At 44.9% G+C, this 71941-nt stretch overlaps 2 protein-coding genes and 2 long non-coding RNA genes across 4 annotated transcripts in view; 2 read left to right on the top strand and 2 right to left on the bottom strand.

Annotated features, from left to right (window-relative positions):
- Window positions 1-13625: 13625 nt before the first annotated feature.
- Window positions 13626-15224, bottom strand: Spz1 (spermatogenic leucine zipper 1). Its single transcript, XM_059276390.1, has one exon. The coding sequence runs from the start codon at window positions 14968-14970 to the stop codon at window positions 13819-13821; it is 1152 nt and encodes a 383-aa protein (XP_059132373.1). The 5' UTR covers window positions 14971-15224; the 3' UTR covers window positions 13626-13818.
- Window positions 15225-15293: 69 nt separating this feature from the next.
- On the top strand, window positions 15294-46452 carry LOC131921664 (uncharacterized). The gene is made up of 2 exons (XR_009382054.1): window positions 15294-15858; window positions 46211-46452. It is a non-coding gene; the product is annotated as an uncharacterized LOC131921664 (long non-coding RNA).
- On the bottom strand, window positions 34975-36783 carry LOC131921665 (uncharacterized). Its single transcript, XR_009382055.1, has 2 exons — window positions 36668-36783; window positions 34975-36511 (listed from the first exon to the last, which is right to left on the bottom strand). It is a non-coding gene; the product is annotated as an uncharacterized LOC131921665 (long non-coding RNA).
- Window positions 46453-58517: 12065 nt separating the features above from the next.
- The window catches only part of Serinc5 (serine incorporator 5), a 96707-nt gene continuing 83283 nt past the window's right edge, over window positions 58518-71941 (top strand). Inside the window, exon 1 of the mRNA XM_059276389.1 lies at window positions 58518-58681. Coding sequence (XP_059132372.1) covers window positions 58655-58681 — 27 coding nt within the window. The 5' untranslated portion in view covers window positions 58518-58654. The remainder of the gene's footprint in view (window positions 58682-71941) is intronic.

Genomic DNA, 71941 nt, shown 5'->3' with positions numbered 1-71941 from the left:
CGTTTCCTTGGCTAGACGCTGATGGATATGGCTGTCTTTCAAATTCCTACCATATGCTGCTAATGACTGCCGGGGTTTCCTGCTGCACTGAAGTTCCTCCAGCACATGACTGGCATTTGCTTCCTTATATATCTACCCTGGGGAACTAAAATCAATCTGCCTCCTATGAATGAGCCAGACAGCTAAACATTTTTCAAAATGCGTTTTAAGAAATAACAAACTATATTGTTGAGTTTAAACACAAACACTGTGTAACCCCTACCCCCGAAAAACATCACTCCATGAGCATACTCCATAATCCTGTCCTTCTTTGTTATGACAAAGAGAAAAGATTTCTTGGGCGAGCCATAGTTTAAAGTCACCTTGTGCTGATTTTTATTTTAACCAAGCTGGTGTGAAGTTACTTGTATACCATTGTTTAGCCCAATACAAAGCAAACAAGTTCTGGAAACAAGTTCTGACTTGTGATAAAAATAAAGATTCCTTCATGCAATAATTATGAATAAGTAATAATAAATTTCTACTTTTCAAACAAATTCTGATTACTGTCTTTTAATAATAACATTCTATTTATCATAGTAGACTATCCCTTTTCAAGGTTTTGCATGTTTTCATGTGAAACTTATTATATAATTATTTACTAGATTGCTATTGGCTATAATATGTATCAATTATAAAAACAAATGGGTTTGTTTCATATCATTCTATTTTTAAATATTGCTAGAAAAAAAAACTTTCCTCTAACTTCCTATAATTGAGTGCAGCCTCTAAGAAAATAGCAAATCCTCATTTATTTACCTGAGGATTCTTTAATATAACTATATAATTATTTTTATTTTTAATGCCTGGAGTTTGTAATGCAAGGGCCACAGCTTCTTCCGGGGCTCTCAATACTTCTTGTCTAATTTGGTTTCTGGAAAGACTTCTTCCAATTCCTCAATGGTCATCTGATCAAAAGAAATCATGCTTTTCGTTTTCTGGAGCTGTTTTCACATCCTTGCTCCGGATCTTCGAGAGAAAAATGAACTCAGCACAATTCTTCACACCTCCCTTTTCCTCAGCATCTACCTGTTCGCACCAGAAGGTGCAGGGCTGCTGGCAATGTCCTAAGATGATGACTGGGGACCAACTCAAGCTGGAAGCTTACTGGACAAATAGAAAGATCCTGACGAGATAAACAGAACCCTAAACTCAGCCTTCCTTGGAAACCTCATCCTGCAGGTTTCTGTGTGTGGAGAAAACCGCTGTTTCCTTCTCTGGCCCCAGTGTTCAACTGCGTTGGGCAAAGTCTAGTTCCCGGTTAACCAGAACAGCCCGCTCAAATGCTCCCAGCTTCTCACTATCACATAACACTTGCTTTCCCAGGGAGCGTCTGTCCCTACTCTCGTGAGATGGCCTGGCAGTTTGTCCCCCAATAAACTATTTTTCTGCCCTTGGAGTGGTCTAGTCTGGTGGATTCACTGTGCCTGCTTATCCTACCTGGACAGTGTATTTATCCTCTAGCGCAGGAATCTGTAGGCATTACATTTCTTTTCAAAGTCATCTACAATCCTGCCGTGGCCACACTGGCTTTGCAGCAACACTAGGCAATCGGCAGACGTTTCCGAGGATCCTTTCGTGCTGGCTGTTGTGAATAACATTGCAAATGCTTGGGAGTGCAGATGTTTCTGCCAGGCCCCAAATCTCATTCTTCTGGGTCTGTGCCCAGTTGTGGAATTGCTGGATTAGAGAGTGTTTTGAGGCTTCTTTTTTCCTGAGGTAATATGACACACACATCTCTTCACCCTAGAAAGGAAGCCCACGACAGAACAAACTAACAATACACCAAAACCACCTCGGGGAGTCAGTGGGTTTTCATTGGGGTTACTGTGGCTGTATGGGTGAGGAGAACGGGTGAAAAGTTATTTCCAAGGAGCATGGATAACTAAAAGCAGCTGTATCGTGGAAAAGCCCCCATCTCCCACAGTGACTGTTCACCAAAGCTGTTGACAGTTGACTACTCCCTCTTTGCGATTCTGCTGCTCAGTGTCTCCTTTGGCAAGTGTTTATTCCTCTTCCTAATGCTGAGGAGGGGCTGTGAGAATCTCCCAGATACGTGACCACCTTTGGTTTACTTCTGAGACTCCTGAGACTCTACTCCCCTGGAGGGAACGTTTCAGTTTGGAAACTGCCATATAGCATACAACAGTTATGTTTTTCATTTATTGGGTTTTATTTTTAGTTGTTCTTTTTTTTTCTATTTCTTTCTTCCTTTTTTAGAAACCTTCATATTGTTTTTCTTCATTCTTTTTTATAGTTGCATAGTATACTATTCCACTCTGGACTAAAAATCCTTGATTTATTTAACCAGTCATGTGCTAGTCAATATCTGGATTGGCTCCAGTGCTTTCTTCCTTTAAGAAAAATTTCAGCCGGGCGGTGGTGGCGCACGCCTTTAATCCCAGCACTCGGGAGGCAGAGCCAGGCGGATCTCCGTGAGTTCAAGGCCAGCCTGGGCTACCAAGTGAGTTCCAGGAAAGGCGCAAAGCTACACAGGGAAACTCTGTCTCGAAAAACCAAAAAAAAAAAAAAAAGAAAAAAAAAGAAAAAGAAAAAAAAGAAAAATTTCATGCCACCAAAAGAGAAACATAAATCAAGCCAGCCACAAACTCTTCGATCTATAATGGTGTTCTGTCTGAAAGATATACTTTGTGGTGGCACAAAACTTCAGGGAGTATCCAATATCTGATTTGACTTAAAGCCCACTCCACGAGATGGAACCCATGCCTGGCACTACTTGAGTGACCAAGAACCAGAGACTAGATAGTACAGGGACCTAGGGTAAAACCAATAATACTACTAGTCTAAAAAACAAGCAAACAACAACAACAAACCATAGTGATAAAATGACTCCTAATGATATTCTGTTATAATCAGTGCCTTGCTCAGCCATCGTCAGAGAAGCTTCCTCCTGGGAACAAATACAGAGACTCACAGCCAGACATTAACGCAGAGAGTGAGAGATCTCAGAGCACTCAGCCCTAGATGGTGTGTCTCCACCAAATCTCTCCCCTCAGATCTCAGGGAACCCCACAGAAGAGGAGGCAGAAAGAGTGTAAGAGCCAGAGAGGATGGAGGACACCAAGAAAACAAGGCCCTCTAGATCAACGTGAGCAAAGATCGTATGAGCTCCAGAGACCAAAGCTGCATGCACAGGGCCTGCATGGGTCTGCACCAGGTCCCCTGTGCATACATTACAGCTTCCCTGGCTTCCAGTTTAGGGTTTTATGGGACTCCTGAGTGTGGGAACGAGATGGTCTCTGATTCTTATGTTTTCTCTTGGGCTCTTTTTCTTCTCTTGGATTGTCTCATCCAACTCCGATGTGATAGTGTTTGCTTTATCTTATTATATTTTCTTGTGTTATATCTTATTAATGTCTCTTCCTAATGCTGAGGAGGGGCTGTGAGAATCTCCCAGATACATGACCACCTTTGGTTCACTTCTGAGACTCCTGAGACTCTACTCCCCTGGAGGGAATGTTTCAGTTTGGAAACTGCCATATAGCACACAACATGTGTGGCTGTGGCTGTATGGGTGAGGAGAACAGGTAAAGAGTTATTTCCAAGGAGCATGGATAACTAAAAGCAGCTGTATCGTGGAAAAGCCCCCATCTCCCACAGTGACTGTTCACCAAAGCTGTTGACAGTTGGCTACTCCCTCTTTGCAATTCTGCTGCTCAGTGTCTCCTTTGGCAGGTGTTTATTCCTCTTCCTAATGCTGAGGAGGGGCTGTGAGAATCTCCCAGATACATGACCACCTTTGGTTTACTTCTGAGACTCCTGAGCCTCTACTCAGAATTAGAGAAGCCTGTTCTTTTCTAATGAGAGACAGAAAGAGAGTGGATCCAGATGGGTGGGAAGGAGGGAAGGAACCTGGAGGAGTAGAGAGAGAAAACTGTCATCAGGATACATCATATGAGAAATGAATCTATTTAAAACAAAAGGGGAGAAAAGAAATATGCAATGGGTGTTGAGGAGATGGCTCTGTTGGTAAAGTGTTTGCCACATACGCATGACGACCTGAGTTTGGATCCCCAGCACCCACATTAAAAACCAGGTACAATGTGTACCCTTGTAGTCTCAGCACTGGGGAGGCAGAGACACAAAGATCTCTGGCACTTGCTGGGCCATCGCTCTAGCCAAACTGGTGAGCTGCAGGTTCAGCAAGAGACCCTGTCTCCAAAGCCAAGGTGGGAACTGATAAGAGACCTATAGCTGTCACACACTTGCAGACTCAGCCCTGACACTTGTCCTCACACATGCGCACAGATCTGCAAATTTCATCTGGCTTCTTTCCTCTGTGGATAGCTATATCTGTAGTATAAATTCTCAGAAGGAGAAAAACTGGGTTACAAAATAAAACAAAGAGATAATTTTCCCTTCTGTAAGTTTACATTGATTTGCATGCCTTCCAATAATATAGAGACAGCCTGCTTCCCCACAGAATTACCAGTGGAGTATATTCACTGTACATGGCAGATTAAAAAAAAATAATCAAATAAAATATTTTAATTATACCACTATAGCACGAAATATAATTGCGTAAACTTCAAAGAATTCTTGGGAAGAACAGGATGGTAAGTTTTTTTTTTTAATAATTTTTTAAAAATTTTATTTTGCCGGGGCTGGAGAGATGGCTCAGAGGTTAAGAGCACTGACTGCTCTTCTAGAGGTCTTGAGTTCAATTCCCAGCAACCACATGGTGGCTCACAAGCACCTAATGAGATCTGCTGCTCTCTTCTGGTGTGCAGGCATACATGCAGATAGAATACTGTATATACATAATAAATAAATAAATTTTTTAAAAAAAGAAAAATTTTATTTTGCATGCATTGGTATTTTGCCTGCATGTATGCCTGTGTGAGGGTGTCAAATCCTCTGAGCTATAGTTGTGAGCCGCCATGTGAGTGCTGGAAATCAAACCCGGGTCCTCTGGAAGAGCAGTCAGTGCTCTTAACCACTGAGCCATCTCTCCAGCCCCCAGGATGATAAGTTTTAGAACTGGATTGTTTATATTCCCATGGCTGGGGAGATAGCTCAGTGGGAAATGCTTCCTTCAAAACATGAGACTATGAGTTCGAATTTCTAACATCACTTAGGCTGGGCCTGATGGTGTGGATCTGTAATCCTGCTGCTGAGGGAGTGGAGACAGGCATATCCTGAGGGCTTTCTGGCAACCAGTCTAAGCAAAAATGGTGAGCTTCTAGTTCAGTGACGAGACGTCATCTCAAAAACTAAGGTAGACTATGTAAAGATAGCTAAAGTCAATCCCTGGCCTCCACACAAGTACACACAGGTGAACATATCCCTACACCCACCATGCAATACAAAAAGATTGTTGATACTCCCATAAAAAAAACCACACTCATTTATTGTGCATGTGCACATGTGTGTGTCCAGGTGTGCAGGTACATGTGTATGTTGTGCATGTGTGTGGAGGTCAGAGGTCAATCTTGGCTCTCCATTTTCAGGAGCCATTCACCTTATTGTTGAGGCAGAGTCTCTCACTGGGCCCTGGGGTTTTCTGGTTAGGCTAGGCTGGCTCACCAGCAAGCTCCAGGAATCTGACTGCCTCTGCTTCCTCAGCGCTGAGGTTACAGACATGTCTCTGCCATCAGGCCTAGATTTTTATGTGGGTGCTTGGGACTGAACCCAGGGCCTCATGCTTGTGACAGAGCACTTTACTGAGTTATTCTCTCTCTCAAAAAAAGAAAAGAGCATCAGAATTATTAAATATTGTATTATCTACTTTCTTCCTAAGAATATCAGTTTAGTAACTGATATTCATGAGTTTAGGCTCAAAAAATCTATACAAAGCCATATTAAAATGATGTATGAGATTAGAAACATCTTTTGAATGAAAAAAAACACAAATAACTAAACTCAAATTGCCTATATCAATGGCTCAAAAATATGTTCAAACGAAAATAGAAAACATGGGTTGTCATATGGATAAAACAAACAGATGATTAACTCTGAGTCACCAGTAATGCATCAGTGTCAACCTAAGGAAGAAGAATACAAGCACTCCCCCTCGTCATTTAACCAAGAGCAAGTCCAGATTTGAATTCTCTACCTCATGGTCCCTGCATCTTCTGTCCTTTGTTGCATGAGTCCGAATCTGTGCCTGCCCGAGAGGCTGTCCTGTGAATCTGTCTGTGTCTGTGTCTTCTGTGTGTCTGTCCCTCTCCAAGGGCTTTGCTCTGTCTTTAATGAACAGCACAGAAAAGGAATCACATGGAGGAAGGAATGGGGTACTTTACAGAAATCTTTAATGGAGTTTTACAACTCACTGACTCCAACTGATCCCGGCTGACCCAGATAACAAATGTACAACAGACACGGTTGTTTACCAACCGATATCCATAAATGTTGCATTCATCGCATTTGGAGATTTTAGAAGGTTGCTTTTAACCTCTGTATTTGCTGTTTTCATCAAATGATACACATGTATTACTTATGGGTCAGGGGCATGGAGAGCGCATAATTTAAGATTACAGCTAGGCATTAGCTTAGGCTGTAAAGGTTGATTACATAGGAAATCCAAAGCAAGTAAGGCTGGCTGTCACATTGTTCTCTTAAAGGTAGGTTAAACACACAGGCTGGGTACACAGTAGGGTAGCATTCGTAAGCCTTAAGTCATTTCAAGGTTTATTATTAACCTTGGTTGTGCAGTCCAGCAAAAGTTGGATGAGTGCTACTCAGATCCATTTTCTCTACAAACTAGCTAGTACTACAAATAGCTTAGTCCCTTGGAATGGAAGAGACATTTTTGGAATATTTCATTGCCACAAATTACAGCTCCCCACTTAAGTGTCTGCTTTAATAGAAAGATTTTTAAATGAGCAGTTTGGTTGTCTAGGTATGTCCATGTTTTATACTTGTATAAAACACAGTCACCAATCAGGATTGGCCCTGGATCCATCCCCAAACAGTGGCTATTGCCATCATTGATTAACTTAAGGCTTTTCAATTCAATGTACTATGTAAATTTGAAGCATTGGCTTTCTACCAAAACACATGACCAGTCAGTCATACCTGCATCAGAACTTCATCTGAGTGCGACCCAGGTCTACTTTTAGCCCCATCTAATAGGTTAAAAACACTGAGGCTCAGAGAAGTTAATTTATTCAAGGTCACAAACCAGGAAGCAGCAGAGCCAGAATTTAATCCGAAGTTTTGATACTAGAGTGGATAATCCCCTCGCCCTCCCCCCCATGCTATTCCACCTACAGAAGTGTCCTGTACGCTCTCACGTCACATGTGTTCTGTCGCTCCATCCTCCTTCAGAATCCCCCCACCTGCTTATGGTTCCCTTTCCAGTTCCAAATTAACCTACCTTATGCACAAATTACCTGTGCACACAAATCTCCAAGATTTATTTCTCAACAATATAAATTTCAGTCTAGTATTTAATCAAAGACATTGACCTGGGCTTTTTGTTTTGGTTTTTGAGATAGTCTTACTCTGTAGACCTGGCTGGATTAAAACTCATTCTGCAGCCTAGACTGGCCTCCAACTCATTACAACCTCCTGCCTCAGACTCCCAAGGGATTCCAGACTAAACTGAAAACCTTTACTGGAGCATCAGGAGACATATCTTTTATCTCTAATGTAATAGAATAATATGCATTAGCAAGGATAACTTTGGGTTTTTGTTTCAAATGATTTTTTCCAGTACTTAATTTTTTTCAGTTAGTCACAGGTCTTAGTTTAGCTTATTAATGACTGTCTTCCAGGAGATTGTAATTTAACTCCATAGTAAATAGCAAGACAAGAATAAAATCTGAACAAAATCGATTTAAAAACTGAAGAATCTTGTACCATGTATGACAGGCTTATACGTTAACATTGAACATGTTTTACGCCTATCTATGTCTGTATGTGTTTCAACTGGACCTGTATTATCTCACTGTAACCTTTACTAAACTCTAATTTGGAGGCTTGGAGCATAGCTCAGTGATGGAGTGCTTGCCTAGTACACACAAGATTTTGGGTTGAGTCCTCAGTGCACGCAAGCACGTGCACACATACACCTACATTTTTTCATCTTACAGACTCAAATATTCCTATTAGTGCTTGTTTTTATGATTTTTTTTTACTCAACAAACTTCTTTTCCCAATCATCACTACATTTTGTCTAAAGGAAACATTTCCCATCATCTATCTGTCTGTCTATCTATCTATCTATCTATCTATCTATCTATCTATCTATCTACCTACCTACCTACCATCTACCTATCTATTTTTGGAGTCAATGGGTCTCATTCTGTAGCCCAGAAGTTCAGGCTGGCCTACTACTGGCTATGTAGCACAGGCTGGCTCACACTTGCAATCCTCCTGCCTCCATCTCCCTAATGGTTGTACAATATCACAGAGTGCCTTTAAGCACTGCTCTTTCTGAGATAGAACCTTATGATAGGCTAATTTGTAATATGAATTTAATTTATGGTGTTAAATAATGTCAATAAGTATTTTCAACAAACAAATCAACAGGAGTAAGGAAGCTGTTTTTGTTAGCCTAAGAGTGAAATCATCGGCATGGATGGCCTTAGCATATTGTTCACATCTGGACTTATTATGTTATAGAATATGGGGAACATTCTGATTTATTCTTCTTTATTTTTTTAATGATTTACTTATATCTATTTTATGTGCGCTGGTGTTTTGCCTGCATGTATGTCTGAGTGAGGGTGTCAGTCCCCTGGAACTGAAGTTACAAACACTCGTGAGCTGCCGTGTGGGTGCTGGGAGTTGAACCCTGGTCCTCTGGATGAGCTGCCAGTGCTCTTAACTGCTGAGCCTTCTCTCTGGCCCCAATTTATCCAGATTGTAAAGGAAACTGGTTGCTTGAATTTCTGAAGGTTCTTCATTCAGTTAAACAGATGGCAGAGGATGCCTTATTCCGTGGCTCATACAAAATGAACTCCTCTGCGGCGCAAACATCGCTCTGGCGGTAGGCTCCAGGACACCCTTATGGAACACTGAAACATTTGAAAGTTCACATTGTTCTCTAAGTCATAGTTCTGCTTTGAAATTCTAATCTAACCTCTTTCTGATCTTAAGCGTCTACAGAATTCAACTTGAAAAAACAGAGTTCTGGAGAACTAGAACACTGGGCGAAAACCCCTATTTGTGACTCTAGTCTCTCGGGCTTCCCTGGTAAGAACTACTTCACACTGTTCCTTTCCACCCCTAATCATAAAGTGCAGCACTTTCAAGAACCTTGCACTAAAAGGTAAATCGTGGGCCTGGGGATGCAACCCCGTGGGTAGGATGTTTGCTTCGCATGCACTAAGCCCACATAAGCTAAGTAAGACAACACACACTGTAACCCCAGTGCTCAGGCAGTGGAATCGGGAGAGTCAGAAGTTCAAAGTCATCTTCGACCACATAGGGAGTTCAAAGCTAGCCTAGGCTAGAGACCTTGTCTCAAAAAGGAAACCATGAAGGACACAGATGATTCCCCCAGACTTCTTGGTCTGGGGTTGGGGCTGGGCACAATCAACCAAGGGCCCATCATACCAAGCGTCACACAAGGTTTCTAGGCCCAGGCACTCGAGAGGCACTTGAGAGATGAAAACAACATCTCCATGCCATGCCCTGTGTCTGGGAAAGGCGGGAGTCAACCAAGAGCCACCTGTGACCCAACTAAGATCTCGGGTGCCCGGTGGTCAGGCACCATTATGGTAAGCAAGTACAGGGTGGGGGGAATGGAAGAGAGAGGCAGAAGGGTTCATGGGCTGAGGAGGGAGGCAGATCCGAAGAAGTGAGGGTGGTGAGGAACAGGCTGGCATGAACTGAACGGCCTGTTAGCCACCCGAGTCCAAGGTGATGTCCGGTCCTAGGCTATTACTTTCAGGTCAGAGACCCTGAAGCAGCTGAGGGGCCTGTGTTGATGCCAGTGGATCCTGTCACCACTGAGGGCTGTGCAGAGGCCTGTGGTCTGGGCGGCCACCCGGGGCCATGTTGGTATCTAAGGGCCATGCTACCATGGAGACCATGCCAATCTGAGTGTCCTGTGCTGCTGCCTGGGGCCATGGTGACATCTTGGCCCAGGCTGCTGCCAAGGACCGTGTCTGAGTCCGTGGTCCTACCCGCAGCTGGGGTCTGTACTGATGTCCCTGGCCCACGTTGCCACCAAAGACCACATAGATGCCCGGGGTCTGGGCTGCAACCTGTGGCCATGAGCATGTCTGAGGTCCATGCCACCACCAGGGCCATGCTGATCTGAGTGGCCTGCACTGTCGCCTGGGGCCATGGTGTCATCCAGGCCAGGGTTGCTTCTGAGGGCCATGTATGGGTCTATGGCCCTTCAGCAGCCAGCGACTGAGTCGATGTCCATGGCTCCTGTTACCACTGAGAGCTATGCGGAGGACCGGGGTCTGGTCAGCCACCTGAGACCATGTCAGTCTCTGAGGACCATACCACTGCTGGGGCCGTACTGATCTGGATGGCCAGTGCTGTCACCTGTGGCCATGGAGACATCAGGGCCAGGACCTGCTGAGGGCCATGTCTGGGTCCATGGTCCTGCTGCAGCTGGGGTCTGTGATAATGTCAGTGGCCTGTGTTGGCACAGGAGGTCATTAGAACCATGCTGTGCTGAGTCAGTCCCGCCCTTCACTGGCCCTGGGATAGCTGATCCTGCCCTGGCTGGATGTTACAGCAGGAGAGCTGGCTCCACCCCTCAGAGGAGAGCTGTCCCCTCTGTCTCCCACCTCCCCATCACCTCCCTACCCTCCCCTGCACTGGGGAAAGATGGCCCCACCCCTCACCACCCCATCTGGAGAGCACACTAGAGCTGACCTGTTGTGAAGGGCACAGGTGAGCCAGCCCTAGGGGCATGAGAGCAGGACAGCTGACCCCTGTCTTATGCCCCCCACAGCAATTGAGAGAGGGCCCTGCACCTTGCCTGGGCAAAACAGTAGAGCCGGCCCTGGTGGTGTGAGTGTGGGTGAGCCGGATCTGAGGACCTGAGAGCAGGAGAACTGGCCCTGCTCCTTGCTGCAGGCTGCATTGGGTGAGCTAGCCGAGGCAGTGCTGGAGAGCTCGCCCGGGTAGTAATGATGAGGGAAAGCTGGCGGGCTGAGCAACCCAGCTACCACCCAGGCCAGGGCCAGGTCTATGAGGTGGCCCACCCCAACATCCACCCATCTATGAACTGCTGGAGCATGTGAAAGGGATAAACCTACAGATTCAAAACAGCAGGATCTCCATGACACAGGACAACAACAGGATATCCAAGAGGAGCCCCAGTGAGAGCCCATTATTAGGGGTGTAGCAGAGGCCAGAGGCCTCCAGCCAGACCAATGACTCAGGGCAATGAACACTGGCAAGTAAAGATGCCGGACTAAAGGGTAAACTGTGTGACTCAGCGGGCCACAGGACAGCTTCCACGACATGATTCTTCTCTTATTTTATATTATTTTGTTTTTTTGTTTAGTTTGGTTTTTGGTTTTTCTGCTAAATTTGGTTTTGTTTTTTTTTGGGGGGGGGGAGGAGTGTTGCAAGGGTAGGGGGCAGATTCGAGAGGACAGGGAGACAAGTGGGATCGGAATGCATGATGTGAAATCCACAGACTCAATAAAAGTTATTAAAAAAAAAGAAAAGGAAGGAAGGAGAAAGGAAGGAAGGATGAAGGAAGGAAGGAAGGAGAGAGGGAGGAGAGAGAGAGAGAGAGAGAGAGAGAGAGAGAGAGAGAGAGAGAGAGAACATGGAAGCCAGGCATGGTGGTCCACACTTTGAGTCCCAGCACTTGAGTGGCAGAGGCAGATGGAACTCTTTGAGTTTGAGGCCAGCCTGGTCTACTTAGTGAGACCCTGTCTAAAACAAGCAAACAAATCATAGACAGCATTTGGATGCAGCTAGACTATTTACTGAGGGTGGAGAAATGGCTCAGCAGTTGAGTACCTGCTGCCATTCCTGAGTGAGTCCCAGCGCCCAGATTGGGTCGCTCACAACCGTCCATAACTCCAAGACTGATATGATGCCCTCTTTTTAGCCCCCATGGGCACCCATACACATATGACACACAGACACATAAAACACACACATGCACACAAGCACATACATCCACTTCTTTAAAAACAAGAAAAAACAAAAACAAAAACCTAAAGAAAAGAGAGTAAATCATACGCTATCAATTTTTTAAAAGTCACAAATAGCTAGCTACATGTAAAAGCCCCAAACTCAAGGAGTATGTATATAAAAGCACCTGGAAGACAGACCTTTATCTAAAGAGGCCATTAATGAATATCTCGTGCTCAATATTTGGCCAACACAAAACGAATGTGTATCTTTATAGACTTTTTGTCTCCTTTTGGCTTCGTTTGGGCTTTTTTTATTTTTTATTTATTTATTTATTTTTTTTTTTGTCTTATTAGACTTTTGCCCCTCACTGTCATGGGACAAGGCTGCAGTCTAGGCTTCCCACTCAGTATCTGCTGATGTCATGGGGGAGCAGAGACATGGTATTTCCCATGCAATTTAGCTGTATCTAAACAGGTTTTGTCAGCAATCTCTACCACGGCACACTATCCCTTTTCTTGCTTTTTATCAAAAGAGCACGCTTTCTAGGGGCTTTTTTTTTTTTTTTTTTTTTTTTTTTTGTTTGTTTGTCTGGTTGATAGTTTCTCCTGCACAAGTTTAGAATGTACATGAACCCGGGAACTGGGGGTGGGGTGGGGAGCTGGCCACTCAACTCTCAGTCTTCTGTTTGCTCTGCGCTGCGTGTGATGCCGGGTGGCTTTGCTCAGTGAGAGAAGAGAATGTGCATCTGCTGTGTCTGTGCTGGAGAAGAGTCCTGTTTCCTTGGAGGGCTGGTTACCCCCAGCAGGGAGTCCTGCTTCCTTGGAGGGCTGGTTACCCCCAGCAGGGAGTCCTGCTTCCTTGGAGGGCTGGTTATCCCCAGCAGGGAGTCCTGCTTCCTTGGAGGGCTGGTTGCCCCCAGCAGGGAGTCCTGCTTCCTTGGAGGGCTGGTTGCCCCCAGCAGGGAGCCTCCTGTCTCCACTTAGAAGAATGAGGGGAACTTTATTCGCACCAAAAATTAAGAATCTGGAAACACCTCTATCTTTCTAAAGAAGTTGAGGTATCCTTCCCAGAGGCTTCTAGTGCCCTGTGTACCCTCATGCACAGGCTGAGGGGCAGAAGAGAACATCAGAGAATGTAGATCCAGAGCTAGATTTATGAAGAGACAGCTGCTTAGGGTGGTTTAACACTACTGTTTTCCTTAAAATAGTTATTTTCTCCCTTAACTCCAACATATTCCATACAAACACAATAGGAAAAGTAAACACTAATTTGAAAATGAGCTGTAAAATATCACAATTAAGCCTGGTGGTAGTGGTGGCACATGCCTTTAACCCCAGCACTCAGGAGGCAGAAGCAGGGGAATCTCTTGAGTTCGAGGCCAGCCTCGTCTACAGAGCAAGTTCCAGGACAGCCAGGGCTACACAGAGAAACCCTGTCTCGGAATAAAAAAAAAATAATCACAATTGGATCATTGTACTTACCTTTCCCTCTGGAAGCTCTCCTCCCTGGATGTGGGTAAAGGGAAAAAGAAGAAAACGATCGAACAAACAACACACTTTCCTTTTGTTGTTGTTTTTATTTGAATCTTCCCTTGGTTGGCGTTCACACAATGGTTAAGGTCCAAACTTCTCTAACTGCTGAGGTAATATGTGCACCTCTTATTCTACGCCTCTTCCTTGGTTGAAACAGAAGATCTACCCTAGGTTGACGACAGTTATGACTGAAGTTGGCTCCGCTTCTGATGGCTTCTTACCGGAAGCTGCTGCTAATGGGTCTCCTTTTCACCAAGAGAGTTTTCCTTGCAACGCGGGTGTTGAAGCGGTTATTCCGAGCCTTCTTACTCAGACAGACATCGCAGCCCCGCAAGATCTTTTCTCTCCTAGGAATCCCGCCCTCTATTACCCTCGCGGGCTGTCTGTTCCCTTCCATCCTGTCTGCTTCCGCTGACTTCTGACTTTTCCTGTCGTACACATGGTACAGCAGTAGCGGCCTCTCGTGCGGGGATCCCGATTCGTGGAGATGGAACTCTCTGAGGATGTCTACCCTCTGTTGTAGGATCTGGCACTCATTCTGCAGCAGGGCTGCGATCAAATGCAGCGAGTGCGTGTCGTGGCTCAACTTCTTCACCTGCGCCTCCAGCTCCTGCTTGGAGGACGGCTCCTCCTCGTCCGACTGGGTCTGGAAAGAGACGTGATTGCTTTCACAAGATTCTCTCCTTTCTTTCTGGCATCCCTGGTACGACTTCGTTACATCGCTGAGCTCGTCACGCTGTGTACTCCAGTGATCTGTTTCCTGCAATAGCTGCTCCATGTTGCCCCTGACTCTTCCGTACTTCCCACAGTGGTGAAGAAGGGGTCCGTACCGGCCTCTTTCCATGCTCAGCTGCATGTCATCAGAGCCTCTCTTTCCTTCAGAATGGCACAGATCCCTTGCATACCCATGCATCATGTTCTTAGCTCTCTGGTCATTCCATATCGTCTCCTGCTTCTTTGTGTTCTGTTCTTTCTCTGCGTCGAAATTAAAGATCAAATCTTTAAATCGCATTTTATTTCTCTTATCAACACCTCTGATTTTAAGTTCTGACATATCCTTGGAAGTACTGGCATCGTCAAAAGACTCCCTGACTTCTGTAGTCTGCTCTTCAAAGCCTGCTATACTTTTAAGAACATCTCTAACGTCTCTTAAGAGATTGCTAAATTTCTGTACCGTCCTTGGTCTTGTTAGAGGACGGATACTATTCTTTGGTGATGGGAGGGAACTCCAGCAGAAAGGGGGGAGTGATCCAATTTCAAGGAGGGAAATGGTGATCCCAGGGTTCGGTGGTTCTTGATTAACACAAGGAGTAGGGTTAGGAGTCTGAGGCTGGCCAGGCATCTCAGCGACACTGTCAGAGTCGGACATCAGGGCTGCGGAAAGCAGAGAACCTTGGAAATTCCAGGAAGGACAGATGGCAGTCTCGTGTGAGTCGTGGAGGAGATGGCACCAAGCAGGAATTATGGACCAGAGTTAATGACTGAGACCAGGGAGATGGTGTTCAGGTAGAAGGTGACATCTCAGACAGCCTAGGGGGAGGGGTTGGGAAGGGGGAACAGGAGCTGGGGCTCCATCTCCCTTCTGCTAGGCTTCTGGTATTTATTCCGTGGCCCTAGCAACCAGGTCTTTATTCTGTCATTACCCCTCGGACCTGTCCACACATTCTCTTTCCTTTGCATCACAATGGAAGCCTCTTAAACACCTGCCCACAACTCAGATGTCACAACCAACCTTGCTCCTCCTATAAGATCTATACAACCCCCTTGCCCATCTCTTCTCGGCTAGGCACTTCATTCTAAGTGCATTTCAGTAATTTCCTACCCGCCCCCATCCCATCCTCACCATACCACACCGTGCCAACCTCAGCCACAGTGTCCCAACTAAGGGTATGGCTGAGAGAAACCTCACCAGGCCCTCCCGCTTCCATAGAAGGGGATTTTACTGCTCCTGTTGTCAGAGAGATGCTGTTGTAAAAGAATTAGAAATACCTGGTGGTTTCGAATGGCCCCTGCAGGCTCAAAGGTTTGAATATTTGGTCACCATTGAGTGGTGCTATTTGAAAGGATTAGGAGGCGTGGCCTTGTTGGAGGAAGTGTGTCACCTAGGGTGAGCTCTGAGGTTCAAAAAGCTCTTTAGAAGTCCAGAGTCTCTCTCTTCCTGCTGCCTGCTGATCCAGATGTAGAACTCTCAGCAACTTCTCCAACACATGTCTGCCGGCATGCTGCCATGATGACAATGGACTAAACCTCTGAAACTGTAAGCAAACCCCAATTAAATGCTTTCCTTTATGAAAGGTCATGCTGTCTCTTCACAGTAATTGAACACTGACTAAGACAGGATACAACAGAACTCCCAAAGCTCCATCTTTAGTGATTTTAGGGAACCAATATCAGAAATCCCTCCATTCAAAAATATTCTACTGAATGTTGAGACTATTGGAATGAGTCAACAACACAATTACAAATTAAGACTCCCCCCCCCTTTGTGTGTGTTATTAGGGAAGGAACCCCCTGGGCTTTCTGTCTACTAGGTAAACGTACTACCCCAGGCCTCTGCTGCGGGTCACTCTGTCTGGGCACCTCTTGGGGGAGGGGGTGAGAAGGTACAGCATCTGCTGCTGACTTCTCACCTGACTCCCGGTGTCTGTGATGTTGACACCCGAAACAGGCCTCCAATTGAGACTTAAAAAAATATATGGAAGCTGTAAGACAGGCTTTCTGGACTTATTACTCTCCCAATTAGTGCTATAAACTTAGTGATTACTCACAGTACCCGATAAAAATGACAATTTGTCTAAAATATTTGAAACAACTCAATCTGAAAAGTTGAAGTGGAAAGCTCCCACTCAACCTCCATCCAACAAACATCCTGAATACCCTGGAATTTGGGGGTAGATATGAGTGGATCTTGGGGGCTCTCCGGTCAGTCAGTCTAGCTAGTAAAATAAAACATACCTTTATCTTACGTAGTTGTTTAATAGTTTGTTTCATGCATGCAAATTTTTGTGTGCATGTATGTGTGTGCACCATGTGAACACCTGGTGCTCTCAGATCCTGAAGAAGGCACCAGACCTCCTGGAACTGGAGTCAAGGGCGCCATGAGCCATCATATGGGTGCAGGGAAACAAATCTGAGCCTTCTATAAGAGCAGCAAGTGCTCTTAGACCATCTCTCTCTAGCCTTCTTAATAACTTAAGAAAAAAAACCAGTATCTGTTAGTGATGACTATTAAGGTTAGAGTCTTGGGTTCATAAGGGATACTGTGCAAAATGTCAGTTTTTATTTATTTATAAGATTTATTAACTTTGAATACACTGTTCTGCCTAAATACATGTCTGCACATATGAAGAGAGCACCAGATCTCATCACAGAAGGTTGTGAGCCACCATGTGGTTACTGAGAATTGAACTTGGAACCTCTGGAAGAGCAGCCAGTGTTCTTAAGCACTGAGCCATCTCTCCAGCCCAGAATATTAGGGTTTTTTTAAGTGCTTGGTGCACGTGGAGACCAGAGTAGGGCATTAGATCCCCTGGTACTGGAGTTATAGATGGTTATGTGTTGCCCTGTGGGCGCTGGAAACCAAACTTGGGTCCTCTGCAAGCATTCTCAACCACTGAGTTTTCTTGCAAGATATCATTTTAACATCTTGACTTATATCGTGCCTTTAAATGTAATCATGCACATGTATACTGCCATTTTATAGAATAATGCACCTGAAAATTGAAATTTTTTATTTAAAAAATTATGCGATAGATGTAGTCGGAACCATTTCCTGGCCAGGGCTTCTGTTTACCACTAGGTGGTGCTATAGATCTAAAAATTCTAACCTGCTGCCGAGGGGGTCAGAAAGAAAGGGACAGAAGCAAAGAGAAGCAGGAAGACTACCTCTAGATGTGTGCAATCTCAGAAATGTTCTCATCCACAGTCCCAATTTTGTTTATTTTTTTGTTTTTCCATCCCAACCAAACTTTCCCCTCCCTCCCCCCCCCCCCCCCCCCCCGCCCCTGCCCTCAGTCACTTCTCGGTTTCTCTTCAGATACAGGCGGACTTCCCATGGATATCAGCCAAACATGGCATATCAAGTTGCAGTGAGACTAGGCACCTCTTCTCCTATTAAGGCTGGACGAGACAATCTGGAGGAACGGGTCCCAAAAGCAGGGAACAGAATCAGACACACACACACACACACACACACACACACACACACACGCCCCCTCCCCCTCCCCCCCACTGTTAGGAGTGCCACAGGAGGACTGAGTTATACAACTGTCACATATATACAGAGGGCTTTGGTAGGTCCCATGCAGGATTCCTGGTTAGTAGTTTCTGTGAGCCCCAGTGAGCCCAGGTTAGTTGATTCTGTGAGTTTTCTTGTGGTGCCCTTGACCTCACTGGTTCCTACAATCCTTCCTCCCCGTCTTCCACAGGATTCCCCAAGTTCTACCTAATGTTTGGCTGTGGGTCTCTGCATCTGTTTCCATCAGTTACTGGGGGGAGGCCTCTCTGATGACACCAGCTAGGCACCAGTCTATGAGCATAGCGGAATATTATTAGGACTCATTCCACTGACTTTTTTTTTTTCTTTTGGCCAGTCATGTTTGGTTCTATCCTAGGCCTCTAGAGTATCCTGCCTCTGGGTCTTGGCCCTCAGCAACGTGCTCCATCTCATTGCATGGCTCTCCAGCTGGGCCAGGCATCAGTTGATTACTCCCACAATTTCTGTGTCATCTTTACCCCAGCATATCTTGTAGGCAGGACGAATTATGTGTTGAAGGTTTGTGGCTGGGTTGGTGTCCCAGTCCCTTCCACTGGAAGTCTTGCCTGGTAACTGGAGATGGCTGGATCAGGCTCGGTATCCCCCATTGCTAGGAGTCTTAGCTAGGGTCACCCTTGTATATCCCTGGGAGTTTCCAATGGTCTAGGTTTCTCACAGTCCCATTTTTTAAGGGCTCAGGAATGTCAGTTCAACAGGTCTTGACAAAGTTACAGGTAGTCATAACCCACAAGCATCTGGGTCCCTTGCCTTGCTTGAGTCTGGGGGGCAGGCAGGTTCCATGGGCAAAAGTCTGAAGGAGCATTTTAAACACCTGAGGGTTCTACAGGAAGAGCAAGTTTTCAGCACTGACTGGCTCCCTTGATACAGCTATTGGCCAACAAGCCTGTAGAATACAGATAGCAGTTCAGCAGAGATTCGTGAGAAAGCAGCCGCAGAAACTTCCTCTAGAAGCAACAGTTGAATCTGTGTAGAGACAAGAGAGGCCAGAATTAAAGCAGACCGCTCACATGTTATCCAGAATTAAAGCAGACCGCTCACACGTTATCTAGAATTAAAGCAGATTACTCACACGTTATCACAGACTTTGAGCATTTGGAGTCTGGCCCAGCGACTTGTGACATCTCAATCAAACATTCCAAGCCGAACTGCTCATGACCCATGCACGGAGCCTCCCCTAAATGGCTAGTCTGAAGGACAACTAACTGTTGCTATAAAATTTACCACCTGGGCGTGTGTGATGGTTCAGTGTGTACAGGAACCAAGCTGGGACTCCCATGGTAGGAGGACAGAACTGACTCTGGACAGTTGTCCTCTGACTTCCACATGCCAGAGATACACACATACACACACACACACACACACACACACACACACACAGATACAGACACATGCACACACAGAGAGACACACAGACACATGCATACTCACAGAGACACACATACACAGAGACACTCACACACACACACACACTCACACACAGACACAGAGACACTCATACACAGACATACCCAGACACACACCCAGACACACACACACACACACACACACACACACACACACAAACACACACACTCAGTAAATGTAATAAAATTTTAAATGTACTACTTAACAAGATAGTGAGATGCCCACTTATCACTTCAGAAATAGACAGCACATAAATGAGACATGAGATATGAGCAAGAACTTGCCCCCTACTGTTATAAAAGGATTACCATCTCTCTGCGATGGTGATATTCTATCACCCATTCATCTTTCTCCCTTCCTTCCTTCCCTCCATTCCTCCTTCCTTCTCTCTTCTTTCTTTCTTTCTTTCTTTCTTTCTTTCTTTCTTTCTTTCTTTCTTTCTTTCTTTCTTTTTCTTTCTCCTAATTGTCTGTCTGTCTGTCTATCATCTCTGTCTAAGGATTAGCCCAGTGTCTCTCTTGCAACATGTATTCTCTAAGTCTTTTTACAGCAGCTCTGGTCTGGTAGTTTTATTCCCTGCAGGGGAGGGAGGGCCTTTGGCAGGCCATTCTCAGCACGACAGTATTTGCTAGTCAAACAGTCAAGGCAGCTTTACCGGGCATACTAAATTAAAAAACAAAAAAACAAAAACAAACAAACAAAAAAAACCAGCTGACAATACTCAGGAATAAATTCAGCAACAGAAGTGTAAAACGTGTACTCTGAAAACTATATAAGAGTATGGAAAGATGTTGAATATTGACATAAGAGAGCTAATCTGTTACGTTCATGAGAAGGTGGTTCTGTCTACTTACGGTGACAATAGTCTAGACCCAACACGGTCCTTACCAAAGTCTCAGCTGCAGAAATGGACACACTGACCCCAAAATGCTGAGGAAAATCAAGTCCCCAGGACAACCTGATGGTCTTGAAAAGAATTAAAGTCAGAAGTCTCACATTACCTCAACATCAAGACTCGCCATAAAGCTGCCATCGTCAAGGCAGGGTGGCTTTATGAGAGACCACAGGCAGGAATCAATGCAACAACAGAGCTCACACTAATCAACTAAGAGTCAGCAAAAGTACGAAAGCAGATCCAAGGATGAGTCTTTCAGCCACAGATGCAGGAAACATTGGACATGTATAGCAGATAAAATCGACTTTAACACTGTGTCAGAACAGGGTGACTCCTCCCCTCGATCATCAGAAGGGTCTCAGTAAACAAACACTCCTGTTTGTTTGTTTGTTTTTGGTTTTCCAGACAGGGTTTCTGTAGACCAGGCTGGCCTCGAACTCACAGAGGTCTACCTGCCTCTGCCTCCTAAGTGCTAGGATTAAAGGCGTGCGCCACTGCTGCTGCCACCACCACCGCCTGGCCAGTAAACATTTCGTAGCAAAAGATGAGGTAATGAAGGAGAGAGATGAGGGGAGCAGATTTATTTTACCACAGTTTTATCTGACCCAGGACCTTTCAGGAAGATCCAGAATCCAGTGACAACTGCGTTCTTATGTTAAGGTCTGTGAAGAACAGATGGAACGTGGTTAGATTCAGGAGAGTGACCTACTGGGAGCAGGCTAGGGGTGTAGAGGGCAGGGCCAGCCTGTTCCATTACTCTTGGGCTGTCTTGAAGCTTCCCTGGATCTTGGGTACACGAAGTTGGACAGAGTGAGGGGAGGTCAGGGTAGCATTTCTAGGTTTCATGGCTGGCTTTGAGGGAAATGGGATTCTCACTTCTGTGACCCACCTTTGGAAAGAGAAATTTTGTTTTCTGTGACCACCTGGCTGGGGAGGGTGAGGGGGGCCGGAGGTCAGAGATATCCGGTATAATTGGCCTTTGCGGGCACTCTGAAGACAACAGGTGTCAAAGGTGGCTTGTTAGCCCCGTGACATCAGCATACGTCTACGTAATTAATAAGACCGTTACTCCCCTCCTCAAAGAACATCAGACTAATGAATCTGGAGCCACATTGAAAGAATGGCAGAGGGTTCGAACAATGGAAATAATTTTCCTTCCAAACCACTGTTTCTTGGTCATCAATTCTAAGTCTTAACTTCTTCTTTTTTTTTTTTCTTTTTTTTTTTTTTTTTTTTTTGGTTTTTCGAGACAGGGTTTCTCTGTGTAGCTTTGCACCTTTCCTGGAACTCACTTGGTAGTAGCCCAGGCTGGCCTCGAACTCACAGAGATCCGCCTGGCTCTGCCTCCTGAGTGCTGGGATTAAAGACGTGCACCACCACCGCCCGGCCTAAGTCTTAACTTCTAATGACAAGCTTCACTGGCCAGAGCTAAAAGGACACTCAGCAAACCATTTTTTATTTATTTATTTTTGCAAGAAGAAGGTAAAGTCAGGTGTAATGGTTCTTGCTTCTAATCCCCATACTCAGGAGGCTGAGACAGGAGGATGGCTTAGATTACAAGTTCCAAGCCAACCTGAGCTACAGAGTGAGGCGCTACCTCCCAGAGAGGAGGAAGAAAGTGAAGAACCTTACAAGCTCACCTCTGGATGTCAGGACTCCTTCTGACAATAGACACAGACTTCCAATTCCTCACCCCCTCCCTTCCCTCAACCCTCCCCTCTTCATTTTTTCCTCCTTTTCTCCATCTTTCTTTGACATGAAGTCTTGCCATGTAGCCCTGACTTTCTGGTATTCACTCTGTATCCCAAACTGGCTTTGAACTTGTAGCAATCCTCCTGCCTCAGCCTCCCTGAATATGGGGATTATGGTCATGCACCAGCCAGCCTGGATTCTTCCTTTTCTTTAGGTCCAAAACACCACCCTCATTCACCTCCTCAAGTATTCTCTTGATGCTGGAGAAATGCCTTAGTGATTAAGGCAGCTGCTTTCGCAACCATGAGGACTTGAGGTTGGATCCCAACAAGTCAGACATGGTTTTGTATGATCCTGTGGCCCCAGCACTGTGGAGGGTAGAAGACCAATGAGGTTTGCTGGCTGTCAGCCTAGCTGAAAAATGTGAGCTCCAGGTTCAGGGAGAGATCCTGCCTCAAAGGAAGAAGGCAGAGAATGACAGAGGAGGACACCTGATTGCCCCACTCTACCCTCTGTGTGCATCCACACACAGGTACACATATTTGTGTATATAACACCCACATGTCAACCACACTCACACACAGAGACATACACAGAATAATGACTTTTTTTTTTCTTTTCAGAGACAGGGTTTCTCTGTGTAGCTTTGCGCCTTTCCTGGAACTCACTTTGGAGACCAGGCTGGCCTTGAACTCACAGAAATCCGCCTGACTCTGCCTCCCGAGTGCTGGGATTAAAGGTGTGCGCCACCAACGCCTGGCTAAATAATGACTTTTAAAAAGACTGCATTGCCTACATGTGACTAAAGCTCTCAATAACAAAAATAACTGCTCTGCCATGTCCAGCTGATGGTCAGGAGAAGCCGTTACTCTTAGTTTCTCATGTGAGTGCCAAGGGCAGTGGTGGTGAACACACAGCAGACCAGGAAAGAAAAGAAGGCGCAGGGTCCATGATCCATTTAAAGAACATGTCCACTTCGGGATCTGGACAGATGGCTCAGTAGTTAAGAGAACATACTGTTCTTCCAGAGGATCCAAATAATTTAGTTCTCAGCACACACATCATGTGCTGCAAGCCACAAAAATATACAGAGTAGGATTTCAGCTGATTTTGACAAAGCTAATACCTGGAAGAAGCCAAGGGCCTTCCGGAGGTCAGGCTGAGGCTCAAGGAGCTTTGGTGATATTTGGCTTTGGATTATCAGCCGTTTTCTGCTACAAGTTTCTTGTGTGCTATTGTAGCTTTTCCATCATTTATTGGGCACCTTATCGCCTCTACTAAAGGAATATTTAGATAACTTTTTGCGCTGACAGCTGTGCACAGCCAGAACCCCAGTTCAAGCCTCCCTGTAATTATCGTCATTGGCAGCATCCGGCCAGGTCCATCTCCAGACGGAGGAAAGTGCCTTATCAGAGATACCTCTGTACTCTCTAAGAACAGACTTAAGCATCCGGACTACCTGTTTGAGAAGGCCTGGCGGATGTGCCAATTAAGCTTTACTTCCTGCTTTCCCAAACCTTACCTCTAGTTCCAGATCTCCTTTAACTATCACCAGAGGCATCTCTAGCTGTACACAGGTTGCCTAGCGACTGAGCACACTTTCCCCCACCCTGAAGAAAAATGGCAGTTAGCTTGGACAGATAGGAGCCACAGGAAAAAAAAAGACAGTTTTATTTTCTCTTATTGACCTAGCAACTTACAGATTTTTAACCTTTTCTACCAATCACGTTTAAGATTATAGTTGAACACATAGGATCCCTCTTCTTAGATATTACCCGAATTTAGCCTTTAGTTAATTCATTAGTCACTTCCCTTTTGAGTTGCAAATGATAATTAACAATTACTACCCCTCTATGTGATTCTTATCACCCCTCCATGTTTGATCCTGGAAGCCTGGTGGTCACTGCCTGAGGAAAATTCTTACCTACCTTTGTGACTCCGTAGAATTCAAGCCTGGTAACCTTGAGCAAGGTTACCAGAGGAGATTGCTATTGCTTGGGTTTATAACTGGACTCTTGAGAGACTTGAGGAGAACTAAGAGACGGAGAACAGAGAGGGATAAGGAGGATTTTGATCAGGGAGAATGTGTGGATGAGATGGAAGATGAGGAAGAGTCAGATGGGGAAGTACTAGCTGGGTAAGAACAAGATGAAAAGGACCTATATGAGGCAGAATTAAGATGAGAGAATTAAGATAAAACTTAGAGGGAGCAGTAGATAAATATAGAGAGAAATCAGGCAAGAAAGGAACTAGACATGAGAACAGAACTGAAGCTGTGTAAATAGGATGCCAGAGGAATTAAAGTGAATGGACTAAAGAGCTCGATGTGCTGAGATTCTATTTTTCCGAAAACAGTCCTTGCTGTTCGTAGTCTCTCTCCTGAGCCCCTGGACAATAATATGTACAATATTAAGGCTGATCCCTCTAATATTATACAAGAATCATGGGGCTTACTACTGTTTGACACAGCAGCTCCAGGAGGATCAGGTGCTTCTAGCTTCTGAGGATGAGCACACATACATACACATGTGTGCATGCACACTCACAAGCGCGCGCACACACACACACACACACACACACACACACATGCACATGTGCACATGTACATACACACATACACAAACATACATATATATATATATATATATATATATATATATATATATATATCTCCCTAGTGATCCAAGGACCACCTGCTGGCCCTCTAGGCTGTACCCTCTAAGTCTTTCACACCACCTCTGAGTAGCCGCCTCCTTAAATCCAAACCTTTGCCACATGGGACTTTGGAGGACATTCAGTATCCCGGCCGCTGCAAATAACAATTTACTGTCCTGATACACTGTAGTAAGGGCTCCACAGATGACAGTATAATAAATATTATACTGAAGCTCCAAGTCTTTGATGGGGTGGGACATAAGGTACATTAGTGTCTGGTTACCCTCCAACCTACCCTCTTACCCAATATCTCAGAGACATTAGAAACGTTATCCCCTCACACACATGAAAACATAGTTTATTTTTTCTCATTTGCTTTCTCCGACCCTTATCCCACCAAAATTATAGTTATTGTCAATTTCTTTTCATTATTATTATCACTGTTATTATCAGAAACAGGGTCTCACTACACAGCCCAGGCTGGCCATGAATTCACGATCCTCCTGCCTCAGCTTCCAGTGTATGGGATTACAGTCCTGCACTGCTTTGGTGGGTTTATTACATTGTTTCCTCTATCGTAGCAGTTCTCAACATGTGGGTTGTGACCCATGAGGGGTCTACTGACCCTTTCACAGCAGTCACGTATCAGATAGCCTGCACATCCGATGTTTACATTATGATTCATAACATTAGCAAAACTACAGTTATGAAGTAGTGCTGTGGGATGGTCTGTATGGCAAATGTGTTGCTGATTAGTCAATAAATAAATCACTGATTGGCCAGTGGCAAGGCAGGAAGTATAGGTGGGACAAGGAGGAGAATAAAGCTGGGAAGTGGAAGGCTGAGTCAGAGACACTGCCAGCCGCCACTATGAGAAACAGCATGTGAAGATGCCAGTAAGCCACAAGCCACGTGGCAAGGTATAGATTTACAGAAATGGATTAATTTAAGCTGTAAGAACAGTTAGCAAGAAGCCTGCCACGGCCATACAGTTTGAAAGCAATATAAGTCTCTGTGTTTACTTGGTCGGGTCTGAAAGGCTGTGGAACTGGCAGATGAGAGAGATTTGTCCTGACTGTGGGCCAGGCAGGAAAACTCTAGCAACAAAGTAGCAACAAAAATAATTGGATGGTTGAGGGGTCACCACAACATGAGAAACTGTATTAAAGGGTCACAGCATTGGGAAGGTTGAGAACCGCTGCTCTATTAGAGTGTGAACCCCACAAAGGCAACATTTTGTCTTGTTTCCTGTTGTTTCTCGAAACTTATTCAATTCATGACTCACAAAAGACATTTACTATATACCTCTTGTGATATGCATGAATCAATGCTGGTGAGTTGTCCAAGCAAAATCTGTTGATGAATCATCCTCACATAAGAAATAAATTTTTGTGAGTTCAGAGTCAACCCAGGTGAGACCATATCAGTAACCACAGAGGCTTCCACAAGTTTCAAAGGCCAGGCCAACCAGCAACCTTGACACAGTAAGTCTCTCAGAAAGGTTTACCATGATCTTTTTGGAATTTGGTGACATTCCCTGTGTTTTTCAGAAGGTGCTGACTTCTGAAGCATGTGAGTCTGTCTCAGGTCAGCAGCTTGTACCTTCCCGCTGGCTGGAGCCCATTTCTCAGTCTGCTCAAACCAGCCTGCTGTCATGATGACCTTGCTTAACAGGAAGAGAAATCTGGCTACAATCTGTTTTCTGTGCCTCACCCTCCACTCTGAAGTCTCTGTGTGTAGAATTTTTTTTTCTCCAGCTGGAATTTCTGATTCTTCTTCTTCTCCTATTTTTTTTTAATTCTTCCTGAGAGAGCTTTATTGGAAGAGTGTTGACTTTCTGCTGAGGAGTTTATAAAGGATATCAGTCTTTCCAATGTTTTGTGTTCATTTCCCAGCAAAGTTTTGGCTTAACACAGTGAGCAGGATTGTGCTGCGCTTCTGTTTCCAGTCTGTGCTGAGCTATCAACTCGACTTCCATTCCGTCGGGGTTGGAACTGGCCTTTCATCCTTCAGCCACGGTTAACAAAACCCACTTTTGTGAGACATCCATCATCTGCCTTTACCTTCCAAACCTGGTCACCTGCCAGCAACTTGAGCTGCGCAGCACGGCGGCTCAGAACCTGAATTCCCTTTTCTTTGTGAGAGTACTTGCTATGTTTTGGAAATTTCTGACAATGCTATTTGGCTCATGGCACTCACTTCAGTCTTCTGTTTGTTATAAATATTCAAGTCTCTCTTTAAACACACACATGTGCCCACATGCACATGCTGCACGTGCGCACATGCACACACACACACACACACACACACACACACACACACAGATGTAGCTGAAGCAATAGAATGTTGCCTATAAGGCCTAGATTCAGCAGCAGAAAATAATCATTTAGTTTAGTTTAGTTTAGTTTAGTTTTGAGACAGGGTCTCCCGTAGCCTCAAATTCCACATAGAGCTGAGGATGATCTTGAACTCCTGGTTCTCTTGCCCCTACCTCCTGAGTGCTGGGATTATAAGTGTGTCCCACCACATGCTGCATGAGAGGCAGGCACTCTACCAACTGTACAAACTGAGCTATATCCCCAGAGCAGTACAAATATTTAATGTGTATTTAATTTGCCTATAGAGATTATGTAGTGAGACGGATCTACAGGTGAAGGAGTTTGTCACCAAGCCTGATGACCTGAGTTCAATTCCTGGGCCCCACATGCTGGAAGAAGAGAGCTGACTCTCTCAAACTGTCCTCTGACCTTCATATGTACAATGACATACATACAAACATGCACACACACAACTTAAAATTGGGTACACAACCTGATTTGATATATTTTATATAATAAATAAATTAATAGCATATCCAATAGAACCATTGCAGTATACTGGGTTTCCAAAACTTTTATGATTTGGGATTTTTTTTTTTGTCGATTTTTTTGAGTCAGGGTATTACCTAGCCCAGGTTGGCCTCAAACTTACCACATAGCCAAGGATGGCTTTGAACTCCTGACCTCCTACATCCACCTCCCGAATGTTGGGATTCCATATGTGCACTGCCGTGTCTTGTTTTGTTCATATCTTCCGACACAGTTTGGACAGTTTGAATTTTAGCTTCCACCTGTACGTGAAACGGTACAGGGTTTGTGTTTGGGAAGCCTGACTTATTCCACTCATCAGAATGTCCTATATTTACATCGATACTGTTACATTGCATGGATTCACTTCCTTTGATGCTGAACAACACTCCATTGTGTGTACATTTTCTTTATTCCTTCATGAGCCATGTACTCTTAGGTTGTTTCCATGCCTTGGTGTTGTGAACAGTGTTGCCATGAGCATGGGGTGCTTGTAGTTTTATGAGATTTTTAATACTTTGGTTTGGCTATATATTCCAAAGTGGGATTGTGGGATGTTTCCTTTTAAAATATTTATTTTAAAAATGTAGGCATAGTTGTGCACGCCTTTAATCCCAGCACTCAGGAGGCAGAGGCAGGAAGATCTCTGTGAGTTTGAGGCCAGCCAGGACTGCACAGTAAGATCCTGTCTCAACAAATAAATCATAGATATTTATTTATTCTTTGAAAATTGCACATATTACATTTTTATCATATCCATCTACTACTTCGTCCAGCTCCTTTTAGTGCCCCCTACCCATCTGCCTCCCAGTTGCATGTTCTCTTTCTATTAGTAGTAATCTTCTCCTGAGCCCAGTTCATGTTGGCCACATGTGCATGGGTGGGGGACCATCCACTAGGGCATAGGATGTTTACCAGATGCTCAGTCTCCAAAAAAGAGTGATTCACCCTCAACAGTCTCCAAATGCCATGAGTCCTTCTGCTAAGGATGAGGCTTTGAGGGCCCCTGCTCTGCCCATGCTGGAATTCTGACTGGCATAATCTTGCTTACATCTTGTGCAGGTAACACAGTTGCTGTAAGAACATGTGTCCAATAGCCATACTATGTCCAGAGGACAGCATTTCACAGCTGTCCTCCACATCTTCTAGTTTCCTACATTTTTTTCTCAGCCTCTTCAGTGATGTTCCCCAAGCCTTGGATGGGGGCGGGGGCGGTGTTTATACAGATGATTTGTCCTAAGCTGAGCACTGCGAGTTACTCACACTCGGCAACTGGATCTTTCCTTCTAAGAGGTTTTGCTCTGTGTGCTCCTGCATTGTGCATGACAGGCAAGTATTCTACCACCGAGCTGCATGCTGAGCTCTCTTCTAGGAATTTAGCATTTCAAGTTTCTCATTTAAGTATTTAATGTGCTTTAGGTTGATTGTTATATATAGTGTAAAATAAAGGCTGACTTCCATTCTCTTTCCTATGGATATCTGGAGTCTTTTTAAAAAATTCCTTTTAAATTTCATGTATGTATACATCTATCTTGGTCATTGTCTTAGTTAGGGCTTCTATTGCTGGGATGAAGCATCATGACCAAAGCAAATTTGGGAGGAAAGGGTTTATTTGGCTTATGCTTCCACATCACTGAAAGATCACATGATCACTGAAGGAAGTCAGGACAGGAACTCAAACAGGGCAGGAACCTGGAGGCAGGAGCTGATGCAGAAACCATGGAGGAGTGCTGCTTACTGGCTTGCTTCCCATGGCCTGATCAGCCTTTTAGAACCCAGGACCACCAACCCAGGGCTAGCAACACCCACAATGGGCTGGACCCACCCACCCCCGCCCACTAATTAAGAAAATGACTTATAGGCTTGCCTACAGCCTGATCTCATGGAGGCATTTTTTAATTTGAGGATCCCTCCTCTCAGATGACTTTAGCTTGTGTCAGGTTGACATGAAACTATCCAGCACAACTGACCCCTTGTCAACTTGACACACATCACTGTAAAGCCACAACCTTTCCTTTCTTGTTCATCCCCAAGATCAGACATTAATATAAACACCACAATATAAAACATTTTACAAACTCAAAAAGTTTCAAAGTCTTACGAATTCAAACACTTTAAAAGTTGTCTCTAAAAATATACATTCTCTTTTAAAACCCAAATCTCTATAAAACTTCAAAATCTTTTTTTTTTTTTAAATTTAAATTACGTCAACCAGGCATGGTGGCACATCCCTTTAATTCCTGCACTCAGGAGGCAGAGGTAGGCCTGTGAGGGCAACCAGGACTACATAGTGAGACACTGTCTTAGAAAAAAAAATTAGTCTCTCAACTATGGGCTCATGTAAAATCAAAACTAAATACTTTTTTACTTCAGGAGGGAAGAACCAGGGCACAGTCACCATCTGAACAAAGGAAAACCAAACTCAACAGTGTAAATAAATCAGTGTCCAACGTCTGTGACTCACTCACCATCTTCTGGGCTCCTCCAAAGGGTTTGAGTCACTTCTCCAGCTCCGCCCTCTGCAGCACACACAGCTCGTCTTCTAGGCTCGGGCCGGCTCCACTCCAGGCTCCACTCCACTGCTGTTGCTGTTCTTGGTGGTTGTCCCATGGTACTGGCATCTCCAAAACACTGGGGTCTCTGCTCCAACGAAGCTGCACTTTCACCAATAGCCTCTTATAGGCTCTCTTCATGGTGCCAAGGCCCAGCTTCTCCACATGACCCCTTCAATCCTGGGCCTTCAACTGCTACTGAGGCTGCACCTTCACCAGTGGCCTCTCCTGGCCTCTCACAGTGCCAAGCCTCAGCTGCTCTCCATGAATCCCTTTCTACCTTCAAAGCCAGTCCCACCTGGGAGACTCTTACACGTGACCAAGTTCTGCTGAAGCTACAGCATGAGCTATAGCATGTACCAGCATGAGCTACAGCCTTGGCCACCTCTGGAACACAGTTTCTGTGTGCTGACTCTGAGGAGACACTTCTCGAAAGACTTCACCTCAATGATGCTGATCTCTTCATCACAGCTGGTTCTTCAGCCCCCACTGACCAGCATCCACTGTCCCAGCTAAGCAAAGGTTTTACTTCAGTGGTTCTGGTCTCTTATAAATCACAGCCGATTCTTCAGTCCCAGCTGACCAGAACCACAGATTCTTTTTGTTGTTGTTGTTGTTGTTTTTTTTTTTTTTTTTTTTTTTTCCAGACAAGATTTCTCTGTGTAGTTTTGGTGCCTGTCGTGGATCTCGCTCTGCAGACCAGGCTGGCCTTGAACTCACAGAGATCCACTTAACTCAAAATATGCAATGGTCCCAATAGAGTCTTCAAACTTCAAACTTCCCTCTGAAACTTCTGCCTTGTCCTCAATACTCTTATTTTCTGTGTCAACTGTGTTCTCTGTCCTTTATAAAAGGAAACTTTTCTGTCCTTTGTAAATGGAGGCTTTTCTGTCCCACCCAGTCCCACAGCTGCTTTTAAAATAATCACTCAGAGGTTTAATTTTTTTTAAGGTTTATTTATTTATTATGCATAGTGTTCTGCCTGCATGTCTGCCTGCAGGCCAGAAGAGGGCATCAGATCTCATTACGGATGGTTGTGAGCCACCATGTGGTTGCTGGGAATTGAACTCAGGACCTCTGGAAGAGCAGTCAGTGCTCTTAACCACTGAGCCATCTCTCCAGCCCCAGAGGTTTAATGTTAATTATAAACTGTTTTGGCCTATTGCTCAGGCTTATTACTAACTAGCACTTACAACTTTAATTAATCCATTTCTATCTACATTTTGCCATGTGACTTTGTGTCATTACCTGCTCTCCAGTACATCTTGTTTCTCAGGCAGCCCGCTGGCATCTGCCTCTGACTCCATCCTTCTTCTCCCTGTATCTCTGCTTGGGTTTCCAGCCTGGCTCTATCCTGCCTTGCTATAGGCCAAAGCAGCTTCCTTATTAACCAATGGTAATAAAACATATTCACAGCATACAGAGGGGTTATCCCACAGCAGTCCTTTCTCCATGAATGTCCTTCTTCTCTTTGGACATGTTTCCAATTTCCTGGCTTCACTTGTACTCTAGGCAAAACATCCAAAAGATATAAAGTTAGCATCCACGAATGAGAACATGTGGTCCTTGTATTTTTGTGCTTGGGTAATCTCACTCGTGTTTGTTTTTGCTGATGTTGTTGTTGTTGTCTGAAGATTTTCCCCACCTCCATTCTTAGTCCATTCTTATGGCCTGACCAAGATTAGTAGATCACAGGTATGAGTTTATTTCTGGGATGCCTATTCTGGTCCACTGATCTCTGTTTACTTTAGTACCATTCTGTTCTGACTACAATAGCTTTGTAGTATTGTATGATGATTCCAACTTTGTTTTTCCTCTTTCAAGATTGCTTTGGAAATTTAGATTCTGTTGTAGTTTCACATAAATTTTAGGATTTTTTTTTATTCCTGAGAAAACTGCTGTTGTAGTTTTGATAGGGATTGCATTGAATCTTATAGATAATGTGGGTAGCGTATAAACAAGATGGATTCTTCTAATTCATTTTCAATTCCCATTGATTTGTACCTTCTTTAGTTCCCTTTAACCATGTTTTACAGTTTGCACTACACAGACCTTTCACCTATTTATTAAACATATTATTTATTATTTTTGATATTAAAATGATACGATTTTCTTAATTTCTTTTTTAGATAGTTTACTGTGAATGTTAAAGTATGCTTATGGGGGGAGTAAAACCATAGTTTTTATATGCAATTGAAGTTTTTATATGCAATTGAAGTTTTTATATGCAATTGAAGTTATTATAAGCCTAAATTAGAATGTTAGCTGTTTCATGTAAGCCTCACTGTAACCACAAGGAATCTGTGATAGGCATACAAAAAGCAAAGAGAAAAGAGTCAGAGCAGCCACCACAAAAATTAAACAAGCCACAATGGGAGGCAGTAAGGTTGGAACAAAAGGCTATGAAATTGTAAATAATTAACAAACGACAACAATAAGCCCCTATCAATATTTACACTGAGTGACCTCTACCACCTCAAAAATTATTAAATAGTATTACTTTAAACATAACTGAGTTGAATGTGTAATCAGACACTCAGTGCCTAAATATATATTTTTAAAAAGCGAGTTCCAACAAAAATTCCAGCCTTCAGGACACACAAATTTTGAGTGAAGAACAAGAAAGGAGTTCTTGTAAATGGTACTCAAAAGGAGCAGGAACACTACACTTAGTCAAGACAGGCTACCCCATGAGACAAAAGGCTACTGTAAAATGATACAAGAAGGGGCTGGAGAGATGGCTCAGTGGTTAAGAGCACTGGCTGCTCTGCCAGAGGACCTGGATTCAATTCCCAGCACCTGTCTGATGACTCCGGGCCCAGGGGATCTGACATCTTCTGGCCTCCAAGGGCACTAGACACGCATACTGTGCACAGATAAATTCAGCCAAAACACCCCTAGACACCAAATACTAATTCAAATTTTTTATTAAATACTAAAGGAGCAATACATTGAGAGGATGTGACAATTGTAAATACATATGTATATGACATTGGAATGTCTAAGGATTTAAAATTGAGAATTAGCAATACTAACTGTATTGACTTTCCTCAGTCAATATATCATAGAGGCAGAAACTAAACATTTGACTAACAGTATAGGTTAAATAAACATAACAGACATGTATGGAACACCCTGTCCAACAGGAATGAAGCACGTGTTCTTCTTAAATGCACATGGAACATTTTCCAGGACAGATCACAGCCATGAAACAAGTCCCAACAAACATAAGAAGATTGCCATCTCCAGTTCCTTTTCTGACCACATGAAACTAGACTCACTAACAGGCAGAGCTAGTCATGGTGGCACAGGCCTACAACCCCAGTATTCAGGATGCAGAGGCAGGAGGGTTGCCAACCCAAAACCAGTTTGAACTACGTAGGAAAACAGGAGATAAAAACCAGCCATGTGGGTTTGGGGCAGAGATCCTCAAAGCTAATGGTTTTGATGTTTGTCCTTGGTCAGGAGTTGGAAATGGCCTTGTTCTGTCCTGGCTGGAGGCTGGGAATGCCGGAAGGGGCTCTTGTTTCTTATTCTCTTCTCTTCTCTTCTCTTCTCTTCTCTTCTCTTCTCTTCTCTTCTCTTCTCTTCTCTTCTCTTCTCTTCTCTTCTCTTCTCCTCTCCTCTCCTCTCCTCTCCTCTCCTCTCCTCTCCTCTCCTCTCCTCTCCTCTCCTCTTCTCTCCTCTTCTCTCCTCTTCAATGAACACTTGTCTTGACTAGTTCTGGAATGGGATCTCTGGATTTCCATAGTAAAAAATAGGTCAAATCTTTAAAAATCTACTAGTGATGCCATCAACCTCTGGACCTTGTTTACTCAACTGGCGCTTTAATTTTATCTCCTCTTATCCCCATTCAAGCTGCACTTAGATGATCCTCCTGACATCTAAGTCCATCTGTCCTTGATCACCCCCCAGGCCTGAAAGTTAGCAAGAATGAAGCCTCTAAAGCCTTCTGTCTTAGTCACTGTTCTATTGCTGTGAAGAGACACCATGACCAAGCCAAGCCCGGTCAACTTTTCCCGTACCATTTCTTACAGATACTGGCCAAAATTCTAAGCATGCTTTCCCTGACACTCTGGACGTCCTCACTTGTTCTCTGAAGCCTCTTTGCCCTTTCTGCTACAAAGCTGCTTGCCAACTTCCATTTTCTGAACATGCTGGCTGTCTTGGACCCTCAGTCAAAAAGGCATGACTTCTCTCTTCCTTCTCTCCATGTCCCTCTTCCTGACAGCTGCTGAGATTCACGACCTGTCTTCTCTGTCCTGTTCCTTTTAGGCACTAATAAAATTACTCTCAAGCCAGGTGGTGGTGGTGCAGGCCTTTAATCCCAGCACTCAGGAGGCAGAGCCAGGTGGATCTCTGAGTTTGAGGCCAGCCTGGGCTACAGAGCGAGTTCCAGGACTCGCTACCTACCAAAACTACACAGGGAAAGCCTGTCTCGAAAACAAACAAACAAACAAAAAGATACTCTCAAACTTCCTTCCAAATCTGTCTCTAAACTCATTTGTTAACCCCAAAAGGGAAGCCCAACTTCCACAGTGACAGCCTGAGCCTTTCCTTAAACGCCCAGGCAGATGCAGTTCGGTGATAGCAAGCTTAGCAAACAGGAGGCCCTGGGCTGGATTCCTAACATTGAAAAAAAAAAAGAGTAATCTGGAGAGAAAAAAGAATGCACGCTGTGTCAAAAGTGATGTGCTGTAGCTGAAGCATTGCTGACAGAGGTTTACGGCAGTACACCATGGAAAATGAGGACCACAGGCTACCGAAGAGTATCCAGGAGGTCCGGCTGGGCTACGTGAAGAGACCCCGTTTTTACAAAGGAGAGAGAGACTCTCCAACAACCTGATGGAGGCGGTTCGGAGGGTAAAGACGCCTGCTGTGCAAGCTTCATGACCTGGGTTTGAACCTGGAACCCACAGGAAGGAGAGCACTGACTCTACCACGTCAGCCTGTCCTCCCATGGCTCACACAGCCACCTTCACATCAAACACACACACACACACACACACACACACACACACACACACACACTAAAAATACAAATATCGTCACGTGAACAACCTAACTTTATACTCCATACAACAAGAAACTAGAAAAAGAGTGCAGACTAAGCTCAAAGTCAGCGGAGGGAAGGAAATAATGAAAGTCAAGGCAAAAACACTCAGTAGCTTAACTTTGGTGCGTGGTTTTTAACCCTTTAGAGTTGAGCTTTCTGTCTCCTGGATGAACTCCTTCCGAAGTTTCTCAGCGGTCTTTGTAAAAACCAGCAGTGTCCCTAAGGTTTTATAGTTGTTGTTTTGAGACAAAGTGTCACTAGCTGAAGCTTGCCTAAAGTTCACACGTGACATGTAGCCAAGCATGACCCATGACCCGGAACTGATTCACCTGCCTCCACCTCTGACGTGCTGGGATTCTAGGTGTGCATCTCCATGTCCAGTTCTATGAAGTGCTGGGGCTCGAACCCAGGGCTCCATGCATACTGGGCAAGCACTCCACCGACTGAGCCACATCCCCAGCCCTACATGGTCTTTGCTTTCCAATATTTTGATTTGCCGCCGCCGTTTGTTGTTCCTCCCAGCCCTTTGATCGCATCATAAACCCATTTCTTCAAAAGGGTTTGCTCTTCCCAGAATACTTTGCTCCCCAAGCATAGAATACAAAATGTGTTAATCAACAGTTGTCACAGGGGACTCAAAATGCATTCATCAACAATTGTCGGAGGAGACACGGGATTCTTCTTGCAGATTCTTAGTCTTCCTGACAAAGTAATTTGTAAATGGATTCAGGAAGAACGTGAGGACATGTATGATCATACATAAGTGGCCTTGTAGTGGAGGTCTCTCGGGGTTTTTGTCTTCCTAGAGGAAAGAATTCAGTCAAGAGACACAGATAGATTAAGCAATTTGTTTGACAAAGTTAAACAAAAGCATATCTTCCAAAGAGAGATTGGTGGGGAGCAGCCTGGTGCGTACTGAGTTGTGGATTTTAAAGAAGATTTTAATGAATATTTATGAAGTAGGCGACATATTCATAGGGTCCCTTTTCCCTCTCATATCATAGTGGACTGGGCCTCTTTTTCAGGGGATTAGTTCCCATGGCCCTCTAGAAAGGTTCATAAAAGAGGAGGGGTGTCATGATAGTGTAATGATGTTGAATCTTTGCGGGGTACAGACCATTGGTCAGGGCACATATGTGGGAGAAGGCCCCGATGCTTTAGCTTCCGTGATCTACAGCTTTGCTAACTACAGCTTCAAGGCTGTTTAACCACAAAGGGCGCCCTCACACAGCTGTCCTTCCCCACAGTTAACTTACACAGAACTCCCGTGCTCTCCCGGTACAGGCTGAGGCTCTCCCTGTACAGGCTGAGGTCTCCCGTACCAAGCAGTGTGACCCACATCCTCCCCAGCTTCTTGGGCCTCTTTCACTCCCTCCTCAGGACTGATCCTAAAAGCAGTCTTTGCTTCCCTTCTGGGCACGCCTCCTGTTTTTCCCCTTCCTTCACCAGTCTTGGGCACTGCCACTCCAGATTGAAGGGGAGTTCCTCAGACCACAAGTGTAGGAGCCCCAAATACAGGAAGCAGATTGCTAAACTGCAGAAAAAGAAAGAAAGGAAGAAAGAGGAAGAGAAGAGAAGAGAGAATTTGAGAAGATCAACCAGGTATGGCACATTCCAGTAAACCCAGTACGTGGAAAGCGGTGGCAGGAAGCCAAGGACCTCACAGTCATTCTGGACTAAAGTTCCATACTTAAGCTAAATGAGACATTGCTTTAAAACAAAACCAGAGACTGGAGAGGTGGATCAGTGCGTAAGAGCCTGTGCGGTTCTTCCAGAAGACCTGAGTTCTGTTCCCGGCACCCACTAGAGCAGTTTGCAACTGCCTCTAACGCCAGCCTTAAATTGGCCTCTGCAGGCTCCTGTACTCATGTGGCGTACACCCACACAGACAAATACACACTCATGAATAAAATTTAAATAAATAAATATTGGGGCTGGGGAGATGGCTCAGTAGTTAGAAGCACTGGCTAATCTTCTAGATAACACAGGTTCAACTCCAAGCACCCACCCGGTGGCTCACCACCATAATTAACTCCAGTCCCAGGAGAACCAGCACGCTTTTCTGGCCTCCTTCAGGTACTGCACACAAACGTGCAAACAAAACATCCATACTTATAGAAGTTTCTTAAAACTTCAACAGTCTTTAAAAGTGAAGGCAAACAGCAAACAAACAGAACACCTATCAACAACAAAATAAATAGCTTTATTTTACGGCACAAAGGCTACAGTTAATAAAATTGTATCGCATTAGAGGTTTTTATTAAACAAGAACAAACTGTTCTTGTCCCTCAAAATTAAGAATATAAACTGACAACTGTATTAATTTGCTTCATGACAGAGACTATTTTACTGTTTCTTGTGTATCTAATAGCATCATGTTGTACATTTTAAATACATATCACAGAATTTATTAAAAAGAAAACAAGGGGCTGGGAGGTAGCTGTGATAGAATGCTTACCTAGTTTGCGTGAAAGCCTGGGTTCAAAGCCAGCCCTGCATAATCCAGGCATAGTGGTGCACACCTGTAATCCCAGCACCTGGAGACATAAAAAGAAGATCGGGAATTCAAGGTCATCCGCTGCCATGTATTGAATCTGAGGCCAACCTGGGACACATGAGATTTTTGAAAAAAAAAATGAGCAAATTAAAAAAGAACAACAAAACCCAAATAAATAAAAAATAAACACGTGTGTGTGTGTTCATCTGTGTGTATCTGTGTATGTGTGTTGACCTTGTCTGGGTTTTTCATGAGGCTCCAATAGGTCTACAACGATCTGTGTAACTTCATCTCTAGTCTCTGAAATAGCTTTTGTAAGACAAAGATTCACTGTCCCTTGAAGTTTATTAAACAAATTCCTGAAACTTCCAGTGTGAATTTCTGCATGGACCGGATGGTGTCTAGACACCCTGACAAATTTAGCAAAACAAGTACACATGCTCAAGTGAATCTTTTTAAAATTATGCAAATGTTTTGCTGAGCTGGCTAAAAAAATAAATTAAAAAAAAAAGGCAAGCGGAATCACAAATTCTGAAGGAGCAAGAAACCAGATTCTTCCCTTGGGGCATCTCCAGATCCTAGCTAAATCCTAAGGAATTAGAATCTCGGTTTTGCTGGCTAAGTCCATTACAGGTGGGGAGGGGAGACGGTCCACTGCAGAGCCCTCCCAGAGTCCTACAGAGCTGGGCTGTAGGCAGATGAGCCCAGCTGCAGCTGTGGAGACAACAGGGACAAATCCAGGGCCACTGTAAGGAGACTGGCTTATGTCGACCCTCACACTGAGCATAAACGGGAAGAGTCTTCTTGGAAAATGTAAAACCAGTTTTTATTGGGGCCCAGAGTGGCCCAGAATAAATGTCCTCATCTTTGTAAATAGGTGTGGTCTCAGTGACTACATATTTCTGACCAATGAGACATAAGTAGTTGTACTTATTACATTTCAGTTTGGACTTTTCCATGTGTGAACATAGGTTCTTCTCTTCCTCCTCCTGAGATGGGGTTTCATGTGGCTCAGGCTGGCTTCAAAGTCACTACCTAGTCAAGAATGAGATCTGATCTGCTGTTTCTAACTCTTGAAAAAGTTTCTGTCAACAAACAATATTTTTTTCCCCACCCCCCCAACAAACAATATTTTTTAATGTTCATTTCTGACTTGGGTGATCTGAGAGAGAGAGGTATTGGAGCAGGTGGTCGCAGTCTCTATCACATTGTCACAGAAACACAACTATCACATGAAGGATTCTTTAAGGAAGGTCCCAACCTGTTTGACTCAAGGTGTGTGCAGTGAAAAAGAGCCCCAATCATGGTGGAATGGAGAGGACAAAAATGTGAATTGTGTTTGTTTTCATTCCAAAGGAATCTGCAGCGTTCTGTGCCTGTGGGGGAAGCTGAGCTGAATTACTCAGAAAGGAATGTGTGAGAATGTGTGTGAGAGGTGTGTGAGTACATATGAATGTGTGTATCTATGTGCACATGAGTGGGAGTGTACATGTGTGTATGTGTGTGAGTGTATGACCATATACATGTATTTAAATGTGTGTGTATGTGAGTGTATGTGTATAAGTGAGTGTGTATATGTGTGTGAATGTGTATGTGTATGCATATTTTAGTGTTTGTATATGAGTGTGAATGTGTGTGTGAGTGTATGTGTATATTTTAGTGTGTGTATATGTGTGTGAGTGTATGTGTGTGCATATGTGTATGTATGTGGTGGATGTGAGTGTGTGTGTTATTTAGATGTGTTTTGCTTATCATAATATACTCAAGGCATAAAATGAAAACATTAAAATGAATTTTAAAAGTGCAGTTTTGCCATCTGTAGGGACAAAAGGGACAAAATAAAAGGACCAAGAGCCCTATACACCTAGAGGTGGACCCAGTGACCTGTGCTGGCACACAGCTAGAACCTAAGTCCTGGTGGCTACTGCTATCTCACTCCAGATGGCCCATCTCAGGACGACAACTGGTGTCATAGATTGTACCGCTTCCAGTGCTGAGCCGCCCTCTTGACCTCTGTTTTAAAAGGCCCTTACTAATGGTCCGGGAGGTAAGCTCAGGAGACTTCTCTTCACTGCATAAAGGGCCTCATTTCCTTGGGGACTGTTAGGGTGGGGCAGCCATTCTGAGAATTTGCCCACCGTGTTTCTGTTTGCAGTATCTATTCTTTACTAACACTTGCATATCTGTTCTGGCGTCGTAAATACTTTTACCTATATCTTGGTCTCATTGCTGCCAGCACAACTAACATATTTTGATAAAATCCTCTTTTGTTAGCGAAGATATGAGGGGGTGAATATAATCAAAGCACATGGTATGCATGTGTAAAATTCTCAAAGAATTAATATAAATAGTCTATTAAAGCACTCATGTTATTTCTTGCTATTTGTTAAAGTGATGGAACTATATTTTACTCAATTATGTAAAATACCTACCATAGAACATAATTAGCAAAACTGGTCTTCCCTAAGCAATCATCCAATCAGGCTTCACTTCTTCTGGAAAAAATAATGTGTGATGTGAATAATGTGAATAATGGAATGTGTTATACATTCCACAGAAAAATAAATTACAAAATTTGTTTGAAAAAGTAGTATACTAAATCCAGCCTGGTTAACATCATAATAAATAGGTTACTATTTAATTTATTTTTATAGCAATCATAAGAACAAGAACAAACCTATTTGTGATTTTTCATTATTTAATTTATAATGTATTATTTGCAGTGAAAATTATCAATTATCAGTTACTGTGAAAGTGTGCATTAGAATTTGGTGCTATGTGTTAGAAGTAATTAAGTTCAATGTGAAATTTTAAGATATAATACCACCAATTGCATTAACTGCTAGCATCAAAATTGCTTTGTGTGTCTAAGGAAAAAGTGGCAGTGATATGTGTGTGTATTAAATGACTAATGGGTTTCCAGGTAGCATATGATTTCAGATTTTGTTATAGAAAATATTAAACATTGTTATGTGAGATGAGCATTGGCTATTACTGGAACAAACGCATACAGATAAGGTTGGATGAAATGTTTCGAGTATCTTATTGAATAATGCCTTCCAACCCAAATCAAGTCACTTTTGAAAAATTCTAGGCAGAGTTTGATTACAGGAGTTAGCTCTGGTGTGAAAACATGGTGGTTCTACCTGAAGACACCAAATCAAGGTTAAGGGGCTTCACCACACCACCAAAGAACATTTTTTTAAATAAAGATAAACAAAAAGTTTGCAGCGGCAAAAATAAACCAATCCCTTTCACCTTTCACCTCATAATTCTTTTTACCAAGAGTCCTTCCCCATCCCCTCTCTGCAGTAGCCCGTGTCTGTCAAGGCTCAGAAAAGCAGGGACCTGTCCTTATCTTTATTATCCAGACTACAGTGTATCCGGCCACCTCACCTTCCTCTCAAAATTAAGTTCCATTTTCTAAAAGAGTGTCATTTACTGATTTATTTAGGGACAGGGTTGCATGTAACCCAAGCTAGCCCCACACTTCTTATGTAATGGCTGACCTTGAACTTCCGGTTCTCTTGCCTACACCTCCCAAGTGCTAAGATTGCAGATGTGAACAACCACTTCTTGTTTTATGTGCTATTGCAAAAGTTCTTTCCCAACTGAGTGACTTTTTAAGAGTCTCATTAAAAACAAAACAAAACAAAACAAAAAACCTTACATTTTGCGCATGTTGTGAAGGTACCGCAGCACATTAGGAGGTCAGAGGACAAGACTCACGTGTGGGCTCTCTTCTTCCACCATGTGGGTTCTGGGCTCAAACCTGGGTTATCAGGCGTGGTGACAGGCACATTGACCTGCTGAGCCCTCTCTCTGGCCCTAAATTCTCAATTTTATTTTATTGTTATTTTGTATTTTTAATTATATATATGTAATATATATGGGCTGTACCCTCCAAGGCCAGAGGAGGCCGATCCCTGACACTAGAGTTATAGGGGGTTGGAAGCCATATGACATTGGGGCTAGGAACCAACTGAGGTTCCCTGGAAATGCAGACTGTGCTCTTAACCACTTAGCCACCTCTCTAACCTCTATAAATTTCCAACATTAATATAACATTTCATTCTTGTGTGTGTGTGTGTGTGTGTGTGTGTATATGTGTGTGTGTGCATGTATGCACATGTGTGTACCAGTGCATGTGTGTGCAGAGGCCCAAAGTTGACTCTGGATATTTCTCCTAGTTGCTCCCTGCTTTATTTACTGAGGCAGGATACCTCACTTGTTTGGCTCCGTCTGGTCCTGGGAATCCCCTCCCTGTCTCTGCCTCCCTCAGGCTGGGATAGCAGGTGACCCCCATGCCTGAATGGCTTTCATGTGAGTTCTGAGACTCCAAACTTGTCCTCACTCTTTAACCACTGAACCATCTCCTCAGCCCAACTTACAGATAGAAACGTGTTCAGGTTGGAGAGATGGCAGTGGTTAAGGGCACATGTTGTTCTTGCAGAGGACCATCATGCACATGGTGGCTCACAACCAAGCATAACCCTAGTTCTGGGGGATCCAACAGGTGTGCATGTGGTGCACATACGTGTATGCATGCAAATATTTCATGCATGTAAATAAGTCTTTAAAAAAGACACACATGTCTGGGGATGAAGGAAGACTTGGGTCGGTTCATGTGTATGGATTAGTCATAAAAGGAGAATTTTCTGGCATCTTTGAAAACTCATCAGGACACTGAATCATGAGTAACAGCAGAATGGCTGAGGGGAATGTCTTATGTGACATATAAGAAGCGCTGTTGTAGTCACTGAATCTAAAACACTGTAATTGTAGGGGCTCATTATTTTATAGGCTCATAAGGAAGAAAAACATTGCCAATTAAACTGTGACAATCTTTTTTTTAACCACCCAGAAATGTTACACTCTTCAAAGAGCCTTTAAAAGTGCAATTATAAAGTTTTTAAAGCTTATAAAATAAATGGGATAAAGTATTCTAAATTGTCTTCCTCAGTCATTGTGGCTCACATAGATCACAGCTTGACTCAGTCCATTCCTTCTATGACAGTGAAGTCATACACATGGTCTCCACTACTAGACTGAAGCTAAGCTGCTCACCTGACCCACCAAGAATGATCAGGATTACAGAGAAATAACATGAAGTGGTTCTAAAGAAGAAAAACAAGGCTAAAGGAAGAAGAAGAAGAGGAAGAGGAAGAAGAAGAAGAAGAAGAAGAAGAAGAAGAAGAAGAAGAAGAAGAAGAAGAAAGAAGAAGAAAAGAAGAAGAAGAAGAAAAGAAAAGAAGAGTTTTGTTTTGTTTTTCATCTTTTTTTTTTATTTTCTAGACAAGATCTCATGTAGGCCAGTTTTGACTCAAACTTGACTTGAATTTGCCACGTAACTGAAGATGACTTTGAACTCATGACCCTCTTTGCCTCTACCCCTCTACGACAGGATTATAGACACATGTACCACTATACTGGGTTTTGTTCAGTGCTGGGAACTGAACCCAAGACATCATGCACAGAGGCGAGTGCTCTATGAAGTGAATTACATCCCCAGTCAACATTTTCTGTTTCTTCAGCAATTTAAAATAAATTCTCAGGACTGGAGAGATGGCTCAACGGTTAAGAGCACGGGCTGCTCTTCCAGAGGTCCTGAGTTCAGTTCCCAGCAACCACATGGTGACTCATAACCATCTATAATGGGAACTAATGCCCTCTTCTGATGTATGCAGAGCACTCATATATAAAATATAAATAAATAAAATAAATACTCTGGGCTAGATACGGTACTGAATGAACAGACTAGGAGTTCAAAGTCGTCCTTGGCTACATAAGCTTCAAGCTACATGAGGCCCTGTCTCTAAACAAATTCTCCAGCTGAATCTATTTTAAAAACATTTCTAAAGAAATGGATTTTGTTCTTATGCAATGGAAATCCCACCGTGAAAAGCAGACAGGATTCATGGGATTCTCTTCCTGTACTGTCCCAGGGGGGAAATTCTGCCTTTTGTCCCTCACAGAGCAAGGGAGACAGACATCTTTCAAGAGAAGCCTTCAGAGAAAGCCTTTTATTGATTTCATGAAGCTATAGGGTTCTGAGGGCAGTTAACTGGCTGTGGTTCTGATTCAGCAATCACTTCCAAAGAGCTTACACTTCAGAGATGCTCTGAGTGTAATAACTCAAAGAGAGACGCCAGGGGGCCTCTGTCTAAATACTAACTGAAAAGACAGGCCAACATCAAACAGTATAGTTAAATAAGTGGGCTCACCTCTACCATGTCTTTTAGGAGACGAGAGCAGATTAATGAGGAAAGCTGAGGGGGTTGGGAGAGGGGGATGTAAAGAACATAATTTAAAAACCATTTTGTGTGACTCAAAAGTCATTTTGTGTGACTTTGGAATAATGTAATGCTGGTGACATAGAAATTTGCCACTAGACAGCTCTGATAAGAGCTAGGCCTCAGAAGCAAGCCCTGGTAGGCCTCTGGGCAGCTCACATACGCCTAGTCCAGGGCAGGCCTTGGTATTCGAATGAGCTAACCCTAACATGGTGTTGACGTGTTGGTGAATCAGCCCCTGAGAGCACAAAGCTACTATCCAACAAAATGACACCAAAATTGGAACTTTGGGAGCGTTCTTGAGGACCAACTGCTGTGCTCCCACCATGCCTTGCCTCTAGCTCATGTTGACATCCGTTAGCAAGACTTGAGACTTTGTGAGAGATGTTGACTTCAGTGACCCCTGAACTGTCACTGGCCCACACAGGCCTGGTTGTCAACATTAGCCATTGGCCTGTGCTCTCTTGGACCTCCTGGACCTCCATCAGTGCCATCCTCCAGCCTGCCACAACTGAAGGGCTTCACAGCCGACTCGGGTCGAGCCTGCAAGCTCCCCGAGCATCCTCACAGGAGAACGGAACACTGCAGCAGCCTTTCTGCCCAAACAACCATCCCCCGCCCAGGGAGATGTCTGTTTAACTTTTATGTTAGTACGATATTATAAGGAATGTTTGTGTGAATAAAACGGGAATATTCAAAGGACAGATCTTGTGTGGACATCCTAATTGCTGAGCGCCTTACAGCCCACAAGGCCATGCTCTCCACGGGGCACAGGGAGGGTTGGGGGTGGGTGGTATAAATTGCCTTTGTCTCCTTCACTTTTCTGTCAGTCTCAGCTATAAGCTGTGTTTACTTGAAATCAGGATAGTGAACATTTTGAGGATTGAATTTTAAAATCAAAGAAGATAGAATAATTTTCCCTGGTATGTAGAAGAACAGAAAGGAACCATCTTTAGAAGTGCTTTTAAAATTTTATAGTGAAAGTGGATAGTAACTGAGGAGGCCTGACAAATACCATGACAGGCTCCTACTAATTCAGTTAAGAGCTGGGCCTCAGCCCCTGCTTCTTGAAACTGAGCAGGTGGTTTCTGAGGGCAGTCAATTATCAAGGCCCCGATAGTAAGAATGAGGCCTGGGACACACACACACACACACACACACACACACACACACACACACACACACCCTCCCCCAAATAAGAACAAAGCCTGGGACTTGTCCAGGCTTGCCCAGAACATGGAAAAGCTATAGCTTTAACCAACCCCTGCTAACTCTAACCAATTAGAAACACACTAATATGATTGCCATTTGCTCAAACCAATCCTAGAGAGAATGATCTCACTGCCTTTAGAATCACTTTAGTTGTATTTAAAAGAACCTGCAAGCTTTTCTTGGGGGGTCGCTGTTTTTGCCTTTGTGTTGGTGGTCTTTTGTGGGACTTCTCCAGGACCCTAACAGTAACTGCACTATGATGATTATTTTCCAAGTCACGAGAATGTATCTTATTTTAACCAGGCTGGAAATCAAGCTGAGATAGTGCCCAAGATTTCGGGTCTAGGAAGTTTGACTGAGGTAAACACAGTGTCTGTGGGTGTCAGGATTGGCCTGGCCCGAAGTGACACAGAAGTCACTCAGGCTGTTGCACATGTGACATCACTCATAAGAATGGGTTTTATGATCTAAAAGCAATGTTCAAGATTTAGTGGAAAGGTCTTGGATAAGTATAAACATAAATTCTGGGAGGTAAGACAGAGTCTGTCTCATCAGACAGCAAAGGATCACCAGGTTGTAAAATAACATCATTTCTGGTGTTCCAGCGGCTTCTCACCTCATTCTGTTGAAGAGGTGAGCTGTGTGTTTAACTTTCCTGGCTTCTCCAGTGCTTGTCTGTGTGCACAGGGCTCTTTGCTCTCTACATAGGACCATAACAAAGGCAGAGTTGAGGCAGTTTGATAGTGAAAGGCCGTAGCCAGGTCACAATCTGGCTGGTCATTATCCCAGGCTGTTCTCACAGCCTTGCAAATGGGAAGGAAATTGGTGCTGCTTGGGCAATCTCCCTCTGCCTCACAGGATGCTAGTCTATCATAGGTCTGTGATTCTGGATCTTAAGATAAACTGAGTGTAAGAACCACTCAGAAAGGGACAGATCAGCAAAATGGAGCTGGGTTAATAATTGGATCCCTTCGAAAGGATTCACTAAAAACCTGAGTGCACCAGACTGAAAACCCGAATGTACCTGATACACCTTAGAAATGGGGGGACACGTCTCCTTACCGTTGGCATCAGGACCAGAGAGGACTAAGAAATTGAAATTAATGTGCTCCCAGAAGGCTGGACAGGGTTACAAGTCTGTTGAGAAACTCCCTCCCCCTTCATTAGTGTGGAATCTGAGTCCCCTGGAGTGATGCCTAAGAGTCTTTCCCTTTGTATTGTCTATACTCAGGGGACTCAGCAAGCAAATTAATAATGCAATGGGATGCAAGGGAGAATCTTTACAACATGGAGGCAGAATTTTAAAGTGCGATTTTAGCGCCTCAGAACCGTCAGCATGCTGTATGTACACAACTATGGTAATTGTACACAGGAACCATTTCTTCCTTCCATCGCCTGCTTAGGCATCATCCCTGTAACCTATTTGTGGTCATCACTGAACTTGAAAATAAAAGTTCTTTGAAAATTCCTCTCCAGAGGGACTAGGGAGTTATGTTTGATTTTTCTTTCTCTCTTGTATATAAAAATCAAACCATGCGAAGGAGGGGTTGGTTAGTCCTCCTGTCACACCTAAGCAGGAGGCTGCAGAGAGCGCCGCTGGACTTGGAAGTAGCTCCCGTGACTGGGAGATGCACAACCCTTTGTTTTCTAGACATTTTAAGAGCAAAAAAGAAAAAGCTAGAAGCTGGACCAAAGTGAGATTTACAGTTATTGTATAATTTAGGAAAAATTTGATCATGTTTATAACTTGATGCTGTGGGATGTCTTTCTGTAGGCTGTGAATGTGTTGCTCTGATTGGTTGATAAATAAAGCTGCATTGGCCTATGGCAGGGCAGGATGGAGCCAGGTGGGAAAATCTAAGGGAGAGAGTGAAAGGAGAAAGGAGAGGCAGGAAAGACGCCATCCCACTGTCCAGGGAGCAGCATGTAATGGCACACAGGTAAAGTCACGGAACATGTGGCAACATGTAGATTAATAGAAATGGGCTGAGTTTAGTTATAAGAGCTAGCTAGCAAGAAGCCTGACCCATAGGCCATACAGTTTGCAAATAATATAAGCCTCTATGTGTTTCTTGGGATCAAGTGACTACAGGACATGGGAGGGAGAGATTCTTCCCAACCGCAGGGCTGGGCAGGACAGGGAAAAACAACCAACTACAACTTGAGATTTTTTTTTTAAAGATTTATTTTATTTTTAATTATGTGTGTGTATGGTGGGCGGGGGTGTGCACATAAGGCAGAAGATGTTGTAGGACTCCCTAGAGCTGGAGTTACAGGTGGCTGTGAGCTGCCCCATATAGGTGCTGAGAACTGAACCCAGGTTCTCTGCAAGAGCTGCAAGATCTCTTTAACTGTTGAGCCATCTCCATCCCTTGGATAATTTAATAAAAAGGAAGAATTGAAAATGTTCAGGAGAACTACAGTGGTGACACCTGCCTGCCATCTCAATGCTTCGGAGGCTGAGGCAGGAGGATTGCTATGGGTTTGAGGACAACCTGGGCTATATTGCAAGATGCCACCTCAAAGAAGACAAAATTCCCAGAAGACAGAAACTGGAAAGGAAAGAGCTACTGGTAGGAGACTCAGGGCACAGTAAGATTTGGTAGGAACATGTCTTTAATTCCAGCAGCTCAGGGAAGGCCAGTGCTTGAGAAGGGCTTCTGGATGGAGCTGCTGATGTTTTTCATCAGAAATAGAGAATTAACCAAGACAGGCGACATGACCTCAGAAAGCCAGTGTGCAACAGAAGGGAATGAGAGACAGATCCCAGTGACAGGGGATGCCAGGCAAGAAAAAAAAGGAATGGGAGAGGGAATTTGTAGCCAGCTTTTCTCTGGACCCCGTTTGGGCCCTGTTTATCTAATGTCAACTTCCTGTGGTATAAGTGGCCTGACCCATGTCCAGATAGCATCATTTCTGATGTAGACAGCAGGTGCTTCCCATGTTGGAAACTCCTTTGGGCCACAGGAATAACATATGATGTCCTCTAATACAGATAGTGATGGGCAGTAACCCCCTTTACCAGGGGAGTGGGTTGGTCACTGCTTGATAACGTGAACAGTGGTGGTGTCCCTTGCCAGACGCGGAGGAGGCCTTGGGTGTTAAGGAGACAGTTTTCCTTCACAGCCTAAAGAAAACAAGCCTGGAGCAGGAAGGTGGAAAGAAGCAAGCTACATTGGAAGCCCTGATAAGCAAATGGGAGGGCTGCTGGAAATGTAGCTCCCTGATAGTGATAGCGCACCTGCCTATCAAGGGGTCTGTTCTGAGCCTCCCTCCCGCAACAGGAAAAGTAGCTATTCTTTTCATGAGGGCCATACTCAAATATTCCTCAACCCCCTCCCTCAGGGCAGCTGCTTAAAGAGTAACTGCTGAGCCTGCCCACTGTCTGAGCTGTAACTCAGAAGGCCTAACTTTTTTCTCTTTTCTCTTTTTACATCTCGCTTTTCTGAATACCAGCTCAAATCCTAAACCCGTCACCTGTTTGCCCTGACCTTCTCCCTAGTTCTGAAGACACCTTTCACTCCTTTCTCCCAACATGCGCACCCGATGCAGCACCTCACAGATCTGTGGCTAAGGCACAGATTACCTATTCTGTGTGTTTGTTTTCCTTTTGAACGCCAATGTCCTGGGTTCCCTTTGGAGTCTGTGTTTAGATTCCTTTATCAACCAGACCAAGAACCTGCAAAAAGGACTCAGCATCCCTCACGACCCAGAATGGGAGCTGTACTCCAGAAGCTGAAAAGGGATCCACATTAGAACAGTGTGCAGGGCTCTGGGAGAAAGAGAGAACTGTTGGAGAAAATTGAATTGACATGATTGATCATGTCATGTGGAATAAGAATGATAGGTCAGCAACTGGGTGATGGTTTAGCATTCATCTGACATCCCAGGACCTACGGGGAGACAGCAGGCAGAGACAGAGAGGGTTCCGAGGTCTGCAGGCCAGGTAACATGGAATATGCAGGGCAGCAGCAGAATCTGTAAGAGAGACTGTGCTTTAAAAGGGTGGATGGTGAGAACAGATTTCTGAAGGTTGTCCCTCTGACCTCCACATGTGTGCAAACATGCACACATGCATGTGCATGAACACATATACACTAAATAAATTAATTAATTAAAATAAAACATTAAATGTGTTGTTGGTTGTTTTTTACTCTTTGGCTCTTTTGGCTCTTTGCTCTTTGGAGGACCCACTACCCAGCTCCCGAATAAAAATACGTGGAGGCTTATTCTTACTTACAAATGCCTGGCCTTAGCTTGACTTACTTCTAAACAGCTTTTCTTTTTCTTTTTTTTTTTCTTTTAAAGATTTATTTACTTATGTATGACTGCAGGCCAGAAGAGGGCACCAGATCTCGTTACAGATGGTTGTGAGCCACCATGTGGGTGCTGGGAATCGAACTCAGGACCTCTGGAAGAACAGTCAGTGCTCTTAACCTCTGAGCCATCTCTCCAGCCCCTAAACAGCTTTTCTTAACTTAAATTATCCCATCTAACTTTTGCCTCTGGGCTTTTTCCTTTTTTTACTTCTGTAATCTTACTTTCCCTCTTACTCCATGGCTTGCTGTGTAGCTGGGTGGCTGGCCCCTTCTTTTCTTGCTCCTTGATCTCTCTTGCTTCCCCTTCCTCTCCTCCCAGATTTCTGCTTCTATTTATTCTCTCTGCCTGCCAGCCCTGCCTATCCTTTCTCCTGCCTCTCTATTGACCATTCAGTTCTTTATTAGACCAATTCGGTCTCTGGTTCTGAGGAAGTTAGGACCACGGTGACAACCCATAGATATGGGGTAAGAGCATTTCCCAGGCTAGAACAGACACAGGAAAGAGTTATTAAAAGATAAACAGAAACACAGCAGATGATTTCTCAGATAGAGACAGGCACAGTAACACAGACTCACAGAGTTAAAACAAATGCAATACATCTTTGCATCATTGAACAAATGTTCCAGAGCATAAACGAATATATCACATCTTAATAATGTTCTACAACAATAATGACAGAGTAGAAGTACAAGTCAAGAAAGATGAAGGATGGGCACAAGGGAAGCCATGTAATTGAAAGCAATGCCAATCATTTATTATAGGATAGGTACTGGTCTAAGGACTCTACTGTGTATGAACTTCCCCATGCCTCCAATTTTATACAGAAGGAAAATGAGGTGCATAGAGACAAAAAGGCCAAAAATAAAGCAAAAATACAGTACTTTCACAATGCACTCCTACTACAGCTCTGCCACCAGTGGCTTGTGATGCCTTAAACACTTAAAGCCTAACTCCCAATGGGCCAGTGTCTATTCTAGTTCCTTTTCCTGTTGCTGTGACAGGTCAGTCATCAAATAAGACTCTCTCACAGATATGGCCACGGGACAGTCGGATCTGGGCAAGCCCTCAGTTGAGATCATCAGATGTCTATAGTCCAGTTGACAGCTGAGGATGATTAGGGCAGGGCCTTACCCAAATAGACAATCTCAGAGATGATTGATGTTGTAAAATTTACTACTTAACACAATAGTGAGGTAATTGCTTATCTGTTCAATAGAGACTCCAAACAGGTAGTGTAAGAGCCAGGACCAAGTAACTTCCCTTCCCACTCTAAAAGAACTCCTGTTTTTCCTAGGTATATGAGTTTCTATCTGAGAAATCACCTGCTGTATTTCTGTTTATCATTTAATAACTCTTTCTTTTGTCTGTTCTGGCCTGGGAAATGCTCTTACCCCATATCTATGGGTTGTCACCGTGGTCCTAACATTACAACTTCCTCAGAACCAGAGACGGAATGGGGCACCAAGCAAAGCTGGTCCTGCTGTGGGGTTAGAATACACTGAGAGGACAGACTGACTGCAAGATGGGATGATGGGGAGAGGATTGAACAACAAGTTTATCAGAAAAGGCAACTAAAAGAAATCATATCTGCTTCTTCCTAGCCATAATTATATAGCTGTTGGTTGCTAACTTAGGAAAACTGTGATCTACTTACACTGGCAAGGAGGCAGGTAGGTGGAGACGCTCCCCATGCTAAGAGTTCACCTCACACACAACATCAAGATACTACACAGTAAGTGCCACCAACAGGTTAGGAAATAGCAGAAAGGTATCATTTAAAATACGGAGGTAAATAGTGGAGAAGTGCTTCTGGGAAAAGAACTGGAAGGTTGGGTTTTGAGACAGAAAGATAATGTTTTTTCATTTTTATTGCTTTAGAATATTATTGAGTTTTAAAACTTGTGCATATATTGACTTAATAGAAATAAAGTTATTAGAAGGAGTGGGGTAAGGACATCATGGGGCTCTGTTTTTGCCTGGAACCTCCAAACTTACAGGTTATCTATTTAATTAGCTGTTAGTGAGAATGTTACTTAACAAAACAGTCTATGTAGCCTAGGGTGGTCTGGAACTCACTAGTAGCCCGTTCCAATCCCCAGTTCATAATCTCCTGTCTCTACTTCCTAAATACTGCAATTATAGGAATGTGCTGAGTGTATTTCTAAATGATTTTTTTTTTTTTTTTGAGATAAGTTCTCACTAGGTAGCCCTGGCTGGCCTGGAACTTACTATGATGGCCAGGCTGGCCTCAAACACTTAGAGATCCGTCTGTCTCTGCTTCCTGAGTTCTGGGATTAATGGTGTGTGCCACCATATCTAGTAGTTGTTTTGAACTGATAAAGTCCTTACTATCGTGATTTTTTTGGGGTTTTTTTTTTTTTTTTTTTCGAGACAGGGTTTCTCTGTGTAGCTTTGCACCTTTCCTGGAACTCACTTGGTAGCCCAGGCTGGCTTCGAACTCACAGAGATCCGCCTGGCTCTGCCTCCCGAGTGCTGGGATTAAAGGCGTGCGCCACCACCGCCCAGCAGTATGGTGATATTTTATTTGTACTGAAATGTGATTTTATTTGTACGTTAATAAATAAAGTTGCCTGGGGATCAGAGCTAACAGCAAACCATAGCAGAAGCCGGGCGGTGGTGATACACGCCTTTAATCCCAGCATTTGGGAGACAGAGCTATGCGGATCTCTGTGTGTTCAAGGATACAGCCAGCATGGAGACGCACGCCTTTAATCTCAATACCCACCATAGAAGACCTGGAGGTCTGTATAGACAGGCAGTGACGAGGAGGTCATGTGGTTGGGTTTACAACCAATGAGAAGGCAGAACAGAAAGTCAATAAAAAGACAGACACACAGGAAGTATGCCTCTTGCTGAGGGGAAGGACAGCAATGGCAGTGAAGGGTAAGAAAGGGTTTTTAACTCTTAGCTACTGCTCTGACCTCTTGGGCTCTCAGCTCTGCATTTGGCTCTGTGTTTCTGTTTTAATAAGACGGTTACATCTACACCTTCCTTAGGATTTCTATTGCTGTGATAAAACATGGTGACCAAAAACAACTTAGGGGAGAAAGGGTTTATTTCATCTTGCACCCCTCAGGTCATACCCCATCACTCAAGGCAGGCACCTGGAGGCAGGACCTGAAGCAGAGGCCGTGGAGGTATTACTGGCTCGCTCCCTATGCCCTGCTCAGCATGCAACTCAGGACCACCTGCCCAGGGGTAGCACTGCCCATGGCGATCTGGGCCCCTCCACATCAATCATCAGTCAAGAGACTGTTCCACAGGTTTGCTTACAGGCCAATCTGATGAGGATGTTTCCTCAGCTGAGATTCTCTCTTCCTAAATGACTCTGGCTTGTATCAAGTTGACAAAAAAAAAACTAGCCAGCACAACGGACCCCTTGTTATATCACTTGTTACCCCAGATACATCACTATTCAACTACAACTTTTTCCTTTCTCATTTGTTTCAAAGATGTCATGTTAATATCATGGTATAAAACATTTCAACGTTTAGAAGTCCCACAGTCTTTGAAGATTCAAACACTTTAAAAGTTCAGTCTCCCTCAAATTCCAGTCTCTTAACTGCGGGCTTCTCTAAAATAAAAGTTAGATATTTCTTATTTTAAAAAGGAAAAGCCAGGGCAAAGTTGCAATCAGATCAAAGCAAACATCAATGTCCAACAGTGCAAAGCTCAGTGTCCGGTTCTGGGACCCACAAGCTCCAAAAGGCTTGGAACGGTGCCGCGGCTCTGGCTCTGCCGTCTTCAGCACACACAGCTTGACTTGCAGGCTTGGGCCAGCTCCACTCCACACCCGCCGCCGCCGCCGCCGCCGCTGCCTTAGCGGTAATTCTTCGGTACTGGCATCTCTAAAAAGCTGGGGTCTCCACCCTAACTGGGCTGTACCCTCACCAGCAGCCTTAGCTGCTGCTCTCCGCAGGGCCTCAACGTCTCTCCACGAACCCTTCAGTCCTGGACTGCTTTTGTAACTGAGGCTGTGTCTTCACCAATGGTCTCTCCTGACCTCCACAGCACCAAGTCTCAGCTTCTGCCCAAACTCTTCGTGCCTTCAAAATCAGCACCACTTGGGGCTCTTACACATGACTAAGTTCAGCAGCTACTAGCACCAGGTTACAGCCTTGGCCCCCTCTAGACCACAGCTTCTGTGTGCTGATCCAGAGTCTGTCTTAACGATGCTGATCTCTTCTTAATCGTAGCTGATTCTTTGGCCCCAGTTGACCAGTATCGATTGTCCAAGCAAAGCAAAGGATTTATGTTAGTGGTTCTGGACTCTTCTTAATTGCAGCCAGTTCTTTATCCTCAGCCGACCAGAACCATAGACTCTCAATTTCAAATACTGAATGTCCCTGATATGGTCTTACAAGGACTCTCAATCTTCCCTCTGAAACTTCACGAGCCAGGTTTCCATCATCGGTACCGCTCTCAGCATTATCTTCTCGTCCAAACTACCACGATAGCTCATTAAACTCTGATTATTCAATAGCTTTTTCAGAGCAAAGTCCCAAAGTTCTTCATAATCCCCCCCAAACAACATGGTCAGGTCTGTGACTGTAATGGTCCACTCTGTGGTACCAAGTTCTGTCTTTGTTTGCTTTTCTACTGCTGAGATAAAACACCATGACCAAAGGCAGCTTGTGGAGGTAAGGATTTATTTTATCTTATAACGCTCAGGTCACACTCCATCACTAAGTGAAGTCGGGGCAGGAACTGCAGGCAGGAACCAAAGCAGACGCCACCGAGGAACACTGCTTACTGCTTGCTCCCCATAGCGTGCTCAGCCTGCTTTCTCATATAATTCAGGACCATCTGCATAGGGGTAGCACTGCCCACTATGAGCTGGGTCCTCCTCCATGAATCACCAAAGAAAAAAATATCCCCACAGATTTGCCCACAGGCCACTCTGATGCATTTTTTTTTTTCCAATTCAGATTCCCTCATCCCAGATATGTCTAGGTTTGTGTCAAGTTGACAAAAACCAACCAACACAGGTCCCAAAAGATTTTATACAGGTCCCAAAAGATCATAGAAAAAATTTTTGTAATACTTCAAGTTAAGCAGAGGGAGCAGAGTACATGCCTTTAATGCCAGCATTTAGGAGGCAGAGGCAGGTGGATCTCTGAGTTTGAGGCCAGACTGGTCTACAGAGTGAGTTCCAGGATAGTCAGGACTACACAGAGAAACCTCGTCTCAAAAAACCAAAGAGATAGAGCACTTACCTAAAATGCATCAGGCCCAGGGTTCAAGCCTTCACACTGACAGCAACAGCAAAAACCAACAGAATTCGTCATTAGTTTTCTTCCTCAAAGCTGTTAAAGGCTAAAATTTTTAGGGGGCTGAAATTTTATTTGTTTTTAGTCAATTCTTCAATTGGAAATGAAATTTGTAATGACAATTCCTAAAAAAAGGTTTTAAAGAGGGGTTGTTGTTGGGTATGGTGGCGTACACCTTGATCCCAGTACTGTGATCACTGTGGATTTCTGTGAGCTTTGAGGCCAGCCTGGTCTACATAGTGAGTTTCAGACCATGCAGGGCTATCTAGTGAGACCCTGTCTCTAAAAAGTGGAGAGGGTGTTGTCTATTCTACATTTTGATTTTAATAACACACATACATATCTTACTATTTTCAGTTCAGTATGTGGTATTTTTAAATATTTACCTCTATCATAAAAAGATCTTCAAATTCAAGGAGGGGGAAAAAAGCAAATTACAAGCTACTTATTTCTAATTTTATATGTAACACACATATATAATTATATTATACAAACTAAAGCTAGTTTAGTTAATTTAAGAAAATTTTTGTGGGGAGACTATTTGACTTGGTCTGCCAAGAATTACAACCTTACTAAAATAGATCTGTTACTGCTTGTTCCTGAAAAAGCCACATCAAAAGGACCTGACTGTACAACTCCCTTCAAGTTAGGAACACCACGTCTCATGTCAAAAAGTATGCAGGCTACTTAAAAATAATAATAATAAAATTAAGGTGCCACTGTTTCTGTTGGTCTCCTAACAGTACCTCTACTCTTAGTAGTGAACCACAAATATAAAGAATGCTTCAAACCAGACAGGTCCTCAGAGTGGGGAGGTGAGGAAACCTCCACGCCTGGCCACAATAATTCCAGATCTTTGATCAAAAATCGAAGAAGAGTACACACAAATTCTCTCTCTCTTTTTTCTTGCTGACAAATCCTGTGTAGAGTTTGTTTGTACTAGTAACAACAAGCCTACGTCATTCCAGGGGTCAGCCCAGTCCTTCAGCACAGGGGCCTATATTAAGGAGACTGGAGGGGCTGGGCACCCTTACGAGTTGGAGCTGAGGCAGAATTAGACTGATGTGGAGCCAGAGGTGTATCTTGCCTTCGCTAGAGGGTTGGCCTTGAACCTTGGCTTTCTGAGCTAGTCCTGGCCTTACAGCAGCATGCACACTCTTCCTGGGCTTGGCATGGATGTCAGAAGTAAGTCTGCTGGATGTGCAGCTCAGGGTTTGGGGTTTGACCTCCTTGAGCTTCATGAAGGCCTTAATAACTTCAGCAGCCACAGGGGTGGTGCTGGCATAGCTGAACCCAGGACTTCCTGTATGCTAGGCAAGTGCTGTTTCACTGAGTTCCCATCTCAGACTCTATAAGCTCTTAGGCTCTGCTTCTTGACAAAGTTTTCTTCAGCATCTTGGACTCCAAACCATTACATGATTCCTCTCTGTTGCTGGGGTTTCTATTTTTCTTTTTGTATTTCTGGGAATGGAACCTTGGGACATAGTGCCTGTTAGTGCTGATGTGAAACAGCTCTTACTCTCAAGGGAACAAGAGATTGTTGATTCCGGGCCAAATATGGATAACCATGGCCTGGGAACATAACTTCAGGTTGGCCTGAATGGCATTCTGTTGCAGAAGAGGGTACATGAACTTTAGTAGTATCAGAGAAAACTCATAAATGAATGTATTTACCAAACACTTGGGTGGGGATATTAGCTAGGAAGGACCCTGCAGAGTCAGGAAGTAGCTACAGGTTTCAGATGTGCTCACAGCACTCAACTTTACGGTTGGAAGCTAGCGCTCTTCTGGGCAGTACATTCCAAAGGTTTTACCTAACAGTCAGGAACATGTTAGGTCAGATTCTGGAGGTGGGCCATAAATGGTTAGTAAGATGACTAGAGATAGCCCAAGATAACTTTGATTTTCGATCTACAACATTCCATCCTTCCACAATCATGAAGGTCCAGTCTAGTCTGCCAGACTTCAGCACTAGCGTGTTAAGAAAGAGAAAGCACATAGCGTCTACAGAAAACTTCAGTTCACACCAGGCATGGTGAGGGTCCTACCACTGAGCTACATCCCAGCCTGCAAACAGTTGTCTTGGTGCCATTTGTAAAACCGGCTATGTATGACATGGTGTTTGCACCACGGTCCACATAGATCTTGAAGGGGCTGGGACCAGAAGAGAAAATCACAAACTATCTTCTCGTTTCATCCAAACATATTCATTAATACAAGTGGTGGTTAAGTCAGAGCTTCAAAGAGGTCATGTTATCCAGCCTGTTCTTAGTGAAGTTAGAATTTGCAACTTCCTGACTGTGGGAAGCTCAGGCTTTTGTTAATGTTTTTTTTGATAACATAGTGTACATCTGACACGCCACAGCTTTGTTGGCATGTTGGGGAGAAACTCATGCATGCTGGGCAAGTGTTCTACCATTCAGCTCTTCTTCCAGTTCACTAAGATGTATGCTCTCTTTCCAGGACACTGACATCCATACTCTGAATCCTAGCATAGGTTTGGCAAACAAATAAAAACAAAAAAAGGACTCTGGTAGGAAGCCTTTGATCCTAACCCATTGATATTTGGTGAGGATTCTCCTAAAGGAGTGGATAAGTCCCAGCTCAAAGGTTTGTGGGTTTTGCACCCGCCCACACCTGCGGGGCGGTTTCCACCAACACAGAAACTCCTGGTGTCCAACCGGTTTCCCCAGGGGTTGAAGTTCGAAGTCAAGTGACCTTCCTGCAGCAAACAACGAGGCTCACTGTTGAGCCCCACAGAGATCCTGGCTCTGAGTCACAGGCTGCCACCCAGCAAGGCGCTGTGCTGACTTGATTTGGTGTACCACCTCCCACGCCCCTTTATTTTTAGTTACAGCCGCCGTCTTCATAACTTTTCTGGCCTCCACGGAGGGCCTGCTCCGCTGTGTATGTCACCCTAAACTCCTGGATCTAAGTCGCTGGAAGATAAGGCACCGATTGTTTTCTCTAGTCTGGACCTAACCTTCCTGAGACACTATTGGCAAAGGCTGTCCAGGGAAGATCAAGCCCTGGGTTGTGTGCAGGAGGACCAGACACTAGGATTCCCAGCTTTGCCTTTTCACTTCCTGAGACTTCAGGGCAAGCTATTTAACATGCTTGGGTTTCCACGTTACCTTCCTCAAATGGGTACAGTAATGTTTATCTGAAATACTCTTCCAGTAAAAAAGGAATTGGTGTAAAATTCATACTAACAGAAATAGTCTACATTTAAAGTGACTATGAGGAGAGATTCAGGTGGACAGAGAAAAACCTGGCTCTCCCTTGGCATCCAACAAACAATTGTTAGAATCCTCCTTTCAGCGTGGGTCAGGTGAGAGGAAGCGAGGGCACCAACTGAGTCCCTGGATTCCTGAGACCGACTCTCGGGACAGAGCTCTTACCAGAGCCCAGAGCCCCCAGAGTTCCGCGGGACGGCAGGTGGGAGAGCCAGGCGCCGGAGGATGGGTGGACCCCGCAGATGAGGGGGTTGGGGGCCAGAGGGGTTTCCCGATCTGGTGGATGCCTCTGAGGAGGCGAGGCGATCACAGCCCAGTAGCAGTGGTCCCCCGGTAGTGGGACCAGCGCAGGGCAGTCGGGAGGGAGTCTCTCACTAGGGCTCCAGGCTTTACTAGCGAAGGCAAGCGGTTCTAGTTCACCGGAGCCAGGGCGGAGGGGCGCCGCGGCGAAAACCGGGCGGGTCGGTAAAACCCGGAGGCTGGTCAGATGCATTCCCACCGCCTAACCCGGACGGAAGTGCCGGAAAGGAAGGAGCCCGCTGGACCGCCCGGGGAGGGGCGGGGCCGGCTAAAGGGGCGGGGCCTAAGATGTGGGCGGGATCTGCGGGCTGGGGCGGTCCCGGGGCGGGGCTTGGGGGCGGGGCGGGGCGGGGCTTGCCGGCGGTTGTTTTCAGGCCGAGGTGCGCAGCTCGCAGCTGGGGCTGCTCGGCTCGCTGGCGGCTGGCAAGCCAGACCCGTTTCCGTGCGTGCACACGCTCGCCGACTGAGCCGTGAGGGCCCGAGTGGCGGGCCCAGCGGGCAGCGTCCCCGAGGTCGTCGGCCGCGGCGATGTCTGCCCGGTGCTGTGCTGGCCAGGTGAGCGAGATGGGCTGCCGCGCGGGTTGTCAGAACCGTGGACGCGGCCGTGGCCGCGGGTCGCGCGCCCGGGGCTGGGGTTCCGGAAAATGTGTGGGCGGGAAGGGACGCGGGGAAGCCCGAGAGGCAACCCCGGCGACCTCGGCGTCAGGCCTCTGGGATTCCGGGCTGGCGGGGCGAGCTGGGCTGGAGCCGAGGATCCCATCGGTTCCCGGGACGTGTCACCTCCTGCCGGCGCCTCGAGTGAGTGAGTGGCACTGAGCTCCGCAGCTCTCCCGCCACTGCACTGCTTGTGATATGAACCGAGGAAAAACGTGGGGTTGGACAAGATCTCTGTTTCCACACTCCGAATACAACTCGAGTCAGTCCAGGCAAGGCGCGTTGGCATCTCTAAGTCTTGGAACGTGGGCTCTGTAGTCATGAGAACGTCCGGAAGCCTGGTTTGCAAACTCCCGGGCACAAGTCTGGGCGCAGGGAAGGCTCAGCCCTGTTTCCTAGGTTTACAGACCGGACCCGACCCAACCCTGACCGGGCACGAGCCTTCACACCCTCCTTTGCAACTCGTCTTGCTGGAACCTGTTTTGTAATTTTGCTAGTTTTAATTCTCGATAGCCAAGCCATAGGCGTCTCCTAACAGGAGAGAATTATTAGGTTTTAGCCCTTTAATGCTAATTTCCCTTCTGTCTGCAGGGTTAGAAAAACAACAGCGAACTAGGTAAAGCCATCTGGATGTTCTTCTCCCACGATGATTATGTCTTTTTGTTTGGTTTTAATGGGTTACTAAAAATAAAAACAAAACCCCCGGAATCTGATCGCGGTGGGTGGGCATTGAGGTGCCGGACTGGTCTTGTTTACTTGGAGCATCAGGACAATGGAGGCCAGCTATAAGGGCTGTAGGGGTTAAGCTGTGTCTCAGGACCCACCGGTTACAGTGGCCAGTAATCCGTCCTGCCTTCTTTGAGGTGGCCCTGTGGAGTCATCTTGGTTTCTGAGGTCTAATACTGTGCTTGGTGTGTAGTCATGCTGGCATTTTGAGAGATGAGGAAATTGAGGCTTTTTGATTTGAGCTAAAATGACACCCCCTCCCCAAGTCTGGAAAGCAAAGAGCAAAGGACTGAGTCCCATCAGTGTCCTCCATTTTAACGAGAGCTTTTGAGACCAAGAGGGGCCAGAAAAGATTGTTTTAAGAAAATTACAAATTCCCTCCCCCCACCCCTCTTGCTCTCTAGCTCGCTGGCTTTTTAACGTGGTGCTGGAATGGAACCTAGAGTCTTGTGCCTGTTCATGCTAGGCAAGTGCTCTATTATTGAGCAGCACCTCAAGTTCATTTTTCTTGTTCTTTTGTGATACTCTTCAATTTAGTGCAACACTTTTCTTTGTATAGTATTTGCATATGTTTGAGGACATCTGCCCTTCTCCCTTGGAAGCCCTTTGAAGCTCTTTCGGGACAGGTGCCTGACTTCAGGCTCTGAAAATTTTTGTTGGTACTTAAATGAGTTTTAAGAAAATATTGGTATGAGTAATATTTTGCCAGGATTTATGAGTTGTTTCTAAAACCCCCTCTTAGGGCTTAGGAAAGAACCAAGTCTTGGCCATTCCCCACAGGATAATGACTTCTGCTTTCTCAGTGCCGCTGGAGCCCTCACTGTGGTAGGTTTCAGTGGAGTTGGGAGGGACTAGCCGGAGTTTATGTGAGGGTATGTGGATGCAGAGGGTATGTAAATGTTAGAATGCTTGCCCAGCATGCACTTGGCTGAGTTCAGCCCCCAGCACTGTACAAAATGAACCCCTCAAACCTCACAGCATCACTAGAAACTAAGTCTGCCAGTTGTATCCTTATTGTCTTAAAAACACCTGCTAAGTGCTAGGAGGAGGATATGTTGTAGGAAACCAAACATCTCTGCTGGCAGTGACCTGTGTGTGTACATAAGTGTAGGGGCATTTCATTAGCGTGTAAACAACAACAATAAATCCAGTAGTGTGACAAGGCTGGATAGTAAAACAACCTTGGGAGGGTTGAGTGAGAAGCTTGTCTGAGAAGATGCCTCTAGAATTGAGGTGCAATGGAGGGGCATAGGGGCTGGACTGGCTTAGAGCAGATGAGAGCACTCGCTGGGCCAGATATGATTGGAGATTGTCAGCCTGTAATCCCACACGATGAGTCATACTCTCTTTTCTTACTTTTTAGTCCAGACTGAGCAGGAACTCAGCCTGTAGCCTAGATTGCTCTTGACGTCGTCGTGGTTATCCCCCTGCCTCAGCCTTCTGAGATTATAGCCATGTGCTACCACACCCAGCTCCAAGGCATTACTGGTCATTTCCTGCCTGCCACAGGACAGTCTGCCAGTCATCTTCCTCATGCTCTATCTCCTGTGATAATCAGATTTTGCCTAGGTGTTGGCTAATGGATGCTAATGGAGGCAGAGATCACATAGTACCTCACTGTGGCACAGGCCTCTAGGGACAAACAGAGAGCTTCCTTGCTCTTCTGATTTAGGGGCTGGTTGGGAATGAAGGGGTCGGGGAGCTGTAACACCCTGTTAGAGGTGAAGTAAGATGCATGCTTTAAAAACCATCTAAACAGCCTTTCCAAGACAGTTTGAGAGTGAGAGTTGTCAGAGTTTCCTGCAGGCAAGTGTGAGCATTCATGATAATCATGAGGCTGGTGATGGTGATGGCAGAGATTTATTTCAGTGCCCAGTATGCTGTCTGGTTTACAAATATATCGTCATTTTAGGCAGCAGCCCTGTCTTTCACAGGTGAGAAAACTGAAGTACACACACACACACCAAAAAAAAAAAAAAAAAAAAAAAAAAAAAAAAAAAAGGAAAGGAAGAAAAAAGAATCAACAGACAGATCCAGACCTTTGGATACTGGTTTTCCAGGCTCTGGTTGGCTGACTTCTCAGCTTGACAATTGTCCCTTGTTTTCCTTAGTACAGCACAAATACGTGTTGGCACTGAGTGGGCTTTAGGCAGTTTTGAGAATGCAGCAGTTAGGCTGTTTTGGTAGACAAGGCTGCCAGTGGGAAAGGGTGAGAGAGGTGTAGTTTCTTCCTCACGCCTGGTCCGAGTTACAAACACCCACTTAGCGACTTAGGATCTGCCCAATTGTTTTCTGGTCTTGCGGCTCTTCCTGAAGTTCTGGGAAGTTACGACTTGCCTTCTTGATGCTGTGGCATGCATATTGAATGGAAAGTTCCCTGGGGCAGATGTGAGCACCTGAAGTTAGCAGGCAGGACTTGGCTAACTTCTGGACAGCCTCAGGCAACCGTGACTGCCACACGAGCAGGGCTTGTGAACAGGTCCAGTCTATGGTGGCCATTGGCAAAGTGAAGACCCAGTCCATCTCGACAGCAGTTTCATACAAGGGTAAAGTGCCCAGATGTTTACAGACAGGTCTGTACATCCTCTCCCCATCTCTCCCTCCTCTGCTCCTCCTTCCTCCGTTTTTCTTGAGACAGGGTCTAATGTAACTCACACTGGCTTCCAACTTGAGGGTGACCCTAAATTCTGATCTTCCTGCCTCTAGCTCTCCAGTGATGGAATTGCAGGTGTGTGGCTGATGGTTTGTTTGTTTGTTTGTTTGAGACACATCTCATCATATAATTCTGACTGACTCAAGTCTCAAACTGAAGAGTTCGGCTTGGCTCTGCCTCCTGAGTACTGGGATTAAAGGTGTGTGTCACCATGCCTGGTGAGATATTTCTCCTTCCTTCCTTCTTTCCTTCCTTCCTTCCTTCCTTCCTTCCTTCCTTCCTTCCTTCCTTCCTTCCTTTTTTTTTTCTTCCTCGAGACAGGGTTTCTCTGTGTAGCCCTGGCTGTCCTGGAACTCGCTTTGGAGACCAGGCTGGCCTCAGACTCAGAGATCCGCCTACCTCTGCCTCCCGAGTGCTGGGATTAAAGGCATGTGCCATCACCACCTGGCCATATTTCTTGATCATTGAGGTTTTCATGAATGAAAACCCACTCTGATGTCTCTTATGTTATTCACAAAGCCTTTAATGCTGCCAGGGACTACTATCCATTGGCGAAGTTAGAGAGCAAGAAAACCCCAGGACATTTGTTAAAGCGTAGTATTTCATTTGCCAAGTATTGGGTAAAGAACTGAACTTGCACTTCGTGCAGCATGAGCTGCGTATTTGTTCTGACAGGGCCTCACTGTGTATGTAGCTCTGGCTGGCCCAGGTTGTACAGAATTTGAGAAGATCTCCTGCCTCAGCCTCCGAAGTGTTGGAACTACAGGTGTGGGCCACCTGAAGAGTCGGCCTCTTCGGAGGGGAGTAGGAAAGGGGGGCGAGTAGTGGCCCGAGTCCAGTTTAGTTAGGGAAAAGTTCCAAGGCTGGCCCTTGTAGATGTGGCTGTCAGCTCTGCCCGCTAGCCGCTCTGGTCAGTTCGGTTCTGTCCTCCACAGAGCTGGAGCCTTGGTCTTGTTGGTTTATCATAGAAGAACGGGTTGTCTCTCTCAGGATTTGCTTACTCCACCTCTGTCTCTTCATGCAGAGTATCTTTAATTATTATTTGTATATGATGTGTGGAGGGGCGGGGCTGCCACGGTGCACACATGTAGAAGTCTAAAAACAACCTGTGGCGTGGGCGCTCTGCTTTCACCTTGATGTTGGATGGGTATTGAACTCAGGTGTGCGTGGCAAGCACACACACACACACACACACACACACACACACGTACACACTCATGCACGCACACACACAGGCACACGTGTGTACACACGTGCACACACACAGGCACACACACATCATCACACATGCACACGTACACACACACGCACACATGCACACAACGCACACACACATGCGCACACACACGCACACATGCACAGAGAAAGACATACACAAATAAAAAATATAGACTACCTACCACAAAATCTTGATGACACCCCCAAGAATATCCTTCTAGTGCACTGGACATACGGCCTGCTAGTACAGTGTGCAGAGCATGTACCTGGCCTAGCTGAAGGTCTTGATGAGGCTTTGGTCACAAAGCTCCTGTCCCCCTGTTTTTTTTTGGGTCTCATCCATCAGATGCTCCTACCTTTGGAAGGGGTCCAGGTACAGAATTATTCTTTTCAAGACTGATACTCTTTTGAAATTATGTGGCAGTATTATGAAACATTGAGGAAAAGAAAAATTACTGTTACCCAGAGAGAGCCCTGTTCTGATATTTAATATATCCAGTCATTTTTGTTTAATATATGTGATTTTATTTTGTAAAACTGAGTCATTTCAGTCATTTTTAGTCTTTTCTTTAACTTTGAGCTTTTTCTTTATTGTTTAATATGTATACTATTATATTGTTTAATATATATACCATTGTTTAATATATATATATACTATTTAATATATATATACATATCAAGTCATGGTTCTGACTTTTTTCTTGTTTTATTGTGTCTAGTTTTGTTTTGGTTGCAATGAATTTGAGTCCTGTGCTTATCACTAGTATGGGCACTTTTAGTTTTCTAGTCATTTACATTTTTTTTTAGTGTATAAAATGCAAGCAGAATACAGTGGATGCCTGTATACTGCCTCAACCCTGCTGTCAGGCAGTCGATGGAGCTGTGGGCTGATAGAGCTCACAGTGAGCCGATACTGGAGTCGTGGCCAAGCAGTATCTTATCTTGGCAGGGTTCACCACATTCCAGTGTTGGAGAGGTAAGCCTCTGCCCCATTTTTCCCTTGCACAGAAAAGCGAGTGAAGGTTACCGGGTAAGCTGGGTGGTTGGCATGCAGGTGGCTCCCACACGTTTGTTTTCTTAGAATTCATGGTCGCTGCCCAGGACTAGCTGACAAACGGCTTTGGGCTGGGTCTTTGTGGTAAAGCAGAGTGGGATCAGTGCTGCGTAGCCACTGGTACATAGGAAATGGAAAGAAGATTGTGACTCATCTCTGGGCTAAAGAGATAAAGTCACACCCCTGCCCTACCACTTGCCTCCTGCCTGCCGTTTTCCATGTCAATATTGCCAGTAGATTTCCCTCAGATACTGGGTATCCGCCAGTGAGTAGACTGAGTCTCATCAGCCTTATCAGTGGTTGCCCAAGTGTTTAAATGTAATTATCCTTAAACCTCTCAGAGGATAAAGCAATGATTATGATGGCATGGCTGCTTGTTATTTCAGAGCTGTGTAAGTCCAGTTGTCTGGATCCTTTGATACATTTTGATACACATACACACACACACACACACACACACACGCGTGTGCACACACACACACACACACACACACACACACACACACCTGCATGCATGTGTGTGCGAGATCTTGCTATGTAGCCCTGGTTGGCATAGGTTCATATATTTGAATGCTTAGTCACCAGAGAGTGGCACTATTTAAAAGGATTAGAAGTTAAGAGGTGTGGCCTTGTTGGAGGGAGTGTGTCATTAGGGGTGGACTTTGAGGTTTCAGAAGCGTAAGCCAGGCCCAGTGTCATCTCAGCCTGTGGACCAGGATGTAGCTCTCAGCTACTGCTCCAGTGCCACGTGTGCCACCATGTTCCTGCCATGATGACAATGGACTAAACCTCTGACACTGTAAGCCAGCCCCAATTAAATGTTTTCTTTGATAAGAGTTTCCTTGATCATGGTGTCTCTTCACAGCTATAGAATAGAGACTAAGACAGCCTGTTACTTGCTGTTGGGTCAAAGTGGCTATGAATTTGGGGCAATCCTCCTGCCTCTGCCATTTTAGTGCTGGGATGATAGGAATAATTCTTCTTCCTCTTCTTTTTCTTGTTCTTCTTCTTGTTCTTCCTCCTCCTCCTCCTCTTCCTCCTCCTCCTCTTCCTCCTCCTTCTCCTCTTCTTCTTCTTCCTCTCCTCCTCCTCCTGCTCCTCCTCATTTCTTTTTCTTTTCTTTTCCCTCCCAGATGGGTCTTACCTGTATCCTAGTTTGGCCTAGAACTATGTACCCGTAGCCCAGGCTGGCCTTGAACTCACTGCAGCCTTCTTGCTTCAGCTTCTGCAGTGCTGGATGGAGTCAGGTGTGCCCCCCTAACTCAGCTAAGGAAGGTCCTTATACAAGCTGCTGGACCTTCGGTTCTAGCCTCGCCTGCGATTGCTTCTCCTTCCGGGACCACGCTGTGTCTAGTACTTTGAAAAGGTGGTAAAACCTGCCTCAAATGCCCTTGTTCCAGTGTCCTTGATCTTACCACAGAGGCTGAGAAGTGATGGCCCACTCCCCCGATGACTAAAGCCCATGTACCCTCTTACCACCCCAAGGCGGATGCCAGTAAGTTTTCATTTCATATTGCTGTTTTTTGGTTGAGTTTAGTGATGATTGAATGTTGAGAGCAATGTTGGTCAAATTACCGAACTAATCCACTGTGATTGTCCTTAAATCCTAGGCTTTCTAAGTAGTCAAAAGTGACCCTCTGTGGCCCTAGTAAAAGAATATTTTAAAGCATTTACTACATCTTCTAGTTTGTATATTAATTATTATTTTTCTTATTAATGATAATTTAAAACAATTTTTACAGTATAGCTGTGAGTCAATGTAGTATGTATAGGAAATTCAAACAGTGGTTTGGTTTGATTATATAAACCATCTGCCTGCATTTTAAGAAGGCTTTTGCTCTTGGCTTTTCTTCTGTAGCTTGCCTTGTGAGATTAAAGTTGCTGAAGTGTTCGGAAAGCAGCTGCTATGGAAAAACTTAGTTGGACTGGGTTTGTATCACAGGGCGAGTTTTGAAGCTCTGTGGGTGTGTAGTCATGTTACAGTACAAAGTGATTAGATAGGCTTCTTTGCTTCTCAAGAACGCTGTCTAGTCAAAAGAAAAGTGGGACAAACTCATATCCACCCCAAAGTCTTGTTTATGAGAAGACAGGGAGTCGAAGGAAAATCAGACTTCTGTTTACACAATATTTTTATAGACTGGCTAATTGCATTTTGAAACAAAGCTTGTGAGGTCTGTGTGGAATTTTTCCCCAGCCTTTTGTTCTTGGACGCTGTGAGTCCTTTAATGGAGGGCTGGCTCTCCTGACTTGCTCTGATCTCAGGAACAAGGAGGAATTCGGTCTTTTGTTCTTGACTTCATGCCCTGATCTGCCCTGGTGTTCTCAGGGACAATGGCAGTGCTTTGTAACCATAGTAATGAGACTTCTCTGACATAGGATTCTGCATCTGTGGTGTCCCTCAGCTTTGCAAGTGGACCCTGGGGCGTGACTGACTTACTCCATAGCTGCTGTTTCTGTGTTAGAGCTGACAAACTCCTTAAAGGAGCATGTCAGCTGATACATCCAGGATAATACAAACGAAAGGCTGTCACTTATCGACAACTTGTGAATCGGTAGTTTTGTGGGGTAATGTCTCTCCTAAGGTGGCTTTCTTCACAGTCACTGAAGGTTGTCCCCTCAGCTTTGGAGCTTTGCTCTCTGGAGAAGGAGAGTGGATAGGCTTGTGTAGGGTGGGACACTCCCCTTCGGAGCATGCAGAGTAAGTCCACACGAATGGGCTGGAGGTATCCCATGTAGCCCTGCAGTTGTACACACAGCTATGTCTGTGTACCCTGACCATGTTTCCAATAAGAAGGTCCATACTTTTTGCTTTGTCTCAGCCTTGCACAAGAATCTTTTATCCAAAACATATAAAAATAAAAATAAAAGCGAGGACTCAGTGAGATGGCCCAGCTGGTCAGGGTGCTGGCAGCCAAGCCTGGTGACCCGTGTTCAATCCCCGGGACCTCTGTGGTTGGTTGGAGGAGAGAACTGACTCCTGCAAGGTGTCCTCTCCCCCACATGCATAGTAGTTCTCCACTCCCGTGCACGTAGAAGTCTGTACATCTCAGCGAGCTTCTGCCAGTTAGAGTGGCCGTTCTGAAGCTGTGGTGCTTCACATTGGAGTTTACCCTTTCCATTATCAAATTTAATTTTATGTACTTAGCTATCACCCAAACCAAAAAGTCTGTGACAGACTTAGAACTAGAAAACCAGCCCAGTCTGGCCTGGAACTCACTCTGCAGCCCAGGTTGGCCTCAAATTTGCAATCCTACTGCCTCAATGTTCTGGCCCCACTATGCCAAAAATAACACAGTGTGCCTTTTTACCACGCTAGAATTCATTAACTGACAAGAAGTGCATGAGGTTTGTCAGCCTCTTGGCTGCCATTTACCAGGTAGTCGGGGTTAGACCTGCCCCCGGGCCACAACAGGAGGATGAGTAGGTATTTGTCACCATCTAAATAGTCATTGTCAAGGTTCTCACACCGCGTCTGGGAATTGCAGCTTCATTTGACAGATTCTTCAGCACTGGGAGACAGAACTGGACGGGGAGGCGTACAAGAAAGAGGCAGAGTGCAGAGGCTGCGGGCTGTGAGCGTGGAGAGGACGCTGCACACAGCACTGTGCTGCCCTGGTGATGGCTGCACCGTGGGGAAAGTGGAGCCTGTGGAGCCTGCCGAGAGCAGGGGCTGACGGGCTGGGGTGAAGGCAGGAAGGTGGGACGAGCAGGGTATAAACGGAACACGTTTCTCACCTGGTCTGAGAGCCAAGACTGCCCATTTTCCTCCCGCCTTCTTCCTGAATGTTGGCCTACACTGCCCGTAAGTCAGTCCTTCTGCCAAAGGTCAGTTCTAATCATACCATCTCCTGTCTGCTTTGTCAACCTGACAGGAGGTGAATGTGATGGATTTCTGAAGTGCTAGTCCTTTGGAAATGTCTCCTCTAGGGGCTGGAGAGATGGGTCTGTGGTAAAGAGCACTTACTCTTCCAAAGGACCTGAGCTTGCTCCCAGCACCGTGTCAGGTGCCTTTACAATTGCCTGTAACTCCAGCTCCCAGGAGATCTGAGGCCCTCTTCTGGTCTCCAGAGGCACCTGCAGGTACGTGTGCATGCACACACAAATAAAGATAAGCCTTTCTTTTTCTTTTCTTTCAAGAAAAGAATCTCTTCTATTAGCTTATGTCAGGTTGTTTGACACATATATGTAGTCATGTCTCCTTTATCATTCTTGATACTGGTCATATGTGTCCCTTCTCTGCTTAATTAATGTAGCTAGGATGTTTATTGATTTATTACTGTTGTTATTACCATCGTTATTATTGTGGTGCTGGAGATGGAAACCCAGGGCCCTGCATATGCTAGACAAGTCTTCTTCATTGAGCTTCATTCCTGGCCCTTATTTATTTGAGACAGGCTCTTTTTTGCTACATATATCTCAGGCTGGCCTAGAAACATAAAATTAATAGATTTATAGATAAGGTAACCCAAACTTATTAAAGCCTTCAAAATTAAGGAGTTTAATTCTTTTTAACGTTTATTTGTGTATGTGTGTGTGTGCGCGCGCGCGCGCGCACACGCACACTCGCGCAGGTGCGTACACGAAGGAGCATGTGCAGGGGTCAAAGGACAGTTGTAGGAGTCAGTTCTCTCCCTCATCTCAAGGTGTCAGCCTTGTGGCCAGCTCCTCTGCTCCCTGAGCCGGATGCTGGCCCTGCTGGTTTATTGAGGCATCGTTGGCACGCACCACTGCCTGGCTCGAGCTTATTACTCTTGTGGAAGATAAGGCTTTTGTGCTTTTCACTGGCAGCTTTCATCTCCTTCTTTTCTTTCAGTTTTGAGACAAGGCTTTGCTCTGTGACTCAGGCTGGTCTAGGGCTCACGGTCCTTTCGTGCCAGCCTACCAAGAGCAGGGTTACAGGTGTGTACTGCCACACCGGCTACAATCGTTCATTTTCTATTTTGCTAACTTCTGCTTGGTTGTTAGTTCTTTTTTTTGGACCTTTTTTTTTTTTTTTTGAGATAAGGTTTCTCTGTGTAGCTTTGGAGCTGATCCTGGAACTCACTCTGTAGACCAGGCTGGCCTTGAACTCAAGAGCTTGCCTGCCTCTACCTCCTGAGTATTGGAATTAAAGGGGTGCGCCACCACCACTGGCTAAATTGATCCTTTTGAAAAATGATCCCTTTGGTCTCTGGTAATACTTTTTGTCTTCAGGCTTTTGTTTAGTGTTTATGGCTGTACCACTCGTTTTGACACTCATCTCATCTGTCCCTGTTCTTGAAAGTTGTGTCCCTTACAGACGTCATATAGTCAGGTCTTGCTTTTGACCTAATCTGATGGTCTCTACCTTTGCATGAGTACTTAGATCATTTACAGTTATTCTAAAAATTCATATTTTTGAGCTTAGAGCTATGAATTCTTTATGTGTGTATGTGTGGTGTGTGTGTGTATGTGTGTGTGTGTATGTGTGTGCTGTGTGTATGTGTGTGGTGTGTGTGTATGTGTATATGTGTGTGTGTGTGGTGTGTGTGTATGTGTGTGTGTGCTGTGTGTATGTGTGTGTGTGTGGTGTATATGTGTGTGTGGTGTGTGTGTATGTATGTATGTGTGTGCTGTGTGTATGTGTGTGTGTGGTGTGTATGTGTGTGTGGTGTGTATGTGTGTGTGGTGTGTGTGTATGTGTATATGTGTGTGTATGTGTGTGTGGTGTGTGTGTATGTGTGTGTGTGTGTGGTGTGTATGTGTGTGTGTATGTATGTGTGTGGGGTGGTGGTGTGTGTTTATGTGTTCGTGTGTGTGCTTGCATGCGTGTGTGTGTGTGTGTGTGTATGTGTTGTGTGTGTGTATGTGGTGTGTATGTGTTGTGTGTGTGTGTGTGTGTGATTTAGAGAACAACCTACTAGATTTGCCTCCTTCCACATGTAGATTCCAAGGATTGAAGCAGGGATGGCAGCAGATGCTTTACTGATGCGCATCTTTCCAACCCCTTTCTATATTATTTTTCACGGAGGCAGTTAGTTGGGTATTTCCCACCGTCTTTCTGTTCTTTTAGTTTAGATGTTTTCTGAGAACCACGGTATGCAGCAGGGAGGGCAGTCAGCATGCTGTGAATGTTACTAGAGGCCCGGGAGCCTCGCTTTGGTAGCAGGTGGGCAGTGTTATCTGGCAAGTTGAGTCCTGGTTCTTGTGCTGTCATGGGAAAGCAATCAAGCTGCACATGGACAGAAGCAGAAATAAAAATTTATTGGAAGAAAATGGAATATACTGTCAAGTCTGGATAGTGCACCATTTATGGGCCCAGAAATCCCTAAAGTGGCGAGTTTTTTATTGTTCTGAGTTTCTCCCTTCCCACCCCCAGAGTGGAGGTTTGAAGCTTGATTGGTAGCTCTAAGAACTGTGTAAGCTGCTTCTCCCTGACCATGCAGCTGCCTAGAGGTTACCTGAAAAGCCCACGAGAAGCTCCAACTGTCAGTGCAAGGGATACGGTCGGTGCAGTGAGCCTGAGCCTATTGTTGGGCGGGGCCAGGCCTAGCTGCTTGAAGCCTGTGCTCTTTAATTGGGCCTGAATATGGATTTAAAAAGTTGCTTTCTTTAAGTTTTGGTTTTATTCCCGCAAGCAGCTTTAGTAAGATAGTTAGGAGGATCCGGGCAGCTAGAACACAGGCTGCGGTAAAATGTCACATTCCCAGGGGCCTGCATTTTAACCCTTTATGTTTCACTGCTCGTATGGGCTGACTATGGGTACTGTCACCAATAGACCAAGTTCAGCCATTCACCCCAAAACAAAAACAGCAAAAGTAATGGTGAAGTAGGAAAGCAGCTTATTGAGAAGGCTGCTGAGATCCAGGAGCCACACGCCTGCCTTCAAGGAGCTAATGGAGAGCTTTGGGTCCTATAGGGAAGGAGGCAGAGTCAGGGGTCGGCGGTGGTGGGGTGGGGGCAGGCATAGTGAAGCCGTCATGCTCCGACCGTAGTCTGCTTGGTTATGAGTTCAGGGCAGACCAGCAGAGCAGCAACAATAGCAGCAAGAAGTTTGGCTGCCGCCTGCGGGTAATTTCAGTTCCCACCACAGGAAGCTTCTCTGTCAGATCTGTGACCCTCGAGTCCAAGGTGTGACTGCAGTCAGGCAGACGGTGGTCTGGAACTGGGCAGTGGATAGTGGGCAGTTAGCAATCTCTCGTTTATGATGCCCGGCCACTCCCGGAAATGTCTTAGTTATGTATTGATGTGTTCAGTCTTTGGAGGGGGAGGATTCCCTCCTTAGAGGAGTACTCTATAAACGAATCCCATGTTTGCCTCCAGATTCTGCCCAGAATTTAGGATAGCAAAGGGAGGCAGATATAAAATGAAGGCAGGCATAGAAAGCACGTAGCCTGTTTCCTGTTACCCATCAGGCATCTACAAGCCTAAGTGAGGAGTTGGCCTCTAAGTAGCAGTACATATCAGAAGGACATTTTTTTTTTCTTGCTGAGGATGACTACCAAGGCACAGGGCTTTGCATCATGTTAAGCAAGCCCTCTGCTGCTGAACT

This window comes from Peromyscus eremicus, chromosome 11 (assembly GCF_949786415.1).
Source record: "Peromyscus eremicus chromosome 11, PerEre_H2_v1, whole genome shotgun sequence".
Classification (NCBI taxonomy): Eukaryota; Metazoa; Chordata; class Mammalia; order Rodentia; family Cricetidae; genus Peromyscus; species Peromyscus eremicus.
This window is presented reverse-complemented; position numbering and strand designations above follow the sequence as displayed.

Excerpts from the sequence above, each read along its gene's own strand:
- Spz1 (XM_059276390.1), bottom strand. The coding sequence starts at position 14,970 with ATGTCCGACTCTGACAGTGTCGCTGAGATGCCTGGCCAGCCTCAGACT.